Consider the following 60948-nt stretch of genomic DNA (forward strand, 5'->3'; position numbering starts at 1 on the left):
TGCCGGGAGTGGTGCAGCGGAAGCAGCAGAGGGCCGCGGTCAGCAAGTGCCCTTTGTGCCCATGAACTGCTCTACCCTCTCGTGAGGATGGCTCAGGGCAGGGACATCCCTCCAGGAATCTTGCCCTAGAGGGCATCCTACAAGGGCTTAGGTAGGAGGCTGAGGCAGAACTCACGGGGGATGGGCAGCTAAGGGGGAGGTTGGTTCTAGTTGTCTGGTTTTGGGGGCCATACCACCTATTCTTCCCACCAAGCTCCAGGACCCTGTTTTTGAGTGACAGACCAGCCCATTCAATGTCTTCTTTCGGTCCATGATCCCACTGACCCATTCTTGCCTGCTGGAGGGAAATGAGAAGCTCTGGTTCTGCCATCTCTCCCACTCTGCCAGAGGCCAGCTGTGGAACAAAGGCTTACCTTTGTGGGGAGGATAAAACCTGCCCAACCGGCCTCACCTTGGTTATTTGCATTGCAAAAAGTTATTAAAATGGGCAGTGTGGGCTCAGGCCACCCCCTCCAGTTTGCATTCCATAAATGCAAAGTGTCCCTGTATGAGTCAGGAATGACTCCTGACTCACAGTGGGGCTGCTGTAAACTTGGGAACTGCTCAGGGAATACAGACATACTCTTCCACACTCCCCGGTTGGTCTGGCCCGCTGTCCAGAAGCAAACCATGGCAGGATCCCCACCTGTTCTATGCCGCAGGGCTGTTGGAGGACAGGGTGGGCTTCCTACTGGACTTACCTTATCCTGGGCTTATCTTCACCCCTGGTACCCATTAATGGCCTCCACTGAATTCTGAAAAAAAATTAAACAAACTTCTTTCTTAAAAGTAAGTATTCTGTCTACAGCCACACCACCCTGAACGTGCCTGACCTTGTCTGATCTCACGAAGCTAAGGAGAGTTGGGCCTGGTTAGTGGATGGGAGACCGCCTGGGAATACCGGGTGCTGTAGGTCAAAAAAATATATTTTTCTAAAAATTCTGAGGAAATTACTATTATTGTTGTTATTATTTTGAGACAGGGTCTCACTCTGTCACCCAGGCTGGAGTGTAATGGCATGATCATGGCTCACTGCAGCCTCACCCTCCCAGGCTCCAGCGAACCTCCCGCCTCAGCCCTGAAAGCAGCTGGGGCTCTAAGCATGAGCCACCACACCTGGCTACTTTTTGTATTTTTTTATAGAGATGGAGTCTCATCATGTTGCCCAGTTTGGTCTTGAATTCCTCAAGTGATCCTCCTGCCTCTGCCTCCCAAAGTGCTGGGATTATAAGCATGAGCCTCCACATCCAGCCACAAAATTATTTTTAACTCAGGTTTGTTTACAAAGAATATGTATGACTGACCTGATATAGTTCTGGGCTGCGAGGCTGCCTCAGTGAACTCTCCATCTATTGAATTTATGGTAAATGTTCCACCATCTTCTAACTGGAATCCAAACTAATGGCCAAATAATATGTAGACTTGAAAGTAGGTATGCTTTACAAAAAGAGTTACACTTACATTAACACACGTGATTCTATCCTGAAGTAGAGCCAAAAGTCTCCCTCGTCTGTTTAATAGATTCAAAATAGTAAAGATAAAATCTGAGCAAATCATCGTGCTGCTTTGTTGTCCTCCCTTCCAAACAATGCAGCAGCTGAGTGGTGGCTGGATTGCCGGATTCTGGAGGTGCTGGTTTGCCCGGGATTTTCATAGTTGAGTGCAGAAACTCCTATGCCCTGGTAAACCAGGAGGCTTGGTTGCCCTAGCTGGGGGAGAAGCAGGCCTTGCCTACCCACCTAGGAAGGTCTGAGTTTATCAGTAGTACAGTAGCCTCATGAACAAACAGGCACCAGTACAGCTTCCTAGAAGCCTCTTTTCTCAGAAGAGAAAAGACAACATAATCATCGCCCCTCAAATGATCGATTTGCCACTGGATTTAGTTGCCTCGTGCTTCTCTCATCACTCACATTGTGGTGGGTGTCAGCTGGAGTTCCAGGCCTTCCAGACCAGGGTTGGGGTTTTTTCACCTTGTGCCCCAAGGAAGTAAAATAGAGTAACAGTCAAGAGTGGAGGCTGTGACTCCTGACCACCTATGGTCAAATCCCGCCTTCCTTAGGAGTGGTGGCTTTATAATTGTCAACTTGGCTAGACTGAACTACATGTCCCAGAATTCTCCTGCCAACATGGCTCTGGTTAGGGTGGACCACCAGAGACATTCTTCAATCAAGGCCCTCTGCATCTGTAAATTTATTAAACCCAAAAACTAAGTAAAAGGCTGACTTTCCACTATAACGATGCAAGCTACATTTTTGGCTACCTATCCATTTTGTTGCTAGGAACGCTGTGATCAGTTACCACCAAAGATCTTTGTGAGCTAAGCCAACTGGTTAGCAATATGCTCCTGCTGCCTTGCATTGTAAATTCTCCTGGTTGTTTTCCTGGAACATGCTGGGGGGTGGGCGTGCAGGTTGCACATGGTAAATCCAGTCCTACCTGCCTATCTCCCTAAGCCTTTGGAGTCTGTCTTCCATATTGTGACAGTAAAGTTCTCTAGTAAGTGTGCTCATATGAATGAATCTGCTTGGTTCATCCCTGTTTCAAGGCTGATACACTTGCTTTTCTTCCTGGAACTCTCTTGTATCAGGCATTCACATAGCTCCCTCCAACACATCAATTAAACCTCTGTTCAACTGTCATTCAGAAATCCTTCCTTGGCACACTATCAAAAATAGCCTTCTTTCCCTATAGCTCTCTTTGACCAGGCTGTAGTTTTCTTTATAACAACTTACCACTATGTTATATTATTTAAAGTAGCATATATATTTATTTACCTACAGAGTTATTCACTTATGATTAAAATGCAGTTCTAAGAAGGCAGGGACATGTCTTATTCATTGAGGTGTCCTCAGAACCTAGAATAGTGTATGGCGTATAACAGATACTGATAAATATTGATTAACTGAAGGACTGTAGATGTCAGAAAAGAGTTGGTTTTCCCAGAACACAACTCCATATGCAGGCATATCTACAGCAATTAAATTTTAGCCCCTAACTTAATTAGGATGGCAACAATATGATTGTGTTTTGATTATTCTCACCCTAACTTGGTAAAAATGACTTCCATTCATTTTTTATTTTAAACTGTGGTATAGTTAGCATAGAGTAAAATTCACCTTTTGTGTGTGGGTACAATCCTAAGAGTTTTGGAAAATGCTTAAAACTATGTAAAACCATTGCAATCAAGATATGGAACAGTTCCATCATCCTCCAAAATCTCCTCCTTCCCTTTTGTAGTCAGACACTCCTCTGACTTCCAGTCCCTGGCAGCCACTGATCTGTTTTCTGTCCTTATACTTTTGCTTTTTTCAGATTATCACACAAATGGAATCATGTAGTACATAGTTTTTTGGGTCTGCCTTCCTTCACCTAGCATAAAGCATTTGAGACTCATGCATTTTGCTACATATATCAGCTGTCTGTTCCTCTTTATTCCTGCATAGTATTTCATTATATATGTACCATATTTTGTTTTTTCTTACGCCAGTTGAAGGACATTAAAGTTTTTTTTTTTCCAATTTGGGATTATAATGAGTCAAATTATTATTAACATTCATGGACAGGTTTTTGTTTCCTTTGAACATAAGTTTTCTTTACTCATGGGTAAATACCTAGGAGTGATTTTGTTGGGTCATATACTCAATGCATAGTCAATGATAAGAAATTGCCAAACCAGGCTGCGCACCGTGGCTAACCCCTGTAATCGCAGCACTTTGGGAGGCCGAGGTGGGTGAATCACTTGAGGCCAGGAGTTCAAGACCAACCTGGCCAACACGGTGAAACCCCATCTCTACTAAAAACACAAAAATTAGCCAGGCGTGGTGACAGGCACCTATGGTCCCAGCTACTCAGGAGGCTGAGGCAGGAGAATTGCTTGAACCCAGGAGGTGGAGGTTGCAGTGAGCCAAGATCACGCCACTGCACACCAGCCTGGGTGACAGAGTGAGACTCTGTCTTAGAAAAAAAAAAATTGCCAAACTGTTTTCCAAAGTGACAATACTATTTTGCATTTCTACTGGCAATGTATAAGAGTTCCAGTTACTCCACATCTTTACCACCATTTGCTATAATGTGGAATGGCTATGGACTATGGAAACAAGACTAGAAATCTGGCCTTCTTGTTACTTGAATCCTCTTTATTCATCCCTCTGTCAAGGTTTATGCACTTGCTGTTCCAGCTCCTTGGAACACGCTCTCATATGTTAGTGTAACTTCCATTCACATTTTATTTTAAAGGAGAGCCTATCTATGCACACATAAAGACCAGCTAAAAACAGAATGAAGAAAATCAGAAACATGAATACATGGATGAGGAAAAATTACAAAATTGTATGCCTTTTCCCTACATTCTTCCATGTGTCAGAGATCTTAACAATTTTTAATTAGTAATTAATCTAAGCTAAAAACTTTTTTATTTGTAACATGTTTTTAAGTGGGTTTGTTTAAAATATTCCGTATGTATTTTGGCCAGGCACAGTAGTTCATGCCTGTAATTCCAGCATTTTGGGAGGCCAAGGCAGGCAGATTACCTGAGGTCAGGAGTTCGAGAACAGCCTGGCCAACATGGTGAAACCCCATCTCTACTAAAAATACAAAAATTAGGCATGGTGGCATGCGCCGGTAATCCCAGCTACCAGGGAGGCTGAGACACAAGAATCCCTTGATCCCTGGAGACAGAGGTTGCAGTGAGCTGATATCATGCCACTGTACTCCAGACTGGGCAACAGAGTGAGACTCCTCTGTCTCAAAAAACAAAATACATAAAATAGAACACTCAGTGTTTATTTTTAGCAGTATTTTAAACATACTGATCAGAGTCATAAACTTCCATAAGTTTATATTAAAGCCATAACACTTCCGTAAGCGTTAAAGCCACAAAGCTTTAACACGTTAACACTTGCCTGTCTTCAGGGAAATGATGTAAACTGAGAGCAATTTATGTTTATGGGGCATTTTTCAATGGGACATGACCTCTGATCCCAATAATTCTTTCACAGATGCTGGGTTGATATTTCTATTGCTTAAGTATAAAGGAAGTAAAAGTCATTATTATTTCATTTTGTTACTATGTCAAAGCTGCCTAAGAAAAAAAATAATTACTAACTTGAATTTTTAAGATTGTTGAAGAGTTTTAAACTACTAGGAAAACAAATAGAAATCTAGTTAACATTTGCATGCATTTCTTTACACTGAATTTATACTTTATTAATGGGTATGATATCCCTTTATATTTTATTATTTATTTTTATTTTTTGAGACAGTCTCACTCTGTCACCCAGGCTGAAATGCACTGGCACAATCTTGGCTCACTGCAACCTCTGCTTTCCAGGTTCCAGCAATTCTCCTGCCTCAGCCTCTCAACTAGCTGGGATTACAGGTGCACACCACCACGCCTGGCAAATTTTTGTATTTTTGGTAGAGACGGGGTTTCATCATGTTGGCCAGGCTGGTCTCCAACTCCTCACCTCAAGGGATCCGCCTGCCTCGTCCTCCCAAAGTGCTGGGATTACAGGTGAGAGCCACTGTAGCTGGCGGGCTATCCCTTTTAAAATTCATCTACAATTTTTACAAGTTCTCCACTTTTTTTGCCCCTGCCTTCCCCTCAACCCTCTAAATTGACACCATTTAAGAAACTCAGGCTTAGAAACCGAATGTTAAAATTGTTTTCCTAAAATAGAACCTTAAAAATCAGCTTCTTCTTAAGTGAATAGTTCCTCATAGATGGTTTCTGGAAAGATAAGCCCTTTGGAGAAGAAAGAGTGCTAAAAATGCCTGAAGGCAATGAATCACATACTGTGCTGTTAAAAGCTTTATATACGTGATTCATTCCACAAATATTTACCGAGAACTTACTATGTGCTAGGCACTATTCCCGACACTGGAAATAAAGTATTGATGATCCAAACAGAAAACATCTGTGCCCTCATGACGTTAGGCTCTTGTTAGTGAGGACACACAACAAAGAAAATAAGTAAAACAAATTATGGGCCTGCGCTACACAACAATGTTGTGGTCAGTGATGGACCACATATAGGACAGTGGTCTCATAGGATGATACTGTATTTTCACTGTACCTTTTCTGTTTGTTTGTTTGTTTGTTTGTTTGAGACAAGGTTTCACTCTGTTCCCCAAATTGGAGTGCAGCGGCGTGATCACTGCATCACTGCAGCCTCTACCTCCCGTGTTCAAGTAATCCTCCCACCTCAGCCTCCCAGGTAGCTGGGACTACAGGCATGTGCCATCACGCTTGGCTAATTTTTGTATTTTTTGTAGAGATGGGGTTTAGTCATGATGCCTGAGCTGGTCTTGAACTTCTGGGTTCAAGTGATCCTCCTGCCTTGGCCTCCCAAAGTGCTGGGATTACAGGTATGAGCAACCACACACAGCCCTTTTCTGTGTTTAAATATGTTTAGATACACAAATACTTACCATTGTGTTACAATTACCTACAGCATGAAGTACAGTATGCTGCGCAGGTTTGTAGCCTAGGGGCAATAGACTATACCACATAGCCTATGTGTAGTAGGCTAGACCATCAAGGTTTGTGTACGTGAACTCTGTAATGTTTGCACAGGGATGAAATTGCCTAATGTTACATTTCTCAGAACATATCTCCATCTGTAAGTGACACATGCCTGCATATCATATGTTTTAATATAGAGAAAAATAAAGCAGTGAGAGAGAAATAGAAGTTTGTGTAATTGTGTGTGTTAAGTTTTAGAAAATGAAGACAACGGTTTCACGGAGTTGGTGACAGTTGGGCAAATACTGAAGGAGGTGAGGGAGTAGCCATGCAACATCTGGGGAAGCATTCCAGGAACCCCAATGAGGCCAGAAGGCTGCAGTGGCACTGGTGAGGGAGGGAGGAGATGAGCCAGGAGGCAGCAGGAGCCACCTCACTGAGGGTCCTTCCATCATGCTAAGGACTTTGGTTTTACACTGGGAGAAATGGGGAGGCATGGGGAGGTTCTGAGTAGAGGCATGACATACGCTGGCTTCAGCTGTAGCAGGATCAGCCTGGCTGCTATGGTGAGGACACATGAAAGGGGGCAAGGGAGGCCAGGTGTGGTGGCTCATGCCTGTAATCCCAGCACTTTGGGAGGTCGAGGCGGGCAGATCATGAGGTCAAGAGATTGAGACCATCCTGGCCAACATGGTGAAACCCCATCTGTACTAAAAAATACAAAAATTAGCTGGGCGTGGTGGCGTGCACCTGTAGTCACAGCTACTCGGAAGGCTGAGGCAGGAGAATTGCTTGAACCCAGGAGGCGGAGGTTGCAGTAAGCCAAGATTGTGCCACTGCACTCCAGCCTGGTGCCTGGCGACAGAGCAAGACTCTGTCACAAAAAAAAGAAAGAAAGGGGGCAAGGGAGAAGGAGGGAGACCAGTTGGGAGGCTATTGCATTAATCTAGTAGGGAGAGGATGGGGACTTGGCCAGGGTGGCAGCTGTGGAGGTGGTAGAAAAACATTAGATTTTGCACGTATTTTGAAGGTAGAACCAACAGGCTTTTCTAATGTCTTGAATATGGAATGTGGGAAAAAGGAGTCATGGTTGATTCCAAGGTTTTGGTCAAAGGAAAAGGAAAAGTAGATGCCATTACTAAGATGGTGAGGAGAATGAGAGGAGGAGGTTCGAGGATGAGATCGAGTTCTGTTTTGAACATGTTGAGCTGGAGGTGCCTATTTGGCATTCATGTTGAGATAGCAAGTAGGCAGTTCAATATTCAATTCTGCCAAGTGCAAGTTCAAAAGGGAGGTTTAGGCTGGAGGTACACATTTGGGAGTAATCAGTGTACAGGTGACATACAAAGTCATAAGTCTAGATAATTTTCTCATGCAATTCTTAAAACACTAGCAAGAGGTAGATATTATTTTAATCCCCACTTTAGATATAAAGAAACTGAGGCTGGAGAGCTTTAAATAGTTCACTCTATCCTGGTGTAGGCCTTTTAGTAAAAAACAAACAAAACAATTTAAAAAATAGTTCACTCTAAGTCATTCAGTTAGTAACTGTATGGACTTCAATGTTCATTCTTATCTCTGAGAGATAGTTTTCCAACTGGGCTCTGTGACAATCCTAAACGAAAGGAAGACTCAGTTTAAGGAGACTGATTTCCCTCTGTATGTATTTGTTGGGGTTTCATGTAAGATTTTATTTGGAAAAAAAAGGTATTTGTGCTGAGTGAGGTGACTCATGCCTGTAAGCCCAGAAACTTGGGAGGCTGAGGCAGGAAGATTGCTTGAGCCTAGGAGTTCAAGACCAGCCTGGGCAAAAAAGCAAGACCCTGTCTCTACAAAAAGAAAGAAAAGAGAGAAAGAAAGAGAGGCCAGGTGCAGTGGCTCATGCCTTTAATCCCTGCACTTTGAGAGACTAGCACTTTGAGGGCAGATCACTTGAGGTCAGGAGTTCAAGACCAGCCTGGCCAACATGGTGAAACTCCGTCTCTACTAAAAATACAAACATTAGTCAGGCATGGTGACATGTGCCTGTAATCCCAGCTACTTGGGAAGGTGAGGCAGGAGAATCACTGGAACCCAGGAGGTGGAGGTTGCAGTAAGCTGAGATCATGCCACTGTACTCCAGCCTGGGTGACAGAGTAATACTCTGTCTCAAAAAAAAAAAAAAAAAAAGAAAGAAAGAAAAAAAGTGAGAGAGAGAGAAAGAAAGAAAATATATTGTATTAGTCAATTTTCACGCTGCTGATAAAGACATACCTGGTAATTTACACAGGAAAAAAGGTTTAATGGACTTCCAGTTCTATGTGGCTAGGGAGGCCTCACAATCATGGCAGAAGGCAGGGAGGAGCAAGTCACATCGTACATGGATGGCAGCAGGAAAAGAGGGAGAGAGCTTGTGCAGGGGAGCTCCTCCTTATAAAGCCATCAGATCTCATAAGACTTATTCACTATCATGAGAACAGCATGGGAAAGACCTGCCCCCATGACTCAATTACCTCCCATTGGGTTCCTCCCACAACATGTGGGAATTCAAGATGAGATTTGGGTGGGGGGACACAGCCAAACCATATCATATGTATTTAGATTTTATGACATGTATTTCTGATACATTGTTATATCAGAAATATAATGGTAGCCATAAATGTAATGTAAAATTTCCTATTAGCCACATAAAAAAAGTAAAAAGAAACATAGAAAATTAATTCTAGTAATAGACTTAATTTGATGTATAAAAAATATGATTTTGACTTGAAATCAACAAACAAATTATTAATGAGATATTTTGCATTTTGTTTTCATACCGAGCCTTTGGAATTTGGTATGTATTTTATACTTGCAGAACATCTCAGTGCAGACAAGCCATATTTCAAGTGCCCAATAGCCTCATGTAGCTAGTGGCTACCATACTGAATATCCAATGCTATATACCAGATTCTGAGATTTTGAAGATAGAAACTGTCAATTCATCACTGTTGTAAGGTCTTTTAGGCTGACTGATGGTGGCATGGACTCCATGTTAACCTCTGTGACCTGCATGGACACTCCAGATGAGTTCCTGGAAAATCTAAAGTAACCAGAAGACCATGAAGAGGAAGAAATGATCAACTCCTGCAGCACCTACTTAATTTTAAGACATTCTCTATTGTTTCCAACCTAGTGACTCCAAACCCCATGACCTCCTCCTAGCTTGCAAAAAATCACCTACAGTAACTTCTGTAACTTTCCGCTGCCTACCTCAAACCTATAAACCAACTCCTATCCTATTGCCCTTTGCTGACGCCCTTTTCAGCCTCAGCCCACCTGCACCCAGGTGAATAAACAGCCATGTTGCTTACACAAAGCCTGTCTGGAGTCGGGGGTGGTCTCTTACATTCAGAGCACACGTTTTAACATTTGGTGCCGGAAACCGGGATGGGGGAACTGCTACGGGAGACCAAACCCCCTGTCCCTGTTCTTGTGCTCCCTCTGTGAAGAGACCTACCTATGACCCAGGCTCATCAGACCAGCCTGTGCATCCACTTACCACCCTCAGATCAGGTAAGCGGTTTGCTTCAACTCTCTTCTTAGCCCTTCTCGCTACCTGTCAAACTCCTCCTATCAGTTTCAGTTTCCTCTCCCTTTCAATGAAGACAAGAAAGACAGGACTTTCATGAGGTTCATGACCAGAAAAAAATCCTACATAGGTCAAGGAACCGGGAAGACAGTCTTCCCTTGGTGACTGATCATTGCAGAGATGTCGGCTCTAGTCACTCACTCACGCTCATAGGTGACAGATCAACATGGGGGACACCCCCTTTGACCGATTCACCCCAGGTTCAGACCAAGGTTTAGTCTGGGGCGCCTGCTACGGTGCTTGGTTTCGCATTCACTTTCTTTGTCTCGTCGCTCTTCTTAAACCATGGGCAACCTCCCGCCCTCCATTCCTCCCTCCTCTCCCTTAGCCTGCGTTCTAAAAAACCTCAGACCTCTCCGGCTATCACCTGACCTAAAACCTAAGCATCTTATTTTCTTCTGCAATATTGTTTGGCCACAATATAAACTGGAAAATGGCTCTAAATGGCCAGAAAATGGTACCTTAGATTTTTCTATCCTGCAGGATCCAGACAACTTTTGTCATAAAATGGTCAAATGGTCTTAAGTCCCCTATGTCCAGGCATTTTTCACACTGCTCCCTTCCCAGCCTCTGCTCCCAATGTGACCCCTCTCAAATTCTCCTTTCCCTCCTACTCATGCCCTGTTGGGAACCAGCCCCAACACCGTATGTGAGTGCCCTTAGTCCCGGCGGTGATGAGGGATTGAGAAAAGGAAATAAAGACAGAAACACAAGAGTAGAATTTATAGCATGGGTCCAGGGGATCAACGCCAAGTGTGGGAACTGCGCTGGCCCCGAGCTCTGGGCTCCAAACACTTCTATTATGAGCATAATCTCATTGATCTTATAGGCATGGAAGGGGAGGGTGAAGGGGTAGGTAAGATAGCTGGGTGGAGAGCACTTGAGATCCTTCAAAGACATGCTAAACTAGTGCTCTGAGTTATCAGGGTGCAGCTGCATCAGGATGAGGAGCCTTCGGGGTCTGACCACACCGAATGCATCAAGGGGCTTTTATTTCCTGAGCTCTGAGGACATAGAGCAATTAAAATCACTCCATACTCCGAGAACCTAGGCAGAGCCTGAGGTGTTCTGTGATCTTTGCCCTACAAGGCTTTTCTCTTCCTTGCCAGCTCCCATCTGCAAAGACCCTCCCAGATCTTGTGAGTAGAGGTCCACTCCCTTCTCAGAGATCTTTGCATAAGCCCTCTTTACGAGGCCCTTATACAGTCTCCATGTTGAGAATGCATTCCTGGGACCATAGCAGTGTTCCCTGCTCTGCAACCATCCCGAGGCGTTCCCCAGTGTTACTGCGGTGAGAAGGCATTCGTGGACCACAACAGTATTCCCTGCTCTGCAGCCACCCCGAGGTGTTCCCCAGTGTTACTGCGGTGAGAAGGCATTTGTGGGACCATAGCAGTGTTCCCTGCTCTGCAGCCACCCCGAGGTGTTCCCCAGTGTTACTGCGGTGAGAAGGCATTCGTGGGACCATAGCAGTGTTCCCTGCTCTGCAGCCACCCCGAGGCGTTCCCCAGTGTTACTGCGGTGAGAAGGCATTCGTGGGACCATAGCAGTGTTCCCTGCTCTGCAGCCACCCCGAGGCGTTCCCCAGTGTTACTGCGGTCTCCGATGGTGTTTACCTTAGGCCTCCTGTTGCCACTTGATTTCTAATCAAGTGCACCAATAATATAGTTTAGTTCGGTGTATAAACTTCAGTTTACTCTGAGCCAAGTAAGTTTATAATTATTTAGGTCAAATCGGATCCCACTAAATATATTCAAGAGTTCCAATATCTAACTCAGTCCTACAACTTAACCTGGAATGACTTAAATGTCATTCTAACCTCTACTCTTTCTCCAGATGAACAAAACAGGGTTTATACTTGGCTCAGTCTTACGCTGACACCTGCAGACACCATGAGCCAGCCCTCCAAGAGGGTGTCAGGGCAGTACCTAGGGAAGAACCCCGATGGCAATACCAGGTGGGCTCGCCTGACATCGCCAAACATGACTATATGTTCTCTTGCTTAGTGGAGGGACTTAAGCAGGCAGCTTACAAAGCCGTTAATTATGACAAGCTTAAATAAACTACCCAGGGCAAACATGAAAATCCTGCTCAATTCATGACCTACCTAGCAGAAACTCGTAGATGTTTCACAGCACTAGACCCAAAGGGGCCAGGGGGTTGCCTTATTCTTAATATGCATTTCATTACCCAACCTGCCCCCGATATTAGGAAAAAACTTCAAAAAACTAGACTCAGGCCCTCAAACCCCACAACAGGATTTAATCAACCTCGCCTTTAAGGTGTTTAATAACTGAGAAGAGGCTGCCAAGTGGCAGCATATTTCAGAATTACAAATGCTTGTCTCCGCTGTAAGACAGACCCCAGCTCCTTCAGCTCGCAGAAGTTTCAGACCACCAAATCCACAGCATCAAGGCTTCTCTTCAGGACCTCCTTCCCCAAAGCCTTGCTCAGACAGAAAATTGGCTACTGGGTCAGTGAGTGCCCACAGCCTGGGGCTCCATCCTGCTTCAAGTGCCAAAAGCTTGGACATGGGGCTAACGAATGCTCACAGCCCAAGGCCCCCTCTAAGCCGTGTCCTGTCTGTGGGGGACCCCACTGGAAGTCGGACTGTCCAACTCATGTCGCTGCTCCCAGAGCTCCAACCCAAAGCTCCCGGACCGAATCCTTCCCAGATCTCCTCGGGTTGGTGACTGGACTGATGCTTCCCAAACATCTTGGAAGTCCCATCTCGACCATCACAGACGCCAAGCTTCAGGTAACTCTTACGGAGGGGGGTAAGTCCACCCCCTTCTTAATCAACATGGAGGCCACCTACTCCATGCTGCCTTCTTTTCAAGGACGTCTCCGTGGCCTGCGTAACTGTTGTGGGAATTGACTGCAAGACCTCCAGGCCTCTCAAAACTCCCGAAGTCTGGTGTCAATTAGGCCAGCACTCCTTTCCACTTTCCTTCCTAATCATCCCCACTTGTCCAGTTCCCCTGTTAGGCCAAGATATCCTAGCAAAATTGTCTGCCTCCTTAACTACTGCTGGGCTACAGCCACACCTCATTGCTTCTCTCCTCCCTGAACCCATACCTCCTTCAGTAGCTCCCCTTATGTCCCCCTACTGTAACCTTAGGATGCGAGACACCACCTCCCAAGTCACTCATCCCTCATCATCCCCTTAAAACCTAACAACCCTTACCCTGCCTAGTGCCAGCACCCCATCCCACAACAGGCTTTAAAAGGCCTAAAGCCTGTTACCACCCATCTATTACAACATGGCCTTTTAATTCACCCTCCTATCTTCCACAACTCACTATGCTGTTCTTAACCTCAAAAACACTTTTTTCTAAAGCCCAAATTTCTTCTCCATCTGTTACAATCCTTCGCCAGCATATACACGCTCTCCCTGCCAGCCGTATCCAGTCGATTTCCCAAACTCCAACCCCATCCGCTAAACAGCAGCTTCTTTCCTTCCTGGGCGTCGAAGGGTACTTTTGCCTCTGGATGCCAGTTTTGCCCTCCTAACCAAACCACTTTATAAACTTACAAAAAAAAACTTAGCTAACTCCATAAACCCCAAATCCTTTCCCCATTCTTCCTTCTGTTCTCTAAAAAGGCCTCAGAGACTGCTCCTACTTTAGCGCTCCCCAACTCCTCTCAACCCTTCTCTCTCTACACAGCAGAAATAAAAGGCTGTGCTGTCAGAATTCTTACACAGGAGCCAGGCCCATGGCCTGTAGCCTTTTCATCCGACAACCTAACCTCACAGTCCTGGGCTGGCCCTCATGACTACGCGCGGCAGGAGCTGCCACCCTGATACTCTTAGAATCCCTCAAAATCACCAGCTATGCCCCACTTACCCTCTACAGCTCTCACAACCTCACACACTTTTCAGCCCCTTGCCTTCTCCAGGTTTATTCACTCTTTTTTATTTTATTTTATTTTTTTGTTTTTTCTTTGCTTTATGCACTCTTTATTGAAACCCCCTGAGCAACCATTGCTCTTGGACCTGACCTCAGTCCAGCCTCTCACTTAATACCTGACACAAAGCCTGAACCCCATAACTCGATCTTCCACCCTCTTTGTGTTCCTTTACACTTCACCTCAAGAGCCCTACTACCCAGGTTAACCAAAAAATAAGAGCATTACGGAAAAGCCCTCCCTTATTACTAGCAGCCTTAAAAACGTCAATAGCAGGTCTTGCCTAGATAGGCATTTACCCTGTCTCTCATTCTGCCCTTGACTGCCCTTCCCTTGCTCCTCCAGACCCCTCTTCCTGTCTGCTCATACCCAATACCATTAATGAAAGTGAGTGGTTACTTATAGATACCACACGCTTCCTTATAGATACTTATAGTGGTTACTTATAGATACCACACAGTTACCCTACCAAACCCCACTACAACCCTTAACCATGGCAGCCCTTGCTGGTTCCCTTGGCATTTGGGTCCAAAGCCCCAGCCGCCTCAGAACACTTTCTCACCTTTCCAGTTTACACTTCCAGTTCTGTCTAAGCCAAGGACTTTTTTTCCTCTGTGGTGCTTCTTACATCTGCCTTCCTACAGCTGCACAGGCGCTTGTACCCTAGTTTTCCTTACTCCCAAAATTCAGTTTGCCAATGGAAATGAAAGCCTCTCTGTTCCCCTTGTGGTCCTGACACGACACAAGCTGAGGGAGGAGACCCTTAATCACCCGTAAGCATCTAAGACCATCCCCACCTTGACTTCCACACTGCATTTCAATAGGAGAAGTAAAGGCTGGCAGACCTGGTGCCACCTTAATCACCCTCCCATAGATCGCAGGCATGGTGTGGAGGAATCTTTCCAGAAGGCATTGCTTTTACTTAAACAAGATCAAACCTCCACCGAATCACGCCTGTAATCCCAGCACTTTGGGAGGCCGAGGCGGGTGGATCACGAGGTCAGGAAATAGAGACCATCCTGACTGTGAAACCCCGTCTCTTAAAAAAAAAAACAAAAACCCACTGAAGTCACTGTACCCCACCCTACTCCATGGCCCAAGACCCTTTCACATGTAAATTCTAGAGTTGTAAACCCAAGACCCTTTCACACCTATTATCTAGAGTTGAGAGCCTTTATAAAGGCAGAGATTCCCTTTGTTAGACGAGCTTGGCTGTTGGGCAGCTATGCCACCTTGCTCCTGGTGGAGATACATCACCCCTTCCTTCCTAGTTCGGTGTCTGAGAGGTCTATTTCTCGCAGCCATTCCTGCTTCAAAGCTGGTCATTCCATTGATCCCCTTACTAGTAGGGTTACCACTGCACTTGGCACAGGCATAGCAGGGCTTACCACTTCAATCGTCATCTTCCGTAGCCTCTCTAATAATTTCTCTGCTAGCATTGCAGAATTAACTCAATCACTATCCCTTCTTCAAGCTCAAGTAAACTCCATAGCTGCAGTTGTCCTTCAAAACCGCAGAGGTCTTGATTTACTGACTGCTGAAAAAGGAGGTCTTTGCCTATTCCTAAATAAAGAATATTGTTTTGATGTAAACCAGTCTGGCCTAGTATATGATGCCATTAAGAAATTTTTTTTTTTTTTTTTGAGACAGAGTTTCACTCTTGTTACCCAGGCTGGAGTGCAATGGCGCGATCTCGGCTCACCACAACCTCTGCCTCCTGGGTTCAGGCAATTCTCCTGCCTTAGCCTCCTGAGTAGCTGGGATTACAGGCACGCGCCACCATGCCCAGCCAATTTTTTGTATTTTTTAGTAGAGATGGGGTTTCACCTTGTTGACCAGGATGGTCTCGATCTCTTGACCTCGTGATCCACCCGCCTCGGCCTCCCAAAGTGCTGGGATTACAGGCGTGAGCCACCGCGCCCGGCCCTGCCATTAATAAATTAAAAGACAGAGCCCAAAAGCTTGGTAATCTGGTGTGACATGGTAAAAAGCCCCATAAAACTGTATACCTCAACCATACCTCAGCTTTCTGTTGAAACTGCTCTCTATAACCCAAATGTGAATAGGTAATTAAGGACTGTAATCGCCACCCTACCCAGACAATGTGTAAACAAATGCTAATCTTGACTTTTGTAAGTAACAATCAGAATGTCAAAAAGTCCCCTGACCCTCGGAATGTCCGGAGCCCCTCACCCTCATCTTTGCCCAGGAATCCACTGGAATGTCCGGAACCCCTCACCCTCATCTCCGCCCAGAAGGTGATTTACAGAATCCACTAGCCCTCAGAATGTCTGAAGCCCCTCAGCCCCATCCCCGCCTCTCACCCTCACTCCCAAGGTGATTTTTACGGGTATAAAAGGTCTTGACATCCTCCTTTCTGGGCCACGGGTTGGAGAGATGTGAGTCCTCCGTGGCCGCCGGCAATAAAGACCCTGCAATTTGGCATACTTTTGTCTTGGTGTTGACTTTCTATGCTCGGGCCAAGACAACACTGGCAAATAGTTATTCTGGAGCTGGCTGGGCTGGCTGGACACTCTCTAACTGGGAGTCCCAGCTTCTTCCAATCCTTAGTCCTCTTATACCTATATTTCTCCTTCTCTTATTTGTTTTCCGATTATCTCTCAATTCCTACAAAATCTTATACAAGCGATAACCAATCAGTGAATACGACAAATGTTCCTTCTAACAACCCCACAATATCACCCCTTACCCCGAGATCTGCCAGCAGTCTAAATTCTTTCCCATTTTAGGTTTCCACACCGCTCCCAATCCTGCTCAAAGAAGCCTTGAGAAAAATCACCCCATCACCCCTCTGTGCCAGCCTTCCTAATACTCCACTGCCCTCCACCCTTCATTTCTTTTATATTACTAATATAAAAAGACAGAAATGTAAGGTCTTTTAGGCTGACTGACGGTGGCATGGATGCCATGTTAACCTCTGTGACCTGCACGGACACTCCAGATGAGTTCCTGGAAAATCTAAAGTAACTAGAAGACCTTGAAAAGAGGAAGAAATGATCAACTCCTGCAGCACCTACTTAATTTTAAGACATTCTCTATTGTTTCCAACCTCCTGTCACTCCTATGACCCCCTCCCAGCTTGCAAAAAACCGCCCTAAAGTAACTTCTGTAACTTTCCACTGCCCACCCCAAACCTATAAAACCAACTCCTATCACACCACCCTTTGCTGACGCCCTTTTCAGCCTCAGCCCACCCACACTCAGGTGAATAAACAGCCATGTTGCTCATACAAAGCCTGTTTGGGGGTGTCTTTTCATTCAGAGTGTACTTTTATTTTTTATTTTATTTTATTTTTTATGAAAGAAAGAAAGAAAGAGAAAGAAAAAGGGGGAGAGAGAACAGGATTCTTGCTCTATTGCCCGGGCTGGAATGCAATCTAAAAATAGGTATTAAAAACCTCTTTTATGCTGATAATTGTGCTTAACAACGGAGATTTGTGCTTAACAAAGGAAGGAATAAGGGAAGAAAATAACAAACAAACAGCCAAGAAATATTTCATTTAAGTCTGCGAAATGCTATGCAAATGCTGAAGAGTGATTTACTTCCAATTATGTGGTCACTTTCAAAATAGGTGTAATATGATACTGAGAAACATGTATGTTCTATGGACCTGGGGTAGAGAATTCTATAAATATTCACTAAGTTTACTTATTCCAGGTCTAAGTTCAAATCATAGATGTCCCTATTAATTTTCTATGTCGTTGATCTGTCAAATATTAACAATGTGGTGTCAAAGTCTCCCGCTATTATTGTGCGGGAGTCCAGTTCTCTTTATAAGTCATAAAGAACTTGTCTTATGTATCTGGGTGTTCCTGTATTGGGTGCATATATATTTATAATCATTAACTCCTGTTGTTGCATTGATCCTTTTACCATTATGTAATGTTCTTCCTTGTTTCTTTTAGTCTTTGTTACTATTAAAGTCTATTTTGTGAGAGACAAAAGTTACAACTCCTGCTTTTTTTGTTTTTTTGTTTTTTCTTTTTTTGCTCTCCATTTAATTGGTGAATCTTCCTCCATCCCTTTGTTTTGAGTCTTTGTATGTCATTGCTTGTGAAATAGATCTGGATACAGTGTACTGATGGGTTTTGACTTTTTATTCAATTTACCTGTCTGTGTCTTTGATTGGGGCATTTAATCCATTTAAATTTAGAATTAATATTAATATTTGTGAGTTCAATATTGTCATTTAATGCTAGCTGGCTATTTTGCCCATTAGTTGATGTAAATTCTTCATTATAAAGATACTCTTTATGTTTTGGTAAGTTTTTGGGATGACTGATACTGGCTGTTCCTTTCTGTTTGTAGTGCTTCTTTCAGAAGCTCTTGTAAAGCAGGCCTGGTGGTGATGAAATCGCTGACTGCTTGCTCGTTCACAAAAAATTTTATTTTTCCTTTGCTTATGAAGCTTAGTTTGGCAGGATATGAGATTCTGGGTTGAAAATTCTTTTCTTTGAGGGTATTGAATATTGACCCCCACTCTCTTCTAGTTTGTAGGGTTTCTGGTATGAGGTCTGCTGTGAGTCTGATAGGCTTCCCTTTATGGGTAACGTGACCTTTCTCTCTAGCTGCCCTTAGAATTATCTCCTTTATTTCAACCCTAGTGAATCTAGCGATTATGTGTCTTGGAGTTGCTCTACTTGAGGAATATCTTTGTGGTGTTCTCTGGATTAGCTGGAGTTGAGTATTGTCCTGCCTTACTAGATTAGGAAAGTTTTCCTGAATAATATCCTGAAGAATATTTTCCAACTTGGATTCACTCTCTCCATGACATTCAGGTACACCTATCAATCGTAAATTAGGTCTTTTCACATAGTCCCATACTTCTTGGAGACTTTGCTCATTCCTTTTTACTCTTTCTTCTCTAATCTTGTCTTCTCATTTCATTTCATTAAGTTGGTCTTCGACCTCTGATATCCTTTCTTCTGCCTGATCAATTCGACTGTTAAAACCTGTGCATACTTCGCAGAGTTCTCGTATTGTGTTTTTCAGCTCCATTAATTCACTTATATTCCTCTCTAAGTTGTCTATTCTCATTAGCATTTCATCAAACCTTTTTTCAAGGTTCTTAGTTTCTTTACATTGGGCTAGAACATGTTCTTTTAGCTCACTAAAGTTCTCTATTATCCACTTTCTGAAGCCTAAATCTGTTAATGGAACACACTCGTTCTCCATCAGGCCTTGTTCTCTTGTTGATGAGGAACTGTAGAAGGAGAGGCATTCCAATCTTGGGTATTCTCAGCCTTTTTATGCTGGTTTCTTCCCATGATTGTGAGTTCATCCACCTGTCGTCTTTGTAATTGCCTACTTTCAAATTAGGTCTCTGAGTGGACATCCAACTTGTTGATTCCCAGAGCCGGAATCTGAGCAACCCACAGCGCCGACCAAAACAGTGGCATTAAGATTCGTGGTGCTTTTCTACCCGGGAATCTCCGGTCTGGCTTCCCTCTTGAGTCCCTTCTTCAATCAGGTAAATGGGTGACTCTGCCTTCCCAGAGCTCCAAACGTCGACCAAAAGGGGACCCAGTCTCGTTTACTCTGCACCAAGAACTGCCGCGCCGAGGCACTGGCAAAACTGCCATGCCAGCCACAAGAGTCACCCTGGCGACCTGTGGGGCTCCTCCGCTGGGAATCTTCCGGTCCGTGGGTAACAAAAATTCTTTTGAAAGTGTGGCGTCCTCTCGTTCTGTGTGCTTTCTCTGGGAGCTACAATCCCAAGCTGCTAGCGATCAGCCATCTTGGATCTCTCTCCCAGAGTGTATGTTTTAACAACTGTGTTCACAGCAACTAGCCTGTGCCTGCACACAGATGTTTAACAAATGTTTGATGACTGTCTGAATAATACATATTAATTGGAACAACTACAGAAATGTTAAATATGTTACCTTCTCCGTGGAAGAGATAGTTCAGTATAAAGCATAAAATCCAAAGCCTCATTACAATTAATAAAATGATAATCTTGTAAAATGAGAGTGCAAATCTAAGTATGTTGGATATCAGATCCTGGGGATACAATCAATGAGGCAGTATACATCAACAACAACAATAACCAGATGGGCAAAGACATGAAGGCAACTCACAAAGAAGAAATAAAAATGCTCTATAAACACTCGGTAAAAGATCAACTACTTTAGTAATCACAGAGTTGTAAGTGAAACAACATATTATTCTTACCTATGTGTCAAGGTTTTAAAAATAGTATCTCTTCATATCGGCCAAGGTTTGAGAAAGAGTTCCTCATGCACTGCTAGTAGCTATAGACCTTTTTGTAGGGTAATTTGAGAAAATGTATCCAAAACCTTTAAAATGTGCACACCACCATATTCTACCCTCCACACTATTAAAACACTTGCTTTGAAGGAAGAGACCCTCCCAAACAGGCTTTGTGTGAGCAACATGGCTGTTTATTCACCTGGGTGCAGGTGGGCTGAGGCCGAAAAGGGTGTTATCGGAGGGTGGTGGGATAGAAGTTGGTTTTATAGGTTGGGGCAAATGTTTTGGGGAGGAGCAGGGGTGTTATGGAGTAAGATCAGTTACAGTGGTGGGGGTGGGGCAAAGAGTATCATTACCATAAGTTCAGTTACAATGGTGGCTGGGGTAAGGCATAAGAGTAGTTAAGATGGTAGGGTGGGGCGGAGGGATATTCGCAGAGCAAGAACAGTTAAGATGGCAGGGTGGGGTGAGGAGTATTCACATTATCATAATAACAGTTAAGACGGTAGGGTTTTTCTCATAACACACACACACACACACACAAAAGACGGCAGGGTGGGGTGAGAAGCTTAATGTGGGGGGTGGGGAAGCTCTGCCGGGCGATCAGGGATAATGGCAAACGCAGGTGGGGGTTGGGGGTGATCAGCCGAGGTAGACAGGACTTCAGACTTTCTGGGTCTGGGCTTGCACATGAAGCCTGACACACACCTACCCTCTAGTCCCTGGAAATGTACATGCACATACACAGAGACATTCTGCTTCCAGGATTTTTCCTACAGAAATATTGATATGCCCAATGATACATATCTATTCACGGCCCTAGTGCTTGTGAGAAGGAAAAAATGCAAATATTGAAATCCTATGTGTTCAATGACAGGATTAATTAAATTGCAGTGCATACATATGATAAAAACCTATGCAGCCAATAGGCACCAATATTTTGAAAGAAGCATTAACGATATGGGAAAATATTAAGTGGAAAAAGTAGATTTAAAAAAAGAAGTGTAGTGTAACTCCAATTTTATTAAAGTGTTGTAACCTAGTGAGCGCAAAATCACCACTGAGACAAAGACTAGGCCAAATTACAGGGTGTTTATTGCCGGCGGCCACGGAAGACTCGTGTCTCTCTAACCGGAGGCCCTGAAAGGAGGGTGTCAAGAACTTTTATGCTTGTAAACCACCTCCTGGGGTGGGGTGAGGGTGAGGGACTTTGGAAATTCGGGGGGCCAGGGGACTTCGGACATTCCGTAAACCACCTCCTGGGTGGAGGTGCGGGTGAGGGGCTTTTGACATTCTGAGGGCCAGGGGACTTTGGATATTCCCATTGTTACTTAAGTGGTTCACAGAAGTCAAGATAAGCATTAGTTTACACATTGTCTGGGTAGGGTGGAAATTACAGACCTTAGTTACTTATTATAAGTCGCAGGGGCCAAGATGGCATTGGTTTGGACTGCTTGCCTGTCACATTAGGGTTACAGAGAGCAGTTTCAAAGTATGGTTGAGGTATGCAGTTTATGGGGCAATTACCATGTCACAAAAGCAACATTTCATTTCAAAGAGAGACAATGGTGTATGTGTCAGGTCATATATTGACATAGAGGAAGGACAATGCTTAACAGGCATAGTCTTACCACACTACTATGACAACCTAATGAGCTAAGTTGTATTACACTCACTTTAAAGATGTCAAAACTGAGCCTCAGGCTGGGGGCGGTGGCTTGTGCCTGTAATCCCAGCATTTTGGGAGGCCAAGGTGGGTGGATCACCAGAGGTTAGGAGTTTGAGATCAGCTTGACCAACATGGTGAAACCCTATCTCTACTAAAAATACAAAATTTAGCCAGGCATGGTGGTGCGTGCCTGCAATCTCAGCTACTCAGGAGGCTGAGGCAGGAGAATCACTTGAACCCAGGAGGCGGAGGTTGCAATGAGTCAAGATCGTGCCATTGCACTCCAGCCTGGGTGACAAGAGTGAATCTCCATCTCAAAAAAAAAAAAAAGTTTGAATGTTTATATGCCTATAAAATCCAGAAGACTATCACTCTGCAGTACATATATTTGGATAAGGCTGTTATAAATGATTTTTATTTTCCCCTTGTGCTTTTCTTGACATCCCATGATGTATATTATTTTTGCATTAGGAAAAAAATGCAGTGATGATTATTTTTTTTAAAGATGGACGAAAAGAAGGACCTGGGAACTCTCAATTTCATGCCCCTGGTCAATTCCCGAAGGCAAGCAAAGTGACGTTGCTGTTCCTGCCACAGGGTTCTGATAACGAGCAAGGTGTGGTGACTTATTGCCCAACATTACAGGAAGCCTTTTGACGACATTGGTTCAGAAGCTATGCTGGCTCTGTTGTGAAATGGGGATATGACTGTTTTATGGTGTGACTTCCTGGTAGCCTAAGGGATATCCTAACTTTAGTGCTCTCTTGGGGTGTTTCTTCTTTTTTAAGAACTGTACTTTTTCACAGTAGGCAAGATTACGCCCGAAGGAAGACAGGGAAGTCTGAGGCTATAGTTATCAGCCTTCCTCTAGTACTTGCTCCTATCCCTAATTTTGGAAAGAGCTTATTAAAATCATAACAATCCTCTTGCTTTTATTTTTGTGGGGGCTACATATAGGTTATCTTGAAGCCTACTTTTATTATGCAAATATTAAAAAGTACAAATCATACTGGAAGAATTAAAGGCTACATTCAAAGGTTAGCCTAAAACATGAAATTTAGAACCAATTTTTATTACAGAGCCTTATTTTCACAACCTATATTATGGATAACCTTTTCATTTGTGTCTTTAGCTTTCATTACCTATATGTATTTTTTTCTTTATTTTTATTTTTTTACATAAAAGGAATACAAATTGCCTCAGTACCTCCTGCCACACCACATGGGCTGCTCTGAACTCTTCAGTCTTACTTTTTTTTTTTTTTGAGAGGGAATCTCACTCGCCCAGGCTGGAGTGCAGTGGTACGATCTCGGCTTACTGCAACCTCTGCCTCCCAGGTTAAAGCAATTCTCATGCCTCACCCTCCTGAGTAGCTGGATTGATTACAGGCATGTGCCACCAAGCCTGGCTAATTTTTTTTTTTTTTCGCATTTTTAGTAGAGATGCAGTTTCACCACATTGCCCAGGCTGGTCTCGAACTCCTGACCTCAACTATCCACCTGCCTTGGCCTCCCAAAGTGCTGGGATTACAGGCATGAGCCACCGTTCCTGGCCTGATTCATTTCTAAAGTTAAAATTAGTTACTGTATGCTAGCACCTATATTAAATGTGTTGCATAGTCTCTATACATTAACCCTGAGAAATGGGTGTCACCATTGACACAGGGCAAATGAGCCCCAAAGTGTAGCTCAATTCACAAGGGTTCTTGGCTTTGCCCAGGAGGGGCAAAGGGCAAGCCAGAGATAGAAGAAAACAGCTTTATCCAAAGGACAGTGTTACGCTCCAGTGTTATAGCTCTGTGACTGCTCCTGCAGAGCAAGGCCACCCTGTGGGCAGAGAGTAGCATTACCTACATTCTTACATGGTTTTGATGGTATGTACGTGGAAATATTTTTATGATGTTACCTCACACAGTCAACTTTTTTATATGTTGTTAAGCAGCATTAACAATTTCTAATGGTTGTACCTAACACCAGGTCTGACAAGTAACTCTAACATTAGTTCACCTGATGTACAAAAATTACAAATGTTTACTGAGTGCTTACAGTGTGGTATATTGGGGATATTTCAATGAATAAGACAAAGAAGGTCCCACTTATGAAATCTCCATTCTCACAAGGGAAGACAACATTTTTAAATCCAAGAGAAAGGTATTATGATTATACCTATTTGAGTATTTGAGCCACGGAGAGGTCAGGGAACTTTTCCAAGATCACCCAACTGGTAGGTAGGTAGGTGCTAAAGCAGATTCCAACCCTGGCAAGCTGTCGCCATGATGGCGTTCTTAGCTCCTGCTCTACTGGCACCCACCAAGTGCTCTGGGAATTCAGAGGGCAGGTCAGTTAGAGCTGGAATAGGTTTTATTCATGTACTTATTGCTGTTGTAACAAATTCCCACAAATCTAGTGGCTTAAAACAACACAAATGCATTATCTTACAGTTCTGGAGATCAGAAGTCAAAATCAGTCTCACTGGGCTAAAGTCAAGGTGTCAGCAGGGCTGGCCTTCTCCGGAGGTTCCGAGGAGAATATGCCTCCCTGTCTCTTTCAGCTTGGGCTATCTGTATTCCCTGGCTCACGGCTCCTTCCCCGCATCACTCCAGTCTCTTGCTTCTGTTACATCTCCCACTATTGCGTTTAACCATCTCACTCCATTCTTATAAAGACCTTTATGATCATTAATACATCGCACCCCTACGTAAACCACAATCATCTCCCTATCTCAAGATCATTGTTAATCATATCTGCAAAGGTCCCTTTTACTATATAAGGTTACATATTCCCTGGTTCTGGGGATTATGAGGATGTCTTTGGGAGGGCTTTATTCAGCCTACACAGTTGTGGACACTGGGAAGGACAGATGCATTGGGACAAAAGGGTAGGATTCAAGTGGAAAAGCGAGAGCTTTCTAGTGAACTGCATTTGTGGAGTGCCTTTCCCATGCCAGATCCAGTAGCAGGGCTTTGTGTTAGTTTGTTAGGTCTGCCATAAAATACCACAGGCCCCCGCAGCTTTAACAATTGGTATTTATTTTCTCACAGTTCTGAAGGCTCTAAGTCTGAGATCAAGGTGTATGCTGGTGTGCTTTCTTCTGAGGCTTCTCTCCTTGGCTGGCAGATGGCCATCTTCTTGCTGTATATTTGTCTTCTGCATGTACACGTCTAGTGTCTGTGTTCAAATTTCCTCTTCATATCAGATATAACACGAGTTATATTGGATTAGGGCCCACCCTAAAGACCTCATTTTAACATAATCACCTCTTTAAAGATCTTATCTGCAAATAGAGTTACATTCTGAGGTACTGGGGGTGAGGATCTTAACATCTGAATTTTGGAAGGAGGTCACAATTCAACCCATAACAGCCTTGAACACATGCCAACAAATGCTGACAACAGTCCAGGTTGGAGATGAGGAAGTGGCTGAGGCAAGTTTATCACTTGTCTCCCAGGGGCCTTCCAGAGGGCGAGTATCAGAGGGAGGATTCACATGAAGGCCTGCCTGCTCCCAAGAGCCTGGACAGTTGTGATGGCAGAGAGGAGTGGATGAGTATGACCTGTGGATGGTGAAGAGAACCAGTCCAGAGGGTGGAGGGTGTACTTTGAGACAGAGGAAACAGTAGGGTGAGGCCAGATTATAAAAATCTAGGAGAGGAACTGAGCAATTTTGCAAAAAATTCCAGGAAGAGGGAGAGGCAGCCCTTGTGACATTGTATATTGGGGATATTTCAATGAATAAGTCAAACAAGGTCCCACTTATCCTGAAATCTCCATTCTCACAGGGGAAGACAGAAAATTTTTAAATCCGTGAGAAAGGTATTATGATTATCCCTGAGCATTTGGGCCACAGAGAGGTCAGGGAACTTGCCCAAGATCACCCAAGTGATAGGTGTTAAAGCAGATTCCAACCCTGGCAAGCTGTCGCCATGATGGCGTTCATATCTCCTGCTCCACTGGCACCCACCAATTGCTCTGGGAATTCCGAGGACAGGTTAGTTAGAGCTGGAATAGTTGCATTCATTTGCTTAGTTTTTAGACCCTGTAGCTCCCATTCTATCTCCACCCACATCAGGAAATTGTGCTAGATAATTGTCCACAGTTTAAAAAGTTCTTTCACACAATTTCTATTGACAAACTCACAGTGACTTTGAAGCAGAAGAGTAGGGCAAGGGCCCTCCTCACTGAACAAATTCCCAAGGCATTGCTGGTCATTTCAACTGTCACAAACTCCTGGCAATGCCCCTCTCAATTTTCCCGGGGACGGACAATCCTGATACTAGATGGATGACTGCTGTATGTCTTTCCAACTCGAGTTGTAAGTCTGTGATTCTAGAGACCAATAATCTACTTCATCCTTTTTTCTTTTTAAACAACTATCTCTTACCCATTTACATTAGTTTTTCAGTGTTTCTACTGGGAAAAGGAAGAAATAATGAAAAAGAACTAAAGTAATTCAATTACGTTTAAGCACCTTTTTCACAATAAGCTTTCTGAGTGCTTATGAACTAATGTTATCTTGTCCCATAGATCACAAAAAGCTGCAGGATTTTTAGTGATTTTAAGATGTGTTCCGGACGACGCGGGTGCGCAGGCTCCCCTGCCCCGGGGCTGCCAGGAAAAAAAAATGTGTTCCATTTTAACTTTCATCAACTAAGGAGAATGTTGTAAAATTGAAGTACATTGTACTCATCCTTTTTTAATTGGAAACAGTGGAATGGGTTAAGATGTTTTAGGCATTTTACATATGGGGTGATATCTGTAAGAAAACAGAAATCAACATAGATTTAAACTCTGTCTATTCCGATGCAAAGTCAGAATTCGTTAAAATCAAAGCCAATCATATTTCCTCAAAAGTAGGGTATTATGCTCCTAATTCTTCTCCCCTTCAACTCACTGCTGCTATAGCAAAGTTACAGCTGCTACACCTGACCCAGGTCATTCCCAGTGGCTCTGTATGTCCTGAGTAAACAGTTAAATAAATTTTCCTGTGCTTATCAGTGCCTGGCATACATAAGTGCTTGTCAGCTGCATCATCATCATCATCATCATCATGCAATTTAGTACTTACTGCTGCCCACACCCACACACACAAATGACTGCCCTACAGCCCACTGTCTATGAGAGCAATTTAAATCAAGTAAGATATATTTTAGGTTAGTAAGAGCTGAAGAGAAAAAAATGAAAAAACAAAAGCAAGGGGATAGGAAGTATGGGTAGTATTTATGTGAGATTTTTGAAAGTGCTAAGAAAAGCCTCTTAAGAGAAGGTGATGTTTAAGAAAGGTTCTGCAGTGAAGGATAAGACATAATCTGGGGAGAACTTTCCAGGCAAAGGGAACAGTAAATGCAAAGGCCCTGGAGTAGTAGTCTACCCAGCCTGTTTAAGGAACTGTAAGGCCTGCGTGGCTACAGGTGTGAGTGTGAGAAATCAGACATGAGGCCAGATTACGGAGGGCCTGGCAGGTGGTAGGACTTTTGGTTTGTACTGAGTAACCTGGGGAGATCCTGGAGGGTTCTGGGAAGAGGAATATGACCTTACTTAGGTTTTAAGAGAATTACTCTGGCTACTGTGTTGAGAACATTCTGAAGGTGGGGTGGGTAAAGGAAAAAACAGTAAACATTTAAATAACATATCACTATCCTATAAACTATAATGGGATTAAGATAAAAAAGATATAGACAAAAAATTAAGATAGTCTCTGGTGACTGCCTGCTTGTTTGTTCTGGTCAATGTGGCTGCACAGAGAGACCAAATCTCCCAAATGAAAGTCAGGGTTGGTAAACAGTGGTACATGTGGCCATAACAGCTAAACACTTTAATTTGCCTAAATTCTCCTAAAACATAAAGAAACAGACTTGGTTTCTTTTTTTTTTTTTCTTTTTTCAGTTGTGGCATATACCTTTGTAAATACAGAACTGGCTTCTTAAATTACAGTTTTTGGCAGTGACTAAAGGTCACACACAATAAAGAACAATAAGCCCCAACTTCCCATAGCAACTTTTATTTTTCCCTAAAAAAAGAGTCCATTTTCTTATAGACATTCATTTACATAAGACCTACATCTGGCTTTTTCTAGAGTGCCAAAACTCATACAATCCCCATAACTTCAGGGGAGAATTATAATGGGCAGAAGAATATGTCAACTAAAATACTCAAGGCCATATCAAATCCTGAAGAGTCCCTGGTTTCTGTGACAAGGGGGAATTTTGCTAGCAAATAATTGAATTAAAATCCAGGTAAAACGCTCTAAATCTTCATCTTCAGGTTTTTAGTTCCTTAACATATTGTAAGAGGTTTTGTACTCAAATCTAATTATATTTTGTAAAAATTTGTTTTAATAAATCCTAGATAAACTTCATTCATTAATTTTCTATTCTATTCTCTATACTTTTCTTTGTTTTGTCTGTCTTCTTTTCTTTACACAGATTCCCGAGGGCAATCCCTAAAAAAAGTATTAGTCCTAGTGTTCGGTTGGAGATAAATTTATTCCAACAATCCTCAGGTCTGTGGATGTCTAGAGTGTAAATCTGCAAGAGAGGAACACAAGGTTGTATTAATTCCTACTCTGGACTTTGGGTCATCACAAATAAACATGTTAACACAGACGAGAAAACAGCAAATACAAAAAATAAAAAATCAGCTGGGCACAGTGGTGCATGCCTGTAGTCCCAGCTACTTAAGAGGCTGAGGTGGGAAGACTGCTTGAGACCAAGAGGTCAAGGCTGCAATGAGCCATGATCTACTGCACCCTAGCCTGGGTGACAGAGTAAGACTCCATCTCAAAAAAAAAAAAAAAAAAAGAAAAGGAAAAGAAAAATTTACTATATATTTTCACTTGGAATTATCCAAGCTGTTTCCTAAGAACTTTTAGTTGAGGGTTGCATGAATGCTTGTGAGGCAACCCATACTGTTTGTAGTTCTAACTATTTGGAAAGTTCTTCCTTATACTGATCTAAAGTCTGTCTCCCTGCAACTCCTACCTTCCAGTTCTGGTTTTAGTGTCTGGAGCAAAGTTTCTCAATGGAGAACAAGTCACATTTGGGCAGGACAACTCTGTTTTATGCAGGGCAATCCGGTGCACTGAAAGACATTTACTGTTTCTGGCCATCATCCATATAGTCACCCCTCCTAGTTTATTACAACCAAAAATGCCCACCCACATTTCTAAATCTCTCCTGTTTAGGGACCTACATTTAGAGAAGAGGAGCTAGAGACCTAAATCTGTTGCTAGTAATCTAGAAGAAGCATACTCCTTTTTTCCCATGGTAGCCCTGCAAATATACTAAGGAAGTCTCATGTATGTTCCTATCTTCCTTAGGCATAGGGGACTATTCTTTATTATGTGGTCTGCAGACTTACAATTATCATGATTTCCTTTCTCTTTAAATACTAGAAGGCGATGTCCATCATCAAATACTGTATCAAAACCTGGACAGAGAGGCCAGGTGCAGTGGCTCACGCCTGTAATCTTAGCACTTTGGGAGGCTGAAGCAGGCGGATCACTTAAGGCCAAGAGTTCAAGACTAGTCCGGCCAACATGGCAAAGCCCCATCTCTACTAAAAAAATATAAAAATGAGCTGGGCATGGTGGTGTGTGCCTGTGGTCCCAGCTCCTCAGGAGGCTGAGGCATGAGAATCGCTTGAACCTAGGAGGTGGTGGAGGTTGCAGTGTGCCAAGATCATGCCACTTCACTCCAGCCTGGGTGACAGAGGGAAGACTCTGTTTCAAAACAAAAAACAAACAAACAAAAAACTGGACAGAGGACCATAAATGTGATTTAAAATATAAAGTGGGCTCCAAGTATTTCTTTTCTTTATTTTTTTTTGAGACACAGTTTCCCTCTGTTGCCCAGGCTGGAGTACAGTGGCGCCATCTTGGCTCACTGTAACCTCTGCCTCCTGGGTTCAAGTGATTCTCCTGTCTCAGCCTCTTGAGTAGCTGGAATTACAGGTGCATACCACCATCCCCAGTTAATTTTTTTTATTATTAGCAGAGATGGGGTTTATCCATGTTGGCCAGGCTGGACTCAAACTCCTGACCTCATGTGATTGCCCACCTTGGCCTTCCAAAGTGTTGGGATTACAGGTGTGAGCCACTGTGCCTGGTAGAGTATTTCTTATAATATCCCTAATAATTTTTGCCTTCCTGTACTATCTAATGTTCAGGTGTTTAAATATTAACATATACCCATTATCCAGATCAAACAATCAAATGACAATGTCAGCCCTCATGGAGCTGAGCTATGCCCAAAAAGGGATGCTGAGAAATTCTGAAGGGAAAAATGGCAACATCCTGGAGTGTCACCAATTCACATTTTAGTTTTCACAGTGAGGAAGGCAGTGAAGGGGACATAGCATATGGTTTACTTTATAGACATCAGATTCTGATTTCCTTCATATCATTTTATGTAAGTCTTGCCTACACTGATAAGTAATTTGCAACTGTATAAAATCAGTCATCTAAATATAGCCTCATGAACACGTTTTTTTTTGAAATGGAGTCTTGCTCTGCCACCCAGGCTGAAGTGCAGTGGCACGATCTTGGCTCACTGCAACCTCCGCCTCCTGGGTTCAAGTGATTCTCCTGCCTCAGCCTCCCGAGTAGCTGGAATTACAGGTACCTGCCACCATACCCGACTACTTTTTGTATTTTTAGTAGAGATGGGGTTTTGCCATGTTGGCCAGGCTGGTCGAACTCCTGACCCCAGGTGATCTGCCATGAATACCTTTTTGATTCTGTTTAATGAAAATAACAATAACATTGATATAAAAACATAGTCCATTTGCTGGCAAGTGATTGAGTTAAAATTAGATTTAGTTCATTCATTTTACAAGTCAGCAATGTAGATTCTCAACCTAAGTGTGTGACAGGTAGGGGATGTGGTGTGGGTGAATATCCTGAAATGCTTCCTGCTGTCTACTGAAAGAACTTTGACATGTTCTGCAGTTCATGTCTTATTTGGCCTTGGTCTTCATGCCAGCGGAAACCAAACTTAATTAGTCCACTAACCATTACTAGAAACCCAGATTTTTTTAAAAAGCTTTATCTGTAAGTTTGCTTTTAGAGTAACTCAACTCAAACCATAAGCTTCAGATATTTCTTAAATTTTTCCAGATATGAATCAGAAGTAATTCCAGGAAAATCAGAGGGGAAAATCTGGATTTAGGCCTAAATTACTTTTCTAAAATAATACAGCTTAGCTTGGGTTGGTAGCTCACACTGGTAATCTCAGAACTTTTGGGAGACCAGGGCAGGAAGATTGGTTGAAGCCAGGAATTTAACACCAGCCTGGGCAAAACAGCAAGATCCCTCCTCTCTACAAAAAATAAAAAAAATTAGCCAGGCATGGTGGTGCACAACTGTTGTCCCAGCTACTCAGGATACTGAGGTGGGAGGATCACTTCAGCCCATGAGTTAGAGGTTGCAGTGAGCTGTGATCGTACCACTGCACTCCAGCCTGGACGACAGGCTGGACAACTGTTTCAAAAAAAAATTAAAAATAAAATAATATAGCTAGCTTTCTTATAAGTTGGGGCCAGAGGGCAGGGGGGTCTGTTAAAGGTAGTACAAGCCAAGCAGCTGTTTATGAAGTTCCTTGCCAGGTAAACACAGAGGGCATACTGTTTAATTTTTATAATTTATACCAAGGAAATATGAGGGACAAATATGAAAAAGGTCAAACCTGGTGAACCAGATGGGCTCCTACAGCACCCAGGGCAGTGTAGTAGGGAGCAGTCTGACCACTGTTGACACCCACTAGGCTCAGCGCCCCCAGCATTGCAACACTGAAGCCGCTGAGCCACTGCTTGGTGTTTTCTCCGAAACGCAGAGCCGTGGACTTAAGACCAATCAAAACATCATCTCTTTTGTCCTAATATCAGAAAGAAAAATAAACTGTCTGCTTTTTAAGCTTTAGTTCACACACCATAAAATACACATTTTGAAGTGTCAGATTTCATGTTTTTTAGTATATTCACAAGGTTGTGCAACCAATTACTGTAGTGGGAAATCAGGGAACCGGAGAGACCCATGAGGTTACAGGAGGGCTTTATTTAAGGTGTAAGGAACTGAGCGAAGAACGAAGAAAGCAAGGGCTTTTTATACATCTTAGGGTGTGAAAAGAAGCCAGGTTATAGAAGCAAGAACAAAAGCAGTTAATCAATACAGTGACAGGCTTACTCAAGACTTTTGGTATGTGGGCCCGGTGGCCTTATCTTGAGCCCAGACAGGTTCAGATCAGTCCTGCAGAGCTCTGCACTGAGCTCTTCTTTGATGTCTGCAGTACTATCCTGTTTGGACATTTTTCACGGCCTTCACTGTGTCATTTTGATACAAAACAGGCAAGCAATACATAGGAAACATATCTATAAATTCTTAGGCTCACTCATACTATGAGGGTAAGGATCAGGGAGGAAATTGATGTTTTCCTCCAGATGGTGAGGGAGTACTGGGAGTCTTCAGAGCACATTTTCTTGAGCTTTGCCTTCTGAGATAACGTTATCAGAGTTCCTCCTAGAGCCTGAGCTAGCAGACTGACTGCAGTCTAACGACAGCCTGTTTCTCTTCTTTGTATGATTTTATTATTTTTCTTTTAATTTTTACCTCATGACCACTAACTACTTGCAGAAGAAATTGTCTTTTACAGAACATGCAGATACACCATAAGTGGTAAGAGATGACAGTAACTCAGAAACAGGCTGATCAGTAATGAATGTGCAGGTCAATCAAAGTTAAACACCACTGCTAAAATCACCATCCAGCTTCATTTCTATATATTATTGTATTTCTTAAAATCCTATAATGACGCTTAACTGTATTTTTACAGTGTTAGGATTAAAATTCAGCTCTAATTCTTTCCATAGCTCCTCTCTGCCTCAGAATTCTCAAACCTCAATGTATCTCCTGTACATTTTAGTTTCTTCCTAAAATCACAGATGTAGAAAAATGCTCACTTACCACCTAACCACACCCACTCACTTTGCACTTCTGGCCCTTCTAGCCCAATTATCCCTTGCCCTTCCTACCAAATCCTGTTTAGGTAGAGCTAGGTCTCAATGATATAACCACATGTAGCTGCCTAGTTTCTCCCAGTAAGTTTATTTATAAGTATCTCCAAATACCATTGTAAATGATCATGGTCACGTGATATTAGTGGCTGCATGTTGAACTCTCTGCACTGAACTACAGGCAGACAGCAACCTGACAGGCCCTCTTTTGGGGCCCAAATCCAAATCACGATGACTGTGGGTTAGTGTTTCTGGTTTTCCTTTCATACTACAATCACCTTCAGGGTGCAAACTGTGTCAGTAATTATGTGAACCACAAAAGTGCCAATGAGTATGTGGTGTTTTCCTGAAGTTGTTAATCTAATTGGAGTACTGGTATCCTAAGCACTGGTTCCAGACCTTACTGAAAAAAGTACAGGCATCTCTTCAACCTGTAAGTCAAGTTTCACTTTGAAAGTAAGGCTGATTACAGATCTGCCTTTTCAGGATAATACAAATGTGGCAGGGCATAGGACTTCAGTGGAAGAAAACAGGATAAAATCTAGACATATTCTTCAAGTAAATGATTGAGAATACATAATCATATTTCAGAAAAATACCGAAAAAAACTTTTTTAAAAAGTTCAGAACATGTACTATCAAATCATCACACTGTATACCTTAAATATACCTAATTTTATTTGTCAATTACTCCTCATTAAAGTTGGGAGGGAGTTTATAAATGCAAATGAAAAAAATGAGTTTTTAAAATTGAATTTATGAAAAAGGCAACATCAAAAGCTAAAAAATGTTTATAACACTTTACTACTTCTAAGAATTTAACTGAAAAACTATTCATGAAGTATTAATGATTAGAACAATATTATTTATAACTGTGAAAACTCAGAAACAACTTAAGTAGCCAAAATAGAGAAACTGTTCAATTTTTTTCAATTATGGCACATCAAATTTATAGTATGTTAAACTGGGGCATGCATTATCTTATAGTTCATAGTCTTAAAGTGACAATGACAAAGAACTGGTAAAAATATGGGAAAATGTTCACTTACTATACCAAGTAAAAAAGTTGCATAATTCAGTGATTAGAGGGACAGGAGAATGTAGTGGTTAAAAGCAGTCTCTAAACATTGGGTTTAAATCTCAGCTCTGCCACCCACCAACTGTGTGACATGGACAAGTAACTTCTTCACATGTTTCTTCTTCTGTTAAATGAGGATAATGTAAGTACTTTCCTCGAAGGCTGTTGGGGGAATTAAACTAAGTTTTTAAAGTACTTAAAACAGTACCTGGCATACAGGAAATACTACTTTATTGTTTGTAAGTAAAATAAATGAGTTGAACTCTGGTAAACATACATAAACATAAAAAAATATTTTGTGGGAGCCATGGAACTGTGAATGACTTTCTTTTTAGAAAAAAATTCTTCCTCCTTAATTTGGTTCTTAAAGTTATTAAAAAACAACAACAAATTTTAGAAAAAAATGCTTTCCCCTTAATTTGGTTCTTTAAAAACAGCAGAACTGAACCAAAGTTAAGAAAAAGATATAATTTCTTTACCTGATGGGCATAAATAGTATCATATATTAGTGTCCACATAACTCCAGAAAAATAAAGAGGCAGGCAAACAGATGGATCACAGGAACCCTTGATAGCAGACCATCCAAGTAATGCTCCCCAATTAAACGTCAAGCCTACAATTAGCAAAACACAAAAAGGGGGAAAGTCTACAACATGCACTTTAGAATTCCAAAGGGAAAGAGGGGCATCGGTGCGCACTGAATGCTCCTGGGTATCAGACTGTGTGTGTGCTGCTTTCTGTGTGTTCCTTCCTTAAACCCTTTCAACGCTCGGTGGTAATTATTAGCTCTATTTTACAAAAAAGGAAACACGCTCAGAGAGGTTGATTAACAACTAAAATAACAGAGCTACTAAAAAGAATAATATCCCCCAATTAAGTAAATAGAAAGTTTAAAGAGATTTATCCCACCTAGTATGGGGCATGGCACTACTAATAAACAGTAGATGCTGGGATCTGAACTTACATCTATTTGACTCAAAAACCCATGTTCTTTCTGTTACCACTTTGCCTCCTCTATTAGCTACAGAAACAAGAATATACATAGGAACACTGACTTATTCCACAAGGGCATCCTCTCTGAGGACTGAAAACGAATATCTACATGTTGACAGCTCCCAAATTTCTACTTGCAAGCCTGATCACTCTAAGCTCCAGACTACAAACTGAACTGTCTGCTGGACTTCTTCTCTGCTTGCAAGTTGCTCATGTACCTTAAATTCAATGTGTCCCAAATATCTTTTCTCAGAATCCCCTTTTCTCCTTCTCTATTACCTACTTCCACTCATGTCTCCTCCTTAAGTGATTAAGTGCCTCTCCTCTGTGGTCCCATATCACTCCTGCCTGCCATGTTGTGCTGCAATGACCTGTCTATCTGTTGTCTCCATCTTCAACTCCTTAAAGATGGTCAGTGTGTTTTAGTCATTCTTATTTTCCCAGCACCTGCTGCAATTCCTGGCATAAAGTAAATGCAGGGGTTCAATAAATGTTTGGAGTAAATATACCAGCTTCTTAACATTATCTTATACATAGGAAATGCTTATACTGAGAATATAATTTCAAATTTAATACTAAAGAGAACATTCAATGAGAGGCTCTTAGAAAAAAATAAAGATTCTACCACAAGTTTCCCACAAATCAGGCTCACATCAATTTCTTGAGTTGCTTTTCATTCTTTCATTTACTGAAAAAAAAAAATGGTTCAAAGAACTAGAATCATTCTAGGAATGTTCTAGGAATAGAACAGAAAAGTCTGGGAATAGATATTTTTACAACAGATTCTGATACATACTTACCTAACTATCTTCCTCTCTTTTCACCAACAAGTATGTATTCAATACCTGCACTGTGCCAAGTGCTATGCTAAATGCTGGGCCACAATTTATTAATTGGGAGACCATAGGAGGCTCTCAACATATTCTTGTTCAATTAATGCTGTTGAAATGAGTAAGTGCTGGATTAGAATGCTATGGTAGCCCAGAAGAGATTGTCTAACTTCTTCCTGAGACGCTTCACAGAACAGGAGCTGTCTAAGGTGATAGCTTAGACAGTTATCACACACACTTTAACCCTTGTTCTCCTGCCACAGAGTGCTTCCTACCCCATTCCCCAAATTCTTCAGGTTATCTAGAACAAACACCTTTTCATGATATACCTAGATTTTTGCAAAAGCATTTCAGAAAGCAATGATGGCCAGGCGTGATGACACACACCTGTAATCCCAGCACTTTGGGAGGCCAAGGCAGGTGGATCGCTTGAGCTCAGGTTTGAGACCAGCCTAGGCAACATGGTGAAACCCTGTCTCTACAAAAAATACAAAAATTAGCCAGGCACGGTTGTGAATGCCTGTAGTCCTAGCTACTCAGAAGGCTGAGGTGGGAGGATCACTTGAGCCTGGGAGGTCAAGGTTGCAGTAAGCTGAGATTGTGCCACTGCACTCCAGCCTGGGCAACAGAGTGAGACCCTGTTTCTGACAGAAGAGAGAAGAGGAGAGGGGAAGGGAAAAGAGGAGAAGAGGTGAGAGAGGGGAAGAAATGATGCTGATAACCCTAATAAATATGCAATATTTCTTAGCTAGTAAAAATAGCTAACTGCCCTCCTTTAAATATGAAAATCTATTCTTGGTTAGGAAAATTATATGACTGATTTGTCATTTCATCTATTTATCTACCTATCTCTCCATAAAAGTATAGTTTGCAAGTATCAAAGGAAATACTTATAGTTATTTTAAGCTCACCCAAGGCTAATTGAGGCCAGTATGTAATTCTTTTCATTAGTGGGTAGGTGATGACAAGAAGTAAGGATGATGCTCCCAGAACTATACTGAAAAGAGGAAAAACCATTAAAATGATTATTACCATTACCTCTTAGAAACCATGAAATACTTTAAGACAATGATGTAATACTAATTGGAAAATAGATTTTATCTTAAATTATACTTTTATGTAAATTATCTTCCTAGACTTTGACTTTCCCTATTATAAAGGATGAGTAGAAAACTACTTTAAACATTATAAAACAACCCAACAAAGTAACAGCTAACACATACAGTACTTTCATGTATGAGGCACTGTTCTAAGTGAATGACATTTGTTAATTCATTATAATCTTCACAATGACCCTAAAAGGCAAGTATTATAATAGTTTTATTCTTCTCCTTTTTTGCAGATGAGGAAACTGAAGCACAAAGAAATTAAGTAATTTACCAATTGTCATATAGCTAGTCAGAGCAGAGCCCAGATTCAAATCTAAGGCAGTCTAGGCTGGCTCCAGAGTCCAGCCTATTAACCACTAAATGTTACTGCCTCTCTGAACTGTTTGCAAACATTAAGGCATCTAATAAACTGAGATGTCCTAACAGATAATTAGAGTCAAGATATCCCTCCTTATATGCATGAGATGGGGTGTTACTTTTCTGGAGAAAAAGAAAGCACCTATGAAAATGTGATAAAGTAAGATATTCTTAAGACCTCAAAGTTTATCTAACACTATCCCTTCTAGAAATAACCTTCCAAAAATATTTTCATGTAATTGATGCTATCAGGGCAAGGCATGCAATGAAATCTAGTGTCTATAAAGTAACTCTTTTCTCTTTTATCTCTCACATTGAAGTACTTTGTAAACAGCAATCTGATGCACAAAAGTTTTGTTTTGTCTCTGCTTAAGAGGTATAGAAATGAGTCCTCCCACTTCTTTTTTTTTTTTTTTTAAAGATGAGGTTTCACCATGATGGCCAGGCTGGTCTTGAACTCCTGACCTCAAGTGATCCACCCACCTCGGCCTCCTAAAGTGCTAGGATTACAGGCGTGAGCCACTGCGCCCGGCCGAATCCTCCAACTTCTTTCTTCAGTCATTGATTAGTAACACGACCCTGGGAAAGACATAGTTCCTCTTTTTGCAAAATGAGTATAATCACTCCTGCTTTAAGTCTACTTTAGGGATACTGTCAGCATAAATAAAATGATATATATATATATATATATATATGGGTGTATACACACACATCCATGCATACACTTAGAAAACCTATGAATTGCCTTGTATCCCTTAGGGAATATAGTGCAAACACTGAAGGAGGTTCAAAACAAATTAACTGTTCATTTCTTAACTCCTTTGGCCAAAAGCGTTCTTGAAGCAGATTTTAAAATGTGTGGTGAGTTACTTACACTTGCTAACTTACAGTGTTATTATTACTTATTGCTTGATAAGTAGCCAATAAACAACTGTGATAAAGATATTTCATTTTATTCCTACTTTCTCCATTTCAAAGGAGAGATTTTTACACATGATGTGGAAAACATGTTTAATATACCTGTAGTAATTCAGACACAGAAGAACACCCAGTGCCAAGGTTAGCTGTCCCCCAAGAAAAACAAAGGACTGAAAAGTTGAAATGTCTCCAGCAGCTATTGGGCGATTTGCTGTTCTTGTAACCTTAAAATATAAAAACAGATACCTTAGCCTCATGTTATGACTCAATCATTTATTTAAACATTTAATTAAGAGACTGGACCATGGTAGGCACAAATATGAATGAAGAGAGAAATCAACATTTTAAATACTGTTAAGAATCAAAATTTCATATTTAAAATAGCTTTGAAAAGAACTAAAAATTCCCACCACTCATTCTATTTTCTCCCATCTCCATCTCTAAACAAACAAAAGAAAGGAACTTCCTGGCTGGGTGCAGTGGCTCAGGCCTGTAATCCCAGTACTTTGGGAGGCTGAGGCGGGAGGATTGTTTGAGACCATCAGTTTTAGCCCCACCTACAGGGGAGGCTGAGGTAGGAGAACTGCTTGAGCCTAGGAGGTTGAAGCTGCAGTTAGTTAGTCATGATTACACCAAGCTCTCCAGCATGTGTGACACTGCAAGACCCTCTGTCAAAAACAAAACAAAACAAAAACGCAAGGAACTTCCTTATCAGCTATTTAGCTATTCAGCTTAGCAAGTATGATATGTTCAATTTTCACAGAGAAAGTCTAAATATTTACTAACTGGCCTTTACATAAAAGGTTTGCTGATGGGATTTATACCATACTTCACAGTGTAATAAAGCAGCTTGGCAATAACTCTGACTAATGACTCAGGCTGGTTAGATTATCAGAATGGGATCTTTTACACCTGATTTGATTCCTATAGTTTCAAATTTAAAATAGTATTTGTTTTTATATTTGTTTCAGGGTATTAGCATTATTCTAGCTAGTATTTGAGTGCTTACAATGTTCACTATTCTAAAAGCTTTAACTGCATCACATCACTGAATCCTTATAATAATCCCATTTTAGGTTGGGCACGGTGGCTCACGCCTGTAATCCCAGCACTTTGGGAGGCCGAGTCGGATGGACCACCTGAGGTCAGGAGTTCAAGACCAGCCTGGCCAATGTGGTGAAACTCCATTCCTACTAAAAATACAAAAATTAGCTGGGCGTGGTGGTGGGTGCCTGTAATCACAGCTACTTGGGAGGCTGAGGCAGGAGAACTGCTTGAGCCCAGGATGCGGGCAATAGGAGCACAACTCTGTCTCTAAATAAATAAATAAATAAATAACCCTGTCTTTCAGTCATTTACAAGTTCTTGCCATTTTTAATGTGGAAGAAACTGAGGCAGAGGCTCAGTAACTTTCCCAGGTCACAGATACTACGGGTAGCACAGCCAGTCTTGTCCCACCAACTCCACTACCAACCAAAAGGTTATGCTTGCCCCTTCAGAATAGTGATAATTAGCTGGCAATTTTGAACGCTGCAAATAAATAAGCACTTCATCGAAACATTTTTGATGTGGTTTCTACGAAACCAGAAAACTTATAGCTTACTAAACTAAATCATGAATATCTGTGTGTTGAGATTATTTCAATGTTCTTAACTTAATGTTTATCAAATGGTGACATGGTTAGTAGATTATATACATCAACAAAAACATTTAGCCTGTACACCCTAATAGCAATTCTCTTTCCATTTAATATATCAGCAATGTACTTAGCATGTAATGTATTAAGCAAAATTCTGAGCCACAAACATGACCTTAATGATATACTGCCTTTAAGAAACTGAAGTAAGCATTATAATTTGGCCCAGCTTTTAAACATGTCATTTAAAAGAGACGCACAAAATATTTTAAAATTCTTGTTAGCGGCTAGGCGTGGTGGCTCACGCTTGTAATCCCAGCACTTTGGGAGGCTGAGGCGAGCAGATCACCAGATCAGGAGTTTGAGACCAGTCTGACCAACATGGTGAAACCCCATCTCTACTAAAAATACAAAAATTAGCTGAGCATGGTGGCGGGCGCCTGTAATCCCATCTACTCAGGAGGCTGAGGCAGGAGAATTGCTAGAAGCTGGGAGGTGGAGGTTGTAGTGAGCCAAGATCGTGCCACTGCACTCCAGCCTGGGCAATAGAGTGAGACTCCACCTCAAAAAATTAAAAATAAAATAAAAAAATAAAATTCATGTTAGCAAAACCACCTCAATAGCTGTAAAATACTCATTTGGTGCTTTTTTGTACATCAGTGCAGGATCTGGAATCTTCTAATAAGAGAAAAATGGCTTGAGGGAGATGTAAGATAATCACCTTTTTATCTAGTGAGAAAAAAATCATTAAAGGAAAAACTAAAGTGGTCATATTTTGCTAATTAAGAAAATTGAAAACGTTGGTTGGTTTGAATATATTATTATTATTTCTGAGACAGGGTTTTGCTCTGTCGCCCAGGCTGGAGTGCAACGGCACAACCATGGTTCACTGCAGCCTTGACCTCCCAGGCTCAAGCAATCCTCCCACCTCAGCCTGAGTAGCTGGGAATATAGGTGTGTGCCACCATGCCCAGCTAATCTTTCAATCCTTCCTTCTTTCCTTCCGTCCTTCCTTCCCTTTCTTCCTTCTCTTTCCTTTTCCCTGCCTCCCTCCCTTCCTCCCTTTCCTTCTCTTTCTTTTCTTTTCCCTCTCTCCCTCCCTTCCTCCCTTCCTTTCCTTCTCTTTCTTCCTTCTCTTTCTTTTCCTTTCCCTCCCTCCCTTCCTTCCTTCCTTCCTTTTGTAGAAGCAGGGTCTCACTATGTTGTCTAGGCTGGTCTTGAACTCCTGGGCTCAGGTGATCCTCCAGCCTAGGCCTCCCAAATGCTGTGATTACAGGTGTGAGCCAGTGTGAGAATACAGGCATAAGCCACTGTACCCAGCCTAATGTAGTATTTTTCTTAATGAGGCTTTTTCTTTTGATATAATTCTAGAATCACGTGTGATTTAAAGAATTATACAAAGATCTCATATACCCTATACCCAGTTCCCCTCAATAATATCACATGTAAAACTATAGTACAATCTCACAACCAGAATTTTTATATTAATACAGTCAAGATGTAAAACACTGCTGTCACCACGAGGATCTCTCATTTTGTCCTTTGATAGCCACATGCCACACTCACTTACCTCGTCTTTGTCCCCTCCTTAATCCCTGGCAAAACTAATCTATTCACTATTTCTGTAATGCTGTCATTTCAAGAATGTTACATAAATAGAATCACATAGTATGTAACTCTTTCAGACTGGCTTTTTATTTTTTTTTTATTTTAAAGATGGGGTTTCACCATGATGGTCAGGCTGGTCTTGAACTCCTGATCTCAGGTGATCCACCCACCTCAGCCTACCAAAGTGCTAGGATTACAGGCGTGAACCACTGTCCCCCGTCTCAGACTGGCTTTTGTCTCTGCATAATTCTCTGGAGATTCATCTAGGTTGTTTCATATATCAATTGTTCATTCCTTTTATTGCTGTAGCTTTCCCAGGTACAGATGTACATACATTGTTTAATCTTCACTCACTGAAGGACATGTCTATAGTTTGGGGCTATTACAAGTAAAGCAGCTATAAATATTTACATACAGGTTTCTAGGTGAACATAACTGTTCATTTCCCTAGTATTAATGCTCGGGAGTGCAACTGCTGAGTTGGATGGTAGTTGTATATTTAGATTTTAAAAAACAAACAAAAACTCCCAATCTTTTCCAGAGAGGCTATATTACTTAACCTTCCCGCCAGCAATGTATGAGTGATTCAGGTCCTCTACACCTACACTAGCATTTGGTATTGTTGCTATTTTTTATTTCAGCCATTTTGATAGGTTTGTAGTAATATTTCAGTATAGTTTTTTGTTGTTGCTGTTTTTTTTTTCTTTTTTTTTTGGAGACAGAGTCTTACTCTGTCATCTAGACTGAAGTGCAGTGGCATGACCATGGCTCACTACAGCTCCACCTCCCAGGCTCAAGCAATTGTCTCACTTCAGCCTCCCGAGCAGCTGAGACCATGGGTGTATGCTACCACATCTGGCTATTTTTTTCACCTTTTCAGAGACAGGGGTCTTACTATGTGCCCAAGCTGGTCTCAAATTCCTGGTTCAAAAGATCCTCCTACCTGGGCCTCCCAAAGTGCTGGGACTATAGGTGTGAGCTACCATGCCCAGCCTCATTGCAGTTTTAATCTGTATTTCCATAAAGACTAAGAATGTTGAACATACTTTTATGTACTTATCTGAAATCTGTATATCCTCTTTCTTGAAGTATCTTTACCCATTTGTAATTGAATTTTTTTTTTTTTGAGACGGAGTTTCGCTCTTGTTACCCAGGCTGGAGTGCAATGGTGCGATCTCGGCTCACCGCAACCTCCGCCTCCTGGGTTCAGGCAATTCTCCTGCCTCAGCCTCCCGAGTAGCTGGGACTACAGGCACATGCCACCATGCCCAGCTAATTTTTTGTATCTTTAGTAGAGACGGGGTTTCACCATGTTGACCAGTATGGTCTCGATCTCTTGACCTTGTGATCCACCCGCCTCGGCCTCTCAAAGGAATTTTTTTTGTTTATTATTATTATTTTTTATTGCATTTTAGGTTTTGGGGTACATGTGAAGAACATGCAAGATTGTTGCATAGGTGCATACGTGGCAGTGTGATTTGCTGCCTTCCTCCCCTTCACCTATATGTGGCATTTCTCCCCATGCTATCTCTCCCCAACTCCCCACCCCCTGCTGTCCCCCCCACTCCCCCACAACAGACCCCAGTGTATAGTGCTCCCCTCCCTGTGTCCATGTGTTCCCATTGTTCAACACCCGTCTATGAGTGAGAACATGTGGTGTTTGATTTTGTGTTCTTGTGTCAGTTTGCTGAGAATGATGGTTTCCAGGTTCATCCATGTCCCTACAAAGGACGTGAACTCATCGTTTTCAATGGCTGCATAATATTCCATGGTGTATATGTGCCACATTTTCCCTGTCCAGTCTATCATCGATGGGCATTTGGGTTGGTTCCAGGTCTTTGCTATTGTAAACTGTGTTGCAATGAACATTCGTGTGCATGTGTCCTTATAGTAGAACGATTTATAATCCTTTGGATATATACCCAGTAATGGGATTGCTGGGTCAAATGGAATTTCCATTTCTAGGTCCTTGAGGAATCGCCACACTGTCTTCCACAATGGTTGAACTAATTTACACTCCCACCAACAGTGTAAAAGTGTTCCTATTTCTCCACATCCTCTCCAGCAACTGTTGTCTCCAGATTTTTTAATGATCGCCATTCTAACTGGCATGAGATGGTATCTCAATGTAGTTTTGATTTGCATTTCTCTAATGACCAGTGATGATGAGCATTTTTTCATATGTTTGTTGGCCTCATGTATGTCTTCTTTTGTAAAGTATCTGTTCATATCCTTCGCCCACTTTTGAATGGGCTTGTTTGTTTTTCTCTTGTAAATCTGTTTTAGTTCATTGTAAATTCTGGATATCAGCCCTTTGTCAGATGGGTAAGCTGCAAAAATTTTTTCACATTCTGTTGGTTGCCGATTCACTCTAATGACTGTTTCTTTTGCCATGCAGAAGCTGTGGAGTTTGATTAGGTCCCGTTTGTCTATTTTGGCTTTTGTTGCCAATGCTTTTGGTGTTTTGGTCATAAAGTCCTTGCCTATGCCTATGTCCTGAATGGTTTTGCCTAGGTTTTCTTCTAGGGTTTTTATGGTGTTAGGTCTTATGTTTAAGTCTTTAATCCATCTGGAGTGAATTTTAGTGTAAGGTGTCAGGAAGGGGTCGAGTTTCTGCTTTCTGCATATGGCTAGCCAGTTTTCCCAACACCACTTATTAAACAGGGAATTCTTTCCCCATTGCTTGTTTTTATCAGGTTTGTCAAAGATCAGATGGTTGTAGGTATGTTGTGTTGCCTCCGAGGCCTCTGTTCTGTTCCATTGGTCTATATCTCTGTTTTGGTACCAGTACCATGCTGTTTTGATTACTGTAGCCTTGTAGTATATTTTGATGTCTGGTAGTGTGATGCCTCCCGCTTTGTTCTTTTTGCTTAGAATTGACTTGGCTATGCGGGCTCTCTTTTGGTTCCATATGAAATTTAAGGTGTTTTTTTCCAGTTCTGTGAAGAAGGTCATTGGTAGCTTGATGGGGATAGTGCTGAATCTGTAAACTACTTTGGGCGCTATGGCCATTTTCATGATACTGATTCTTCCTAACCATGAACATGGAATGTTTCTCCATCTGTTTGTGTCCTCTCTTGTTTCGTTGAGCAGTGGTTTGTAGTTCTCCTTGAAGAGGTCCTTTACGTTCCTTGTTTGTTGTATTCCTAGGTATTTTATTCTCTTTGTAGCAATTGTGAATGGCAGTCCGTTCTTGATTTGGCTCTCTTTAAGTCTGTTATTGGTGTATAGGAATGCTTGTGATTTTTGCACATTGATTTTGTATCCTGAGACTTTGCTGAAGTTGCTTATCAGTTTCAGGAGATTTTGGGCTGAGACGATGGGGTCTTCTAGATATACAATCATGTCATCTGCAAATAGAGACAATTTGACTTCCTCCTTTCCTAATTGAATACCCTTTATTTCTTTTTCCTGCCTGATTGCTCTGGCTAGAACTTCCAGTACTATATTGAATAGGAGTGGTGAGAGAGGGCATCCTTGTCTAGTGCCAGATTTCAAAGGGAATGCTTCCAGTTTTTGCCCATTCAGTATGATATTGGCTGTTGGTTTGTCATAAATAGCTTTTATTGTTTTGAGATACGTTCCATCGATACCTAGTTTATTGAGGGTTTTTAGCATAAACGGCTGTTGAATTTTGTCGAAGGCCTTCTCTGCATCAATTGAGATAATCATGTGGTTTTTGTTTTTGGTTCTGTTTATGTGGTGAATTACATTTACAGACTTGCATATGTTGAACCAGTCTTGCATCCCCGGGATGAATCTTACTTGATCATGGTGGAAAAGCTTTTTGATGTGCTGTTGCAATCGGCTTGCCAGTATTTTATTGAAGATTTTTGCATCTATGTTCATCATGGATATTGGCCTGTAGTTTTCTTTTCTTGTTGAGTCTCTGCCGGGTTTTGGTATCAGGATGATGTTGGTCTCATAAAATGATTTGGGAAGGATTCCTTCCTTTTGGATTATTTGGAATAGTTTCAGAAGGAATGGTACCAGTTCCTCTTTGTATGTCTGGTAGAATTCGGCTGTGAACCCAACTGGACCTGGGCATTTTTTGGGTGGTAGGCTCTTAATTGCTGCCTCGACTTCAGACCTTGTTATTGGTCTATTCAGGGTTTCGACTTCTTCCTGGTTTATGCTTGGGAGGAGGCAACTGTCCAGGAATTTATCCATTTCTTCCATGTTTTCTAGTTTATGTGCATAGAGTTGTTTGTAATAATCTCTGATGATGGTTTGAATTTCTGTGGAATCTGTGGTGATATCCCCTTTATTGTTTTTTATTGCATCTATTTGGTTATTCTCTCTTTTCTTTTTTATTAATCTGGCTAGTGGTCTGTCTATTTTGTTGATCTTTTCAAAAAACCAGCTCCTGGATTTACTGATTTTTTGAAGGGTTTTTCGTGTCTCTATCTCCTTCAGTTCTGCTCTGATCTTAGTTATTTCTTGTCTTCTGCTAGGTTTTGAGTTTTTTTGATCTTGCTCCTCTAGCTCTTTCAATTTTGATGATAAGGTGTCAATTTTAGATCTCTCCTTGCTTCTCATGTGGGCACTTATTGCTATATGTTTTCCTCTAGAGACTGCTTTAAATGTGTCCCAGAGATTCTGATATGTGGTGTCTTCATTCTCGTTGGTTTCAAAGAACATCTTTATTTCTGCCTTCATTTCATTCTTTATCTAGTCAACATTCAAGAGAAAGTTGTTCAGTTTCCATGAAGCTGTGCGGTTCTGGGTTGGTTTCTGAATTCTGAGTTCTAACTTGATTGCACTGTGGTCTGACAGACTGTTTGTTATGGTTTCTGTTCTTTTGCATTGCTGAGGAGTGATTTACTTCCAATTATGTGGTCAATTTTAGAGTAGGTGTGATGTGGTTCTGAGGAGAATGTATATTCTGTGGATTTGGGGTGGAGAGTTCTGTAAATGTCTATTAGGTTTACTTGTTCCAGGTCTGAGTTCAAGTCCTGGATATCCTTGTTAATTTTCTGTCTCATTGATCTGTCTAATATTGACAATGGTGTGTTGAAGTCTCCCACTATTATTGTGTGGGAGTCTAAGTCTCTTTGTAAGTCATTAAGAACTTGCCTTATGTATCTGGGTGCTCCTGTATCAGGTGCATATATATTTAGGATCGTTAGCTCTTCTTGTTGCATTGATCCTTTTACCATTATGTAATGTCCTTCTTTGTCTCTTTTGATCTTTGTTGCTTTAAAGTCTATTTTATCAAGGATGAGAATTGCAACTCCTGCTTTTTTTTGCTCTCCATTTGCTTGGTAAATCTTCCTCCATCCCTTTATTTTGAGCCTTTGTGTATCCTTGCATGTGAGATGGGTTTCCTGGATACAGCACACTGATGGGTTTTGGCTTTTTATCCAATTTGCCAGTCTGTGTCTTTTGATTGGGGCATTTAGTCCATTTACATTTAGGGTTAATATTGTTATGTGTGAATTTGATACTACCATTTTGATGCTAGCTGGCTGTTTTGCCCGTTGGTTGATGCAGATTCCTCATTGTGTTGATGCTCTTTACCATTTGTTGTGTTTTTGGAGTGGCTGGTACTGGTTGTTCTTTTCTATGTGTAGTGCCTCTTTCAGGAGCTCTTGTAAAGCAGGTTTGGTGGTGATGAAATCTCTGAGTACTTGCTTGTTCACAAAGGATTTTATTTTTCCTTCCCTTATGGAGCTTAGTTTGGCTGGATATGAAATTCTGGGTTGAAAGTTCTTTTCTTTAAGGATGTTGAATATTGGCCCCCACTCTCTTCTGGCTTGTAGGGTTTCTGCTGAGAGATCTGCTGTGAGTCTGATGGGCTTCCCTTTGTGGGTAACCCGACCTTTCTCTCTGGCTGCCCTTAGCATTTTCTCCTTCATTTCAACCCTGGTGAATCTGACTATTATGTGCCTTGGGGTTGCTCTTCTTGAGGAATATCTTTGTGGTGTTCTCTGTATTTCCTGGACTTGAATATTGGCCTGCCTTGCTAGGTTGGGGAAGTTTTCCTGGATAATATCCTGAAGAGTATTTTCCAGCTTGGATTCATTCTCTTCGTCACATTCAGGTACACCTATCAAACGTAGATTAGGTCTTTTCACATAGTCCCATATTTCTTGTTGACTTTATTCATTCCTTTTTACCCTGTTTTCTCTAATCTTGCCTTCTCGTTTTATTTCATTGAGTTGATCTTCGACCTCTGATATCCTTTCTTCTGCTTGGTCAATTCGGCTGTTGAAACTTGTGCATGCTTCGCAAAGTTCTCATGTTGTGTTTTTCAGCTCCATCAATTCACTTATATTCCTCTCTAAGTTGTCCATTCTCGTTAGCATTTCATCAAATCGTTTTTCAAGGTTCTTAGTTTCTTTGCATTGGGTTAGAACATGTTCTTTTAGCTCATGGAAGTTTCTTATTACCCACTTTCTGAAGGCTGATTCTGTCATTTCATCACACTCATTCTCCATCCAGTCTTGTTTCCTTGCTGGTGAGGAGTTGTGATCCCTTGTAGGAGGAGAGGTGTTCTTGTTTTGGGTGTTTTCATCCTTTTTGCGCTGGTTTCTTCCCATCTTTGTGGATTTATCCACCTGTTGGCTTTGTAGTTCTTGACTTTATGATTGGGTCTCTGAGTGGACGTCCTGTTTGTTGTTGATGAAGTTATTTCTGTTTCTTAGTTTTCCTTTTAACAGTCTGGCCTCTCTGCTGTAGGACTGCTGAGGTCCACTCCAGGCCCTGCTTGCCTGGGGATCACTTGCAGCAGCTGCTGAACAGTAAAGGTTGCTATCAGTTTCTTCTTCTGCTTTGTCCCAGAAGGATACCTGCCAAATGTCAGTCTGAGCTCTCTTTATGAGGTGACTCTTTGGATATATGGGGGTCAGGGAGCTGCTTGAGGAAACAGTCTGTCCTTTATATTAGCTCAGGTGCTGAGCTGTGAGCCCTGTTGTTCGTTCAGAGCTGCTGGGCTGGTAAATTTAAGTCTGCAGCAGCAGAACTCATAAACCCCCTTTTTTTCCCCCAGGTGTTCTGTCCCAGGGAGTTAGGTTTTTATGAGTTTCTACTGTGCTGCTGCCTTTTTTTTTTTTCCTTCAGGGCTGCCCTGCCCACAAGGAGGCAGCCTAGTCACTCTCAGCCTGCAGAGGCTTCGCTGAGCTGCTGTGGGCTCCGCCCAGCTGCCATGTGAACTTCCCTGCAGTCCTGTTTATATGGGTGTAGTCAGAACTGCCTCTGCAATGTTGGCCCGCCTCTGTAATGACGGACTCGGACTCTCTCTGTAATGGTGGGTTGCCTCAGCAACAGCAGGCTGCCGAAGGAATGGCGGACTGCCTCTGAAATGGTGGACTGCCTCTGTAATGGTGGGGTGCCTCGGTAATGGTGGACACCCCTCCCCCACAGAGCTGAACCGTCCCGGGTTCAGCTGTGCTTGCTGTGAAACTCTCAACCCAGAGCATTTCCAATTACTGTTTTTTGGTTTTTGTTTTTGATTTTGTGGGGGTGGGACCAGCAGGGCCTGATCTCCTGGCTCCCTGCCTCAGAGCCTTTTGTTTTTTAGTTGAACGGTTGGCTCTCTCCCAGGTGTCCTGGTCGCCTGTTGAATAGGCGCCGGGATCTGTGTGATTTCCCGTGCGGCGACCCACTGCACAAGCTGAAACCGCGGCTCTGAGATTTTTGGCGCTTTTTTGCCTGGGAATCTCCTGGCCTGGCTCCCTATTTCAGCTCCCCTTGCTGGCTAAGTAGGAACACAGTCCCGTTTACTCTGCACCGGGAGCCGCTGCGCCGGGACGCAGGCAAAACAGCCACACTGGCCAAAACAGCCACCCTGGCGACCCGTGGGGCTCCTCCGCCTGGGAATCTCCTGGTCTGTGGGCAATAAAAATCCGTCTGGAAATGCGGCGTACTCCTCTGCACTTTCACTTGGAGCTGCAATCCTGAGCTGCACCTTACTGGCCATCTTGGACGACAAAATATCTATTGTTTAGTTTTAAGAGTTCTTTATATATCCTGGTTATTTTATTTTTTTGAGGCAAGGTCTCGCTCTGTTGTCCAGGCTGGAGTGCAGTGGCACAATCTTAGCTCACTGCAGCCTCCATCTCCTGGGTTGATTCTTCTGTCTCAGCCTCCCAAGTAGCTGGGATTACAGGCATGTGCCACCACACCCAGCTAATTTTTTTATTTTTAGTAGAGATGAGGTTTCGCTATATTGGCCAGGCTGGTCTTGAAATCCTGACCTCAAGTGATCTGCCCACCTTGGCCTCTCAAAGTACTGGGATTATAGGTGTGAGCCACCATGCCTGGCCTATCCTAGGCTTTTGTTTGTTTTGGTTTTTGTGTGTGTGCTTTTTTCCTTTTTCCCCCGACCCCCAACACACGTAGGATATATAGTCTTTTGTTGGATACCAGTCTTTTGTTGGACTCGTGGTTTGCAAATATTTTCTCCTGGAGCTTGTCTTTTAATCTTCTTAACATGGTCTTTCACAAATCAAAATTTGTTTTGATGAAGTACAAATTCATTTTCCTCTTACGGGTTGTGCTTTTTGTATTTATCACAGCTTTTAAAATTTTCTTTAGCTTTAGAAGTTTGATTATGATGTGCTGAGGTGAGGATTCTGTGTGCTGATTGTGTTTGGAGGTTGTTCACTTTCTGAAATATGTAGGTTTATGTCTTTTGCTAAATTTGGTACTTTTTCAGCCAATATTTCTTCAATCATTGTTCAGTCCCAGCCTTTCTCCTGTTTTTCCAAGACTCATGAAACAAATATTAGATAATTTGGTATAGTCCAAAGGTCTTTGATTTTTCAGTCTCTTTTCCATTTTCCAGATTATGTCATTTCTTTTATTCTATCTCCAGTTCACTGATTCCTTCCTCCATCCCCTCCATTCTACTGTTGGGCCCATCCACTGAATTTTTATTGCAATTATTGTATCTTTCAGTTAGAAAATTTCCATTTGGTTCTCCTTTATATTTTCTATTTCTTTTCTGAGATGTGATATTTTTCATTAGTTTCAAGCATATTTATGATGACTGCTTTAAAAATCTTTGTAAGAAATCTTAACATCTCTGCTTTCTTAGTGTTGTTCATCTACTGACTGTCTTTTTTTCACTCAAGTTGAGATTTTCCTAGTTCTTGGTATGACAAATGATTCTTAACTGAAATCTGGACACTTAAGTACTATGTCATGAGACAATGAATCTTATTTAAACTTTTAATTTCAGTTGGCTTTTTTTTTTTTTGACACTGCAATGGCAAAAGAAGGGGGTGGGAGATGCTGCCCAATCACCACCAGCTGGGATTAGAAGCTCAATTTCCCGACCTGGTTTCCACTGGCCCCTGCCAAGCAGGCTCCCTGCTTGCCCCCCCCCCGCCCCCCAATCTGTACCCATTGACATTTCGAGATATCTGGCTTTTTCAGTTCCAAGTCTGGAATATTTGAAGAAAAACAAAATCTAGGAAATTATTTGGGTCCTAAGGTCCCTAGTGAGTCTGCCACCTTTTCTTCACAGTCCTCTTATGTTTGTTTTATGTATAATGTCCAGGGGTTTTAGTCATACTTAGTAGAAAGAATAGAGAAAACACATCTATTCCATCTTCCTGGAAGCAGAAGTCAAAATCTATGTAATTACTTTTAACCATAGTCAAGAGTGTGGGACTGAAACGTTTAGGGTAGAGTCTGTCTACCAAATAAGATAAAGCAATTCAGAATTTTGCAGTTTGCCTTCAAATATTTGATCTCAAATGTTATCCAAAGAGACCCATGATTAATAAACTGTAACTAATTTATAGCACTATTTTTCATTTTCTGGAAGGCTTATACTAAGCTAGCAATTTTTTTAAAGCGATGAACTACTATTAACATGTTTAAGAATTATCTTGAAGTGATATATGCCAGAAGCCTCATTTATAGAGTGTACAGAATAAACACTGACTACGATGTGTGAACCTCCAAGTCAAGAAAGTGTGTATCTCATATGTTTGTTGGGTGCCTGTGTCTTCTTTTGAAAAATGTCTGTTCATGTGCATTGCCCACTTTTTAATGGGGTTATTTTTACCTTGATGTTTGAGCTCCTTGTAAATTCTAGACATTAGCCCTTTGTTGAGTGCATTGTTTTCTCCCATTCTGTAGGTTGTATGTTTACCTTGTTGATCATTTCTTTTGCTATGCTGAAGTTTTTTAGTTTAATTAAGTCTCATTTGTCTATTTTTGTTTCTGTTGTGTTTCCTTTTGGAGATTTATACATCACTAATCATCAGAGAAATGGAAATTAAAACCACAATGAGATACCATCTTCTATGCCAGTCAGAATGGCTATTATTAAAAAGTCAAAAAAACAGATGTTGGTGAGGATGTGGAGAAAGGAGAATACTTATACACGGTTGAGAAATGCAAATTAAAGCCACAATGAGATACCATCTTCTCTGCCAGTCAGAATGGCTATTATTAAAAAGTCAAAAAATAGATGTTGGTGAGGATGTGGAGAAAGGGGAACATGGTTGGTGGGGCTGTAAATTAGTACAATCTCTATGGAAAACAGCATGGAGATTTCTCAAAAACTAAAAATAGAACTACTAATTCAACAATCCCACTAGTGGGTATCTACCCAAAGGAAAATAAATCATTTTGTCAAAAAGACGCCTGCACTCATACATTTATCACAGCATTATTCACAATAGCAAAGTTGGGGAATCAACTGAAGTGTCCATCAATGACCACCACGGTGAAACCCTGTCTCTACTAAAAACACAAAAACTAGCCAGGCATGGTGGTGCACACCTGTAATCCCAGCTACTTGGGAGGCTGAGGCAGGAGAATCACTTGAACCTGGTAGGCGGAGGCTGCAGTGACCCGAGATCATGCCACTGCACTCCAGCCTGCATGAAAGAGTGAGACTCCGTCTCAAAAAAAAAAAAAAACCGGTATACATACACCATGGAATACAATGGAATACAAGGCCATAAAAAAGGAATGAAATCATGTCATTTTCAGTAACATGGATGACACTGGAGGCTATTATCCTTAGCAAAAGTACTTAGAAAGAGAAAATCAAAAACCACATGTTCTCACTTTTAAGTGGGAGTTAAACAATGGGTACACAGAGACATACAGAGTGGAATAATAGACACTGGAGACTCCAAAAGGTAGGAGGGAGGGAGGGAAGTGGAGGATGAAATATTACCTTTTAGGTCATACTATATATGAGTACACTAAAAGCCCAGACTTCACCACTACACAATATATTCATGTAACCCAACTGTAACTGTACCCCTAAATCCACAAAAACGAAAACATTTTTAAAGAAAAAAAAGGACAGTGCACATCTCTTGGCAAATTAAGGCATCCCAACTGTGTCAGAGAAATGCTTTACCCTGCAGCTCCTGCCACTCTTCTACTATACCCATATCCTCCAGCCACATGAGGACCATGTAGTTATCAAACACATACTTATCTCACAGCCATGCCTCTGTACCTTGTGTTCCCTCTGTCTAGAGAAACCTTCACCCTCTAGCCCACACTTTTTTAGCTATCCTATTCTTTCAGAGTTCAAAGGTCACTCCTACCTGGAAAGTTCTCTCTAACCTTCTCCCTTAGGTTGAGGTAAGTGGTCTTCAGCAAGTTTCCTGGTGAACACTATTCTCAAAAGACTTCTATTGTATTATAATTACTAACCCCTGAATGTCAGGAATGTTGTATTTCATCAATGCTATCCTAGAACCTGCCACTGGGTGTTACACATAGCAAGTATACCCAATAAATGTTTTTGAATTAAAAAACATATTAATGTAACACTATTATATAAACTAAAAATTATTACAGGTATGCCTTGCTTAAGGAAAATTCAGACTAAATAAAAAGCAAATTAGGAGTGATTATTGACTTTATATAAGTTTTTATAAGATTATTCACTTTTTATAATTCAATGTGGGTTTCTTTTAAAATTGAATTTCAATTGATTATTTACTCAAGCATTTAATGATCTTGTACTAATTATGGCACAGTTGCTAAGCTAAAAAGGCAAATAAGACGGCCTCTTCCTTTGAGGAAATAACTGTCTGTTGAAGAACAAGGAAATAATTATACATATGCATTAGAATATGTACAAAAAACAATCCAAAGAAAAATAATGCATCGAATTCTTAACTGACATTTTCTTTAGGGGATAAGACGAGGAGATAAGGATGACTTGCACTTCTCACTGGTTGCAATTCTATATTGTCTAAAATTTTCAGAATAAGCATGTATTATTTTTTTAAGGAGAAAAAATGTCTATTTTTTTCTATTTTTTTTTCTCTGTTTTTAAAAGAAACAATTATAGGAAATGCTAACAAGAGCTGCCTTGAGTCATCTGATTTACCTAAGAATAGTTAGGACTCTAAAATACATCTCAAAGGAAGGGATGACAGATCTTTTGGACACTTGAAGCTTCAGGGTGAATTTTTCACTTTCACTCCTAATCTTTAACTCCCTCACCCTCAGTCTTCCAAATTCTCAATTCACTTTATAATAATAAAGTACACACTTGCCCCTAGGGCCACTCTCGTGTTGAGAAAGGAAGTATTGTACACTGCACTTTGCAATACCAGCTATTCAACTGATCCTGGCACTTCCCATGCTGGATTTCAGTGGTCACTGAATGATCTTGTTGCTTTATATGGCATTCAAAAGTGATACCGCTTTGTTATTCTGCAGAATTGAGAAGAGCCTCTCTATTCCTTTTCAGGTAGAAATTACCTTTTTATCATAGTCTTGGTCCCACATGTCATTAATAGTACAGCCTGCTCCACGCATCAGGATAGCTCCAGTGCCAAAGAGGGAAAGCATGTACCAGTCTGGAAAACAACCTGGTTCAGCTGCCAAACCAATGCTCCAGGTACATGGCAAATACAGCAGCCAGGTTCCTAAGCAAAATTAAAGAGTCAAAAAAAAGTACAAATTCAAGTCAGTTAACTCTTCATTTGTTTAAACACCACATACCAAAGAAATAAAAACACTGTAAGTCAAAAAACACATGACAAAACTGAGAAAATAGATTTGTAACTCAAACGACAAAGGACTACTCTCCTTACTATGCAGAGTGCCTAGAAGAAAGAAATAAACGGTCCAATTAAAAAACAGACAAAACACATAATAAAAATTCACATAAAAAGAAATACAAATGGCTCTTATACATATGAAAAGATACTCAACTTTGAGAAACACACATGAAAACTACACCGAGATAAAAATTTTCACCTATGACTGGCAAAGCCCAACGTCTAACAACACACTCTAGGGAGTTGAACACTCTTATTTATTTCTAGTGAGGTTACGAAATGGTCCTACCCTTGTGAAGGACAACTTAAAAACTGTTTATTGTATGTGTGTTTATATGTGTGTATAAATATATAAATGAACCTATATATACAACATTCATACATGAATGTTAATATGCTCACAGACCATGTCAGGAAGAACACACGAGAAACTGATAATAATGGCTGCCTCTGGGAAGGGGAACTGAGTGGCCAGGAGACAGGGTAGGAGACTTACCTTTCACTCTATATGCTGGCACCTTCTGAATATTGCATCATAGACACTTATTACCTACTTTAAAAAGTTAGCAAAAATTTCCTTTACTATTGTTAGTATGATACACTAAGATGGTCTAGTTTTTTGTTTTGTTTTTGAGACAGCATCTCATTCTGTCACCCAAGCTGGAATGCAATAGCATAATCACAGCTCACTGTGGCTCCTGGGCTCAGATGATCCTCCTGCCTCCACCTCCCAAGTAGCTAGAACTACAGGTGCAAGCCAACATGCCCAGATAATTAGTTTATTTTTTGTAGAGATGGGATCTTGCTATATTGCCCAGGCCAGTCTCAAACTCTTGGCCTCAAGTAATCTTCTCTACTTGGCCTCCCAAAGTGCTGGGATTATAAGTTTTTTTTTTTTGAGACACAGTTTCACTTTTGTTGCCTAGGCTGGAGTGCAATGGTGTGATCTTAGCTCACCACAACCTCCGCCTCCCGGGTTCAAGCGATTCTCCTGTCCCAGCCTCCCAGGTAGCTGGGATTATAGACATGTGCCAACACATCTGGCTAATTTTGTATTTTTAGTAAAGACAGGATTTCTCTATGTTGGTCAGGCTGGTTTTGAACTCCTGACCTTGGGTGATCCTCCCACCTTGGCCTCCCAAAGTGCTGGGATCACAGGCGTGAGCCACCATGCCTGGCCATAAGTGTTAGTTTTTTTGTTATTTTGAACTGAGCACTTTGCAGCTACATATATAAATGGCGTTAGTTCTTAGTACTTAACCAATAAACTAGATGAAATTAAGATAAAAGCAAATAGATTACACAAAAGACTTCACATATGAACTTTAATATTCTACTTCTTATTTATTTATTTATTTTCTAAGATGGGGTTTCACCCTGATGGCCAGGCTGGTCTTGAACTCCTGACCTCAGGTGATCCACCCACCTCGGCCTCCCAAAGTGCTAGGATTACAGGCGTGAGCCATTGTGCAGGGCCAATATTCTACTTCTAAAAGAAAGTCTTTCAACTGATTTAAATATGGTGCCTATTAGATAAATTCTGAGCTTTCCTTCCCTATTGAGGGATACAAGAGAAAAGGGATTTGGGGTTAAAGAAAGTTCAGATCCTGAAGAAAAATGATCAAATGACTAAAGTCGCTATAATCATGTTTAAGCTTCACTAAGTTTAAGCTTTATTCATTTACACATATTTATGAAGCATATACTCTGTGCCACGACTGTGGTAAGAACTGGGAATACAATGGTGGCTAAGAGAGAAGTGGCTTCTGCCTTCATGCAGCTCATAAATCAAAAGGAAGAAATGCCATTAAATAAGCAGTAACAATAAAAGATCAATCCAACGACAGGACAAGAACAGGGTCTTACAAAGGTATAAAACAAAACTAACTATCCAAGATAGTTAGCTAGTTTTGGGAGGGGGGTAGGGAGGAATCAGAGGGTCTTTTCCAAAGGGGATTTACATTTACACAACAGAAAAGTCAAGGAGAAGCCTCAACTAAAACCTTGAGAAGTGGCCAGTCCAGACCAGAAGTCAGGTTGTCCTGGACAGACTCATACTTGGTGCACTCCACAGTAACAATGGCTAACATTTACAGAGTGTTCACAAAGTGTCAGACAGTGTTCTAAATGTTTTATATGTCTAAACTTATTTAATTTTCAGCAACATCTTTTTATATTATATTATATTATATTATATCATATCATATCATATTATTAGACAGGGTCCGGCTCTGCTGCCCAGGCTGGAGTGCAGTAATAAGAGCATAGTTCACTACAGTTTCTGACTCCTAGGCTTAAGCAATACTTCCGCTTCAGCCTTCCAAGTAACATTCTTACAAAGCAGGTTCTGTTAATAACCCTATCTTACAGATGAGGAAACAGACAAAGAGTGATTTAAGTACAACATAATAGGTTTAACTACTTTCTTTACCCTGGAGCTATGAGTATAGCTCACAAGGGATAGAGGAATAGCTGGCTGATCCTATCCTCCTAGGCTAGAGAAGAAAGAATACCACTTCACAGCTATTATTTTCATGGTACAATTAGAACTGAAGGTTCCACTAAAAAGAAAAAAATTCTAGACAGAAAGATGTATAACCACGTATAGTGTTTTGTGTCAGGAACAAAACTGCCTTGACCAAAAGTCTGTATTGAAAGTACTGTATTCCAAAAATTAGCCAGGCATGGTGGTAGGTGCCTGTAATCCCAGCTATTCGGGAGGCTGAGACAGGAGAATTGCTTGAACCCGGGAGGCAGAGGTTGACAGTGAGCCGAGATGGTGCCATTGCACTCCAGCCTGGGTGGCAGAGTGAGAATCCATCTCAAAGAAAAAAAGGAACGTATTCATTTACTGATAGGAATCTGTAGAGCTCTCCTACAGATAACAAGGGTTTCTACAGTGAAGGGGAAAGTAAGAAGACTTCTCAGTTCTATGCCTGCCACTTGTAAGCTGAGTAACACTAGACAGTAAAGTATCTTAAGGCTTAAGTCTCCCTTTCATCTGTAAATGAGGGAAGAGAACAGCTACCTCATAGAGTCATTATGAGATGACAATAATAATTATGATGGTTATTACAACAATAACAGATACATGGCACTTACTGTATCAGGTGGTTTCATAGAACACTTTTGACTCTCACAACAAGCCTATGAGATAGGTACTATTTTTATTACAATCATTTTACAAATACAGAAACTGATGCAGAGAGGGAGTAATTGTGCCCAAGACCACATAGTTAAAAGGTGGCCAAGGTGGAATTCTAACCCAGATGGTCTGGCTGCAGTCTGTGCCCTAAGTCCAGTGCTGTCACTCTGTACACCCTAAATCTCTCCGTACACTTCAGGTTCACCTGTTCTTTTGTCCCTACTGATTCCTAGTGACATTTTTTTTTTCTGTCTTCCATATGACACTTTCATTCTCCATATTTTTCTGTGAAGAAAGATGGAGAGGTAGCAAAGACAAGAGACAAGTAGATTGCAAAAATAAATGTTTCTTGTAGAAAAAAGAAAAACTCTATAGATGAAATAAAATGAGCAAGTTCTGAGGCGTGATGGGCAGATCAAAGACAGATGATCTTTAATACAACAAAATCACCCATAAATGTGGTAAAACAAAAAATTACACTCCCAATTTGATGGAAAGAGTGCCACCTGCTGAAACTTTCTGGAATAAAGTAGGTTGGCCCATTTGAAAGAAGCTGTATTGCCTTCTCAAAAACAATGAAACCTGCTCTGATCAATGAAGGTAACAAGTCATAACTTCAACAAAATAAAACAATGAACATACAATTATCCCACAAAAAAAGAATTCAAATAAAGATTATCAAACCTGGAATTCTACTACTGTCAATTATTGTTCCTGGCATATGATAGGGGTTCAAAAAAATATTTGTGGAACGAATTCTAACATAGTACTATAGTTTTCTGAAAAATCCTGTAATGATCACCTTATTTAGAATGAAACCAGGCAGGCTGGTATCTTCTTAACATACGTAAACTGTAAGTACAATTTTCTCTAATCCCCACTTCTAAGATAATAATGGCTATTTCTTCAGCATATATTAAGACAGGCACTGTTCTAAGCATTTAACATATATTAATGAATTTTCATGACCTCATAAAATCCATATTACTATTAATAGTATCTTCATTTTACAGATGAGAAATAGATGCCCAGAGAGGACTTATAATTTAACCAAGGTGCCTCAGATGAGCAGATTCACAACGAAGATGTCTGGCTTCAAAACTTTGCTCATAACCCCTCCGTTGCCTCCTATTACAAGGCAGAAGGTCCAGCCACTAAGATAGAAGTCAGAGGTTTAACTGGGGAAATGGCAATAATGGTACATGTTCATCTATAGGCCTATAGTGCAGCTCCATGCCACAGGCTCTGAGAACAGAATATAGTCAGGCTTCAGATTGGAACTGGGCTTGGAAATGTATGCCTCTCAACGTGACTCTGGCCCCAAAATGCATGGGGGTCATACAAAGCCTCCCAATGATGGCAGAGCTGTACCTATCATTCAATATGCTTTTATGCTTTAATAGCCGATTGGTATAACTTAGTGCTCTGATCCCAAATAGGTCGTGCATAAATCTAGAATACCAAAAGTAAGGCCTGATTTGGGTCTAGAATACCAAAAGTATGGGCAAAAGTGGAGTGAATGTACCTAGGCTTTTGAATACATCTCCATACACTGCAATGGCAAATGTCATCATCTAGATTGGCTGGAGTTCATCCTCTATTCCTCCACCTTCTTCAGATCCGTTCTTGTTTCATTTCCTATTTTCCACACCCACTTGGTGTTTCAGGTCAGGCTCATATTCTTAGTGTTCTAACACTCCACCCTGAGTCTTTGCAAAAATACTTCCCGCACTAAGATCTCTTCCCTCCTCTGCAAAATCAGCTTGCCCTTTGGAGTATAATTTCTTCTCGAAACTTTTCAGCAAGGGATCCACAGTAATTTCTCTTTTCCCTATAGCACTTACTATCTGTACCACTCATATTTGATTCATACTTTCCTAGCTCACCAAATAGTCTTTCAACTAGACTAGAGTTCCCTGAAAGCAAGGAGTTTCCATAGCTCGCTCTATCTCCATGGTCGGACAGTGTAATAGGAACTTACTAATTCAGTTAACACTAATGGAGAAGCCAATCAACTAATAAGTGCATAAGGTTAGCGGTGAGTGCTATTAAGAAAAATTGAGGATAAAGCAATAGAAAGTGAGGTTGGTAGGTGTTAATTAATATAGGAAGGTCAGGAAAATCTTCCTGTAGGGGGCGATTGTGATCTGACAGGCAGTCCGTAAGCGCTGTCCCTGAGGCGTTCAAATGAATTAAATCTTTGCCTTTTGCGTGACATAGGGAATAGAGCTCCGACTCAGCATCAGAACACCGGGTTCTTCTGGTCTGGCTCTGACGAGGAGCCTTAGTTTCCTCAGCGTCTTACCTGTCTTAATTACTGTCTTTGTGGGCCTTACAGGATTGCGGGGAGGATCAAACATTCTAATAAATGAAGGCGTGCTTCCATACTGTCAACTGCGCAAACGCAGGGCCACGAGAACAGAACCTTCCACTAAAGTCACCACTTAAACAAGTATTTGTGGAATGAGAATTATCTTGCCCGCTTCGGGTACTCAGGGTGCCAACAGACGTGAAACTGGCGGGTCCTTTAGGAGACTGTCCCGACTGAGTGTCCCGAGGTGACTCGCTCCAGGGCGCACGGCACCGGGCAGCCAAGCCCAAGCTTTCAGGCTCTCATTTCAACGTGTCCCGAGGTGACTCGCCCCAGGGCGCACGGCACCGGGCAGCCAAGCCCAAGCTTTCAGGCTCTCATTTCCATCACGCCGGGACTGGCCGCCGCGGACAGCTCTGCCGAACAGACTCCGAGGCTGCTACCCGGAGATATCCGGGTTGCCCGCCCGCCAACCCGCACTCACCAATGGGCTTGTCCAACCGCATGAGGCGCAAGTACGGCTGCAGGGGGCGGGGCGCGGAGTCCACCACAGCCGCAGCGGACAGGCTGAACTGGCGCCCGCGCGGCTCGGGACAAGCAGGGGGCTGCAAGTCACCACCGTGGGGCGCGCCAACCGCGCGCGCCAGGGCGAAGGAGCGGCCCCGCCAGCCCGGCCGCCACGCCAGTGCCGCAGCCCGCAGGCCCCGCGCGAACTCCGTGGTTCGCGAACCCAGCATGGCGCTGGGGAGGCTGGGACGAGCCCCGGACCAGCCCGGATTGACGTCATTCCCTGTAGTCACCGGCAGGCATGCGCAGTGGCATATCTGCAGACTACAGTCAGCGACTGCGAGGCTGGTCCGTGGTGTGGGCAGGTCCTTTCCGTGTCCTTCCTTCTGAAACGGGGGTCATCGTGGTCGCTTACTCTAAGGGAGGGATACTTAATGTAAAAGGAATTCCTATTGGCAAAAGACAAAAAAATTACAACAAATTTAGTTGTAATTTTTTACAACTCGATCTCGATTGGCTTTGTGATTGTAGA

General features: G+C 41.8%; 1 protein-coding gene, 1 long non-coding RNA gene and 1 pseudogene across 3 annotated transcripts; 2 read left to right on the top strand and 1 right to left on the bottom strand.

Moving 5' to 3' along the window:
* Positions 1 to 157, top strand: part of LOC105713272 (aminomethyltransferase, mitochondrial-like) — a 1307-nt pseudogene extending 1150 nt beyond the window's left edge.
* A 5243-nt stretch (positions 158 to 5400) lies between these two features.
* Positions 5401 to 10417, top strand: LOC135271465 (uncharacterized). Its single transcript, XR_010339622.1, has 3 exons — positions 5401 to 5551; positions 6313 to 6405; positions 9479 to 10417. It is a non-coding gene; the product is annotated as an uncharacterized LOC135271465 (long non-coding RNA).
* A 17488-nt stretch (positions 10418 to 27905) lies between these two features.
* On the bottom strand, positions 27906 to 60691 carry COQ2 (coenzyme Q2, polyprenyltransferase). 2 transcript variants are annotated; one of them, XM_021669613.2, is made up of 7 exons: positions 60394 to 60691; positions 54152 to 54318; positions 38314 to 38435; positions 36739 to 36824; positions 34484 to 34617; positions 31604 to 31792; positions 27906 to 28447 (listed from the first exon to the last, which is right to left on the bottom strand). In XM_021669613.2, exons 1-7 carry the CDS (start codon positions 60644 to 60646, stop codon positions 28283 to 28285), a joined length of 1116 nt encoding a protein of 371 aa, XP_021525288.1. In that variant the 5' UTR covers positions 60647 to 60691; the 3' UTR covers positions 27906 to 28282. The 2 variants fall into 2 exon arrangements, with proteins under 2 accessions (XP_021525288.1, XP_021525289.1); XM_021669614.2 differs by lacking the exon at positions 60394 to 60691 and adding an exon at positions 59904 to 60078.
* Positions 60692 to 60948: the final 257 nt, after the last annotated feature.

This window comes from Aotus nancymaae, unplaced genomic scaffold (genome assembly GCF_030222135.1).
Source record: "Aotus nancymaae isolate 86718 unplaced genomic scaffold, 86718_ANA_hifiasm-v0.15.2.pri h1tg000006l, whole genome shotgun sequence".
In the NCBI taxonomy this organism is placed as follows: Eukaryota; Metazoa; Chordata; class Mammalia; order Primates; family Aotidae; genus Aotus; species Aotus nancymaae.

Bases quoted from the DNA above. Each gene is read 5' to 3' on its own strand.
- COQ2 (XM_021669613.2), bottom strand. From the start codon at position 60,646: ATGCTGGGTTCGCGAACCACGGAGTTCGCGCGGGGCCTGCGGGCTGCG. The intron at 54,319-60,393 runs GTGAGTGCGGGT...AATTTTGCTTAG, and splicing joins GCGGTTGGACAAGCCCATTG to GAACCTGGCTGCTGTATTTG. The intron at 31,793-34,483 runs GTAAAGAAATTA...TTCTGATATTAG, and splicing joins ATACTATTTATGCCCATCAG to GACAAAAGAGATGATGTTTT.